General features: G+C 39.9%; 1 protein-coding gene across 1 annotated transcript; it reads right to left on the bottom strand.

Annotated features, from left to right (window-relative positions):
- Positions 1-24,460: 24,460 nt before the first annotated feature.
- TARS1 (threonyl-tRNA synthetase 1) lies at positions 24,461-48,018 on the bottom strand. The gene is made up of 19 exons (XM_061189163.1): positions 47,639-48,018; positions 43,581-43,661; positions 41,532-41,722; positions 37,906-38,029; positions 36,233-36,354; positions 35,618-35,735; positions 35,144-35,208; positions 34,981-35,059; positions 33,778-33,924; positions 32,534-32,632; positions 31,348-31,514; positions 30,204-30,366; positions 29,962-30,099; positions 29,524-29,601; positions 29,305-29,405; positions 29,104-29,208; positions 27,492-27,564; positions 25,808-25,922; positions 24,461-25,366 (listed from the first exon to the last, which is right to left on the bottom strand). The coding sequence occupies exons 1-19, from the start codon at positions 47,654-47,656 to the stop codon at positions 25,218-25,220; spliced, it is 2,133 nt and encodes a 710-aa protein (XP_061045146.1). The 5' UTR covers positions 47,657-48,018; the 3' UTR covers positions 24,461-25,217.
- Positions 48,019-61,953: the final 13,935 nt, after the last annotated feature.

Raw genomic sequence — 61,953 nt, 5'->3', positions numbered from 1 at the left:
CAGCTCCCATACCTTGCCCTGTACATCTCTTCCATTGGGCTGTTCCTGACTTGTCTCCTTTATAATAAACCTGTAATTGTAAGTAAAGTGCTTTCCTGAGCTTTGTGAGTCATTCTGGTGAATTATGGAACCTGAAGAGGGGGTTATGGGAAACCCTGAATTTGTAGTCAGCTGGGCAGAATTGCAGGTGCCTGCAGAGACCATTTGTGACTGGCATATGAAGTAGGGACAGTCTGGTAGGATTGAGCCCTTAACCTGTGGAGTCTGTGCTAATTCCAAGTAGTGTCAAAATTGAATTACACTGTAGGTCAGCCAGTTGCTGTTGGAATGACATATTTGGTATCAGAAAAAACCTCAGGATTCCTTTCTGATAACTCTTACTTAATTAGTTCCAAAACTTTTTTGAAACGTTCTTACTAGACCACAAAGGCAGAAGTGTTTGTGATTCAGTGTTTGTCACATGTCCATCTGAAGTCAAGTCTTAGGCCAGGGGGCCCTGCTGCCCAGGCCTAAGGACAGTGCTGCCCACAGCACTGCAGTTCACGGGAATTTCACAGCTGGGAGCAGAGACCCTTGAGGAAAGGGAACGGTAAGATCCAGGCTTCTCTTGGACAACGGGATAGCTGAGTGAGTGGGGAACATTGCCTCAACAAGGCCGGCGGGCGGCTGAGTCACTCCAGCCCGGAAGCCTGGGTTTCTGAAAGCCGCCCAGGAAGACAGGCTAAGCTGTGGCTGTGACTTGCCAGGCTGGGATCAGTAGGCTAGACCCAGGGTATCTTGAGTTCAAAGTCTGTTGTGTGTTCCCCCTCTGTCCTGCCTACTGGCTCTGCCCACTGTCAAGGATGTGACTCACAGAAGGCCCGGAAGCAAAAGAAGTGGGCAGAGGGGCTATGTGGACAAGGCCTATTTCAAATACACCAATTATCCTTCCTCTGCACTTGACAAAGAAGCCAATTTTCATCCTGATTAGAGGTCATCCTGAATTATTAATAAATTGCTGGGATTTCACAAATAGCTCCCACATTTCACTCTAGGAAGCTAAACTATCAGTAACTCCTTATCAAGTCACCATCAAGCATAGTATATGGATTTGGGGATTAAAATAAGAGCAGAACCATGTGGGAGTTTCCCATCTGCCGTGTCCATCTGGGTGTTACCAGAAGTGGGATGCCAAGGAGGGAGCTCGGGATAAGGACAGGAGAGGGCATGTTCATTACCCCTTTCCTCTTTGGTAAGGTGGTTCTGATATTATTGGATCTACCTCAGAACCTCCCAGCACAGCTGTGGAGCTCCAACAAGATGATGTCCAGGGAAGGGCCTGGAAAATCTGATGGGCCCAAGATACATCACTGTTACTTGGCCACTCATGGGAGAGACTTCCTCCTTGAGAGTCATGCCATCCACCTAACATCCCTCTTCCACTCCTCATCTCTGTCACCATTAGTCACTGCCCCAGATTCATCAGGGTCTTTGACTTCCTTCCATTCTCGGCCCTAGTCCTTTCCTAGGGAAATCCAATGTCTAATGATCCATCCAATTCCCTAGCTCTACGCTCTCAAACTGGAGTTTGTGTAAGTTACATGGGGGAACTTCTTCAAATGTAGGCTCCTTGGCCCCGGTCCCACTGATTCTGACTTAGTAGGCAGGAGAAGGCCCCAGAATTTGCAGGTGATAATGATCCAGATGGTCCCAGGGTCACAGAGAAGTCCTCTACTTTCTCATTTCCTTGACCCTGTCAGTGAAATTGACCTAGGGTTTCACAAAGGTCTTAAAGAAGGCTAAGTGACTTTTTAAGGATTCCAATATATTTTTCAAAAATGAAAGAATGTTGAAGCAAAGTTATGAAAATTGTAAATTTTGAATGTTTATAAAAATAGGTGTATACACACACACATTCAGCTGCGTTTGGGGTAAACAGCAAAAGTCTAAATGTGAAGCCCTCCCTGAAGAGGTCAGCCTCGTTCGGTACAATGTACGTGTATAATGGTCCTGAAGGGCCATCAGAGCAGACCTAAAGCCTTGAGGAAGTTCAACATCCACTGGCAGCTCTTCTCACCAGCTCCTGTGCACTGTCTTTTTGCTCCAGCCCCCCAGCTAGTTGGGACCATAGCGAGAAAAATTGAGACATGAGACAAAGCAGCTGGAAGGACGGTTGCCTGCCTGCGGTTGTGTTCAACCCTTACAGCCAGTTGTATTGAGATGTTGGTTGACCTGTTGGATAAGACCATGCCCGCCGTGGGTAGGTGTGTATATGAGTTCCCTATAGCCAACCACCCAGGGAGCATAAACTATAAAGCATAAACATGCTTGGAAAAGTTAGAGCGGCCATCACTAATGCCAGCTTGTAGAAAAGGCTCAACTATCAGCTCCCTACACATTTGTGCGGAAGAAGTTAAATCACCAGACTTTCTCAGAGAGGAAAGGGTAAGAGAAGAGAGTTAACATACATCAAATGCCTCCTCCAAGCCACTCCTGGGGTGCTTGTATTTTACACATACTTTTCATTACAGCTTGGGACCTTGCCAAATGTATTAGGTTGAACCATGTGAAGCTTCCATTTCTGTGGGTCAAAAATGGTTGCATATTGGCAATTTCATATGGTTCAATCTAATATTTCAGACATTGGGGAGCAGGTGAATGTAAGATTTTGGAGGCTAAGGAACAGAGACTGATCCAAGCCCAGAACGTTTGACCAGATAGTGGTTGGCCCTGTTGTACAGAGAGTAGGATAGGGAGTAATATTAACAATTCTCTGATTAACAGATAATGACTGATGGTGATGAACTTGCTGCCCCCCTGCCTTGAGAACTCTTCCCCCAGATATACACATAATTTCCTCCCTCACATCCTCTGATCTTTGTTCAAGTCTCAATTCTCACAGAGGCCTCCCTCACTATCCTTATCTCTAGGAATCCTCTAGCCCCTTCCCTGCCTTATTTTTCTACAGCACTTGTCCTATTTTTGTTTATTACTGATCCCTCACTAGAGTAGATGCTATGAGTGCAGAGATCTTTGTCTGTTCTCTCCCATGTCACCAGTGCATAAAATGCTGCCTGGCACGTAGTGCATGCTCGTAAATATTTGTTGAGTAAATGAGTAGATGAACAGCTGATGAAGCCCTGATCACTCCATCTAGGTTGCTATTGAAACAGTTTCTTTTCTTTTTTTTTTGATATTGAGCTGCATGAGCTGTTAATTGCAGCACTATTTATAATAGTCAAGACATGGAAGCAACCTAAATGTCCATCAACAGAAGAATGGATAAAGAAGTACATATACACAATGGAATATTACTCAGCCATAAAAAAGAACAAAATAATGCCATTTGCAGCAACATGGATGGAGCTAGAAATTGTCATGCTGAGTGAAGTAAGTCAAACAGAGAAAGACAGATATCATATGATATCTCTTATATGTGGACTCTAAAAAAATGGTACAAATAAACTTATCTACAAAACAGAGTCACAGTTATAGAAAACAAACTTATGGGGACTTCCCTGGCAGTCCAGTGATTAAGACTCTGTGCTCCCAATTCAGGGGGCACAGGTTCGATCCCTGGTCAGGGAACTAAGATCCTGCGAGAGAGAGGAAGGAAGGAAGGAAGGAAGGGAGGGAGGAAGGGAGGAAAGAAAGGAAGGAAGGAAGGAAGGAAGGAAGGAAGGAAGGAAAAAAGGAAGGAAGGAAGGAAGGGAAGAAGGAAGGAAGGAAGGGAGGAAGGAAGCTAAAAGAGTGGATATATGTGTATGTATAACTGATTCACTTTGCTGTACACCTGAAACTAACACAACAATGTAAATCAACTATACTCCAATAAAAATTATAAAAGAAAAAAAGAAATGGATCTCATATGAACAGGGAAGCACATGACAACTGTAACTAAGAACATGACTGAATCAATTATATAGAACCATTATCATCGTCACTTTAATCACATACAACCCAGCCCTCAGCGTTTGCTCCCTGGGTACTACAAACAGCTATCCTCTCAGGTCTCTGGGAGGGAGGTTCTAGCTTCCTTTTGAGAAAAGAGGAGACTCAGCCACAGAAAGGTTGAGGTCACACAGCCCTTTAATGGAACAAAGCCCTGAGGGGCCAGCTGGGGGCAGTATGGCAGGGAAGAAAGCTCAGCTCACTGCCGAGCTCAGAACTCCATTGTCTTGGGAAAGGCAATCCCTGCTGGGGAATCAGAAGTGAAAGCACTGCCACTGATACTCCCTGGTCCTACCACCATATTGAAAACCTTTCTGCAACTGTCAGCAAAGGGCTGTTACTAAGCCTGTTATAAGGACATATCCTCGTTCCTTTCAGCTTCATCATTTTCAGCTGGGCTGCTCCCTGCAGCCCTGCTGACCAAGGTCAGTCTATATGAGGCATTTCAAACCAGGACCCACATCCAGGGCTTATAATTCCAGAGAGCAATAGAGCATATACATTTAAATGGATAGAACTATGCTTTACCTATAGGATCTGCTGGGTATCACAGGCATTCTGGAATGAATCCTTTTACATTCATAACCTTGAATAATTTTCGTAATAACTCTCCCACCTAGTACTCGAAAGAACCTGCTAACCTGCTCTAGGATGTTTCTCTCATTTAACCGTGCATTGCGAGAGGCGAAACTGATGATAGGACTACAACAGAAGAGAAAAAAAAAAAAAGAGAAAGATACTGCTGGCTTTCGTCTTTGGAAGCTGAGCTTAAATCCTCCAACAAACACGGTGGCTTAAAACAAGAAAAACATATTATCTTACGGTTCTGTAGGTTAGAGGTCCAACTGAGGTCTCACTGGGTTAAAATCAAAGTGTTGGCAGAGCTGTTTCTTCTGGAGGCTGTAGCAGAGAATTGATTTCCTTGCTTCTCCCAGCACCTAGAGGCTGCCTGCGTGCGTTGACTCATTGTTCCCTTTCCCATCTCCAAAGCCAGCACCAGCTGGCCAAGTTCTTCTCACATCACATTCCTCTGACTCTCTTCTTTTGCTTCCTTCTTCAACTTGTAATGACCCTGTGATTACACTGGACCCACCTGGATAACCCAGGATGCTCTCCCTAGATTAGTGTCAGCTGATGAGCAACCTTAATTTTTCTCTGCAGTCTTAATATCCCTTTGCCATGTAACCTAACATATTCACGGGTTGCTCTCAGAATAGGACATGGACAGCTTTGGGAGGCCATTATTCTGCCTACCATAAAGGTTGAGATTACAATGGGCCTTGTCACCTTTTTTAAAGAAATTTTTACTCTAGCCTAAGGATAGGGTCATTAAAGGGTTTTAAGCAAGTGATCATACTGTGTTTTAGGCTAAACTGGTGTGTTCTTTTTCCTCTGTAGCTTGGCACTGGGATGGGGTGCTGTCAAATGGAACTCCAGACCTGGGCCTTATACTAGGTCTTGGAGAAAGGCCTGTCCAGGGAACAGAGGAGGAGAAATTGTAGGTGCAGTACTTCAGATGGACACCTGTACCCCAATTCTCAAACCTCGGCCTCACTCATGTCTACCCCTAGTAAGTTGAGAGTCTTCTGTAAACGAGATAGTCCCATTACTTACTGCCGACTCACAGTCACCTCTATTTCTATGGAGTCAGGCTGGATCAGAGTTTATTGGTGAGGAAGTCAGAGAGCTGCCCCCAGAGTGGAGAAACATACATACACACACACCGTACCCTCTCTTGGTTTCTTTCCACCTCCCTGCATTTGGCAAGAACAGCTTGAATAGCATCACCTGTTTCTAACCCAGACTCCTTTTGATAAGACAATTCAGGAAATATACCCTCTACCTCTTTATCTGCTTTCTCATGGAGAAGATGTTTCCCAAATCCTTAAGATTTTATTTAAATTGCAAGAGTAAAGTAAAGTATTGGAAACATTTTATTCTTTCCATTAAAACACTTTACTTTAAAAAGGGAAGTTTCTAGAACTTTCTAGAAATAAAGACTCATTAGGAGCCAAGCCTCCCTTCTAAATGAGGAATGCAGCAGGATGGAGAGCTGGGTCAAGCATCTCTTTCAGCTGCATTTGGTTAATTAGTCCGATTGTTCTGCTATCTACAATCAACAGTCCATATCAGCCATTTGGTTTGCAGAACAGATGGCAATCCTTTGCATGCTTTACTCCTTATCTTCTGGTTGAATGATATAATCAACACTGAACAACAGGGGCCTCTTTAGTCTTGGGCCTCCCCACACCCCCAGGACCAGGAGCTGGGACCCCACCACAGGTTCTTTGACTTTGCCCATTACTTTCATTGGTCCTGGAGGGCAGAGACCACCCCAGCCCACTCTAATTCCATCCCATGCCCTTAACTACCTCATCTCGTTTGCTGGTTTCCACAGACTACTGATCATTAGTTCACTCCACCAGCGGTCTCCAAGACCCAGGAAAGAAAAATCTACCTGGCACGTCCCTTCATCCCTTCACAACATGGTATGAACAGGGGCCTTGGAGTCTCAAAACCTGGGTCCCCAAACTCTGACACTTATTAGATGAATTCACTAGCTGTATAATAATAATATTGTCCTCATAGACTTATTGTGATGATTAAATTAGTTAATGTATGTAAAAACATATGAAAGAGTGCTTTTCAAAGTATACTTTATGGGAACCCTCCTACACTGTTGGTGGGAATGTAAATTGGTACAGCCACTATGGAGAACAGTATGGAGGTTCTTTAAAAAACTAAAAACAGAGTTACTATATGATCCTACAATCCCACTCCTGGGCAGATAGACAAAACTATAATTCGAAAAGATACATGCACCCCAATGTTCACTGCAGCACTATTTACAACAGCCAAGACATGGAAGCAATCTAAATGTCCATCAACAGATGAATGGATAAAGAAGACGTAGTATATATATACAATGGAATATTACTCGGCTGTAAAAAAGAATGAAATAATGCCATTTACAGCAACATGGGTGGACCTAGAGATTATCATACTAAGTGAACTAAGCCAGACAGAGAAAGACAAATATCATATGATATCACTTATATGTGCAATCTAAAAAAAAAAAAGATACAAATGAACTTATTTACAAAACAGAAATAGACCCACAGATATAGGAAAAAAAATTATAGCTACCAAAGGGGAAAGGGGGGAGGAATAAATTAGGAGTTCGGGATGAACATATACACACTATCATTATATAAAATAGATAACCAACAAGGACCTACTGTATATCACAGAGAACTATATTCAATATTTTGTAATAACCTATAAGAGAAAAGAATCTGAAAAAGAATATATATATATATATATGTATAACTGAATCACTGTGCTGTACACCTGAAACTAATACAATATTGTAAATCAACTATACTTCAATAAAAAAATAATAATTCTTAAAAAACAAAAACAAAAACAAAAAACAAAGAGTATTTTATGGACGAATGCCATCCACAAATTGCTTGCTACCAGTCTGCAACTAGATCAATATGAAAGTATAGTTAAGTAGAGAAACTTAGATCGATGAGTTTATAAACAAAAAGAAAGCTCATTTGTCACATTACAAACTCTAAATATTGACACATACAGCATTTATTCAAAGTGTGTATAAAGGTCCTTAATATGGGGAGTCACTATTCTACTCATAACTTTTTGTGAAGTTATGCTTGTGAAGTAACAAGGTATTAATAATAGAATAGTGATTGTATTAGTCACTTAAACTTTCAATGGACAATATGTACAAGTTTTATAGTTTTTTTCTATGTAACTTTTTATTAATTCATTTTTATTGTATTTTTCAAAAACATTGCTCTGTGTCAAACTGGAAATTAAAGAAGAAACTAGTCATTTCTTTCTTTGTTTCTCTGAAACTAGCCATTCTCAGAGAATTTGAGAGGCACTGACTTAGAAACTACCTGGTATATTATAAAGGGCACAGAAGGGTGCCAAATATAGTAAGTGCTCAATTAACATTAGCTACTGTTATTTTCATGTTATGGATGAAGAATCTTAGGGAGAGAGAGGTTCAGCCACTTCCCCAGCATCCCAGGTCCGTGGCCCTGTCCACTGGAGCTGCACAGGACCTGGACATACCTGCCTGTCTGTCTTGAGGAAATTGCCAGAAGGAGTTGTCTTAATTGGGGCAAGAGGGTCCTGCAGAAAATCCTGCAGGACACAACGCAGAAGCTGGAGACAATGAGTATCTCAGCCTGCTCTCTAGTTGTTCATGGTGCCAGCAGGAGCTGAGGTGAAATAGGACCACCCAGAAAGCACCTCTGAGTGCACTGCCTATGGAACAATAACAGCCCTGAGTCATACCCACCCAGATGTTACCCAGCAGGAAAGACGAATCATCCAGAAACCAGGAGATTTATTGGGCAGCACAGGTCTCTAGGGCTTCCTGGGGACCCCAACTTCCCTGCAGAGCCACAAGGTCAAGTAAGCTATATTCTTCAAAATCAGACACAATCTTAATAATAAAGACGGGAAGAGAAGCTATATGAGGGATTGAGCATTTTTAACTAATGGAAACTGAACCCCACTTAAAGGGAATACGCTTTAGACAGGATTGGAGATGTAATTAATTTTTGCCTAGTATCCCACAGGACAGGGCTCAGGAGAAAGTTCCAATTACAGAAAACATAATCTCCCTTTCCCTGAACCTCTGAGTTGTGACAAGTTGAATTTTTCTGTCTGGCTGCAAGAATGTCGACGGGGAAGCTAGAGAATGAATTAAGGAAAGAACCTATGAATCTCATGCTCAGTGATCCATTTCTTTCTTTTTTTTTTTATAACATCTTTATTGGAATATAATTGCTTTACAATGGTGTGTTAGTTTCTGCTTTATAACAAAGTGAATCAGCTATACATATACATATATCCCCATATCTCTTCCCTCTTGCGTCTCCTTCCCACCCTCCCTATCCCACCCCTCTAGGTGGTCACAGAGCACCGAGCTGATCTCCCTGTGCTATGGGACTGCTTCCCATTAGCTATCTATTTTACATTTGGTAGTGTATATATGTCTATGCCACTCTCTCACTTCATCCCAGCTTACCCTTCCCCCTCCCTGTGTCCTCAAGTCCATTCTCTACATCTGTGTCTTTATTCCTGTCCTGCCCCTAGGTTCTTCAGAACCTTTTCTTTTTTTTAGATTCCATATATTTGTTAGCCTACGGTATTTGTTTTTCTCTTTCTGACTTACTTCACTCTGTATGACAGACTCTAGGTCCATCCACCTCACTACAAATAACTCAATTTCATTTCTTTTTATGGCTGAGTAATATTCCATTGTATATATGTGCCACCTCTTCTTTATCCATTCATCTGTCGATGGACGCTTAGGTTGCGTCTGTGTCCTGGCTATTGTAAATAGAGCTGCAGTGAACATGATCCATTTCTGACTCCTTCCCTCCAAGCCACCGTGAGAGCTGAGCCCCAGCTCACAGCGCTGGTCTCTGCTGTGTCTGAGCAAGTGTCAGCCCGTACCTCACAGCCCATTAGCTGACTGGAGGACAAGGAAGTTAAGTGCCTGCAGACCACAGTGGAGCGTGTAGGTGTGTTTTTTAGCCGTGGGGAGAGTGGCATCTTGAGGAAGGTGCCTGGGGAGCCGAGGGGCAGGTGGGTAGGGCTTCTCCCTGCTGCCAATGAGGCTTTTCCTGGCAGAGGTACATCCCTCTCCCCACGCTGCACTAATTCTACATTGATGGGGAAAGGACAGGAGAGGCAAACATTCTCTGCAGTGAAGGGCAGATTTCATGCCATGCCCCTTTGCTTGTTTTATCATACGATTTCTAACCTGTTTAAAAAAGTCAAACGTATTTTAGCATTACATGTTCCATATCTGAATATTTGAAAGGGAATTGTAATGAAATGTTTAATATATATACCTGTAAAATAAATTAGAGCATTTCTAAAAGCCCAACTAATTCCTTAACAGTTTTAAAAGTCAGAGGCATACACAGTTAAGGTTTCTATATGTTCGTAGTGGTTACATGACTATATATGTTTGTCAAAAACTCATTGAATTATACAACCCGAAAGGCTGAATTTTTAGCATGTAAATTATACCTCAATGAGAAAAAAAAGTTAAGAGGAACTTCTTAAATCCCAAAAGCAATTTTAAAGAAATACATACATCTTTTAATCATTTTTTTGGAAATAACTTCAAACTTACAGAAAAGTTCCAATAATAGCGCAAAGAACTTTTCTTCCTGAACCCATTTGAGAATAAGTTGCTGACCTGATGCCCCATCACTCCTGAATACTTCAGTATATTTCCCATAAACAAGGACCTCCCCCTATATAACTGCAAAACAACCATCAAAGTCAGGAACTCAAGATAGATACCCATCCAGCATCCAATCCACAGACACCATTCAGGTTTCACCAATTGTTCCAGTAATGCCCTTTATAGAAAAGGATCAAATCTAGAATTACACATTGCATCTACTTATCATATTTTCCTTCTGTCTGGAATAATTCATCAGTCTTTCCTTGACTTTTATGGCCTTGACACGTCCAAAGATTAGGCCAGTTGCTTTGTAGAATGTCTCTGAATCTGGATTTGCCTGATACTTTTTCATAATTAGATTCAGGTTATGACTTTTGGCAGGAATATCACAGAAGTGATATAATCTTCTCATTGAATCCTATCGGGGGCACACCATTTGAAATTGCCCCATTGCTAGTAATGTTAATTTTGATCACTTGGGAATTCCCTGGCGGTCCAGTGGTTAGGACTCCACGTTTTCACTGGTCGGGGAACTAAGACCCCGCAAGACATGAGACGCAACCAAAACAAAATTTTTTTGGATCACTTGTTTGAGGTGGTGTCTGTGTAAGTGTGGGTATGTACACATGAACAGTCATAGCTATATTTATTTTTATACCTATCTATATACACTGAAAATCATGGGTCCACAATGATATCTTCAGTTCCAAAGCAGTATCGCAGATTGATTTGAGTTTCCCTTCATATTTGTAACTCCCTGACTCCCACTCTCCTCCATAAATGTACTTGTTGGCTCCTCCCCCATCTCCTACCGCCACCTCCCCCCACCTCCCACTGACCCCCCCTCCCCTGTGCTCTGACTTCCGGTTCTGGGCCACCACTGCTACCCAACATGGACGCCCTCTTCACCCTGCCAAGACTACCAGGGATGCAGGGCCTCTGCTCCTATCGTTCCTTCACCCACACAAGTGCCTCCCTCACCCCGTGTAGGCTCTGACACCCTGCTCTGGTCCTGTCCCTCCCCTTACAATAGGTGGCCCCAATTTTTCTCAGTCCTACCTAGTGATATTTGGACTAAATTATTCAGGAAAGAAGGAAGAAAGGAAGGGAGGGAGAGAGAGAAGCCTTACCCGAATGCTGGTGCATGAGTTTCCGTAGTCTTTCTAATTCAGCCTAGAGCATACCTAGAATGAGTTCTCCCCTGTCTTGAGGCTGGGCACTAGAAGGGTCCTGTCTTTCCTTATCCTTACTCATCAACACCCCTCTGTTTCATAGCCACCGCCTGCGCCTCTAACCTTAACTAGCCCCACACATTTAAGCCCACCACAGACAAGCTCAAGGCTGGGGAGTCTCAGTGTGTACCTACCTCTTATGGGCTGGGTGCCATCCTGGGTCCCCATTTCTGCAGAGGAAATGGTACTTGCAGGATCTTGAAATGGTATATCTTACAGATAACATTTAAAGACCAAATGGGCTCTATTTAAATCCAAAGGGAAAAAATACTCCTTGGAGAGATTTCAGACCCTATGACGTGCCTTTGGGGAAAGGAGGAGAGGAGGGTTATTCTCAAGGTCCCACACCTGCAAGTGCCTTGTTAGGAGGGGTGAGGTGTCAACCCAAGGCCGCATCTTCCTCCCAGGTAAGGGGAAGCTCTGATGGCTTGCTCAGGGCAGCTCAATTGCTCTCACCTGAGCTTTGCTGCCAGTGACCTGAGCTCAGAGCCATGTGCCAAGGCTCCCTAAGGAGTTCATCCATCCTCACTGGTAGCTGGTGACGGTTTTCAGGCCATGATCTTGGGCAAGACAACTTCTTTGACCTTCAGTTTTTTTAAATGAGGCTGATAATAATAATGCCTTCCTCACAGAGTTGTTGAAAGGAATAAGCAAAAGTATTAAATTCCTAAAGCCCTGTGTAAGAGGTGGTTACATATCACTGCCCTCAGGAAGCACAGCCCACAGGTGAGAAATGATGATGAACAATTGGGCTCCATGTCTCCCCCGCAGGTCACTGCAGCGTCTCTGCAGGTACAGCCAACACAGGGGCACAGCCCTGGAATTTCTGTACACATGATGCAACACTTTGATCACCCCAATTTGTCTGCATTCTTCCTGAGCCTGAGACTCACTCATTAGAAACTGTCTTACACAATTCAGCTATCCTCCTGTGATTATGACAGAAGGATAATCACAAGGGGATCTGGGGCAGTCCAAGCAGTTTGAAGGGTGGTTCGTGCACCAGCATGCACTGGGGTGAGTGCCCAGTGTGCAGACCCCACCCACATCCCAGGCCCACTGAGTCAGAGGCCTTGCAGGCTCCACACTCTCTAGATTTTTCTGATGCACATTAAGTTTGGGAAGTACTGGCTTCAAAAACTTAGCTAATGGGAAAATTTGATGGAATATTTTTCCTTGAAGGAGGATGACTTTTACATTTCAAACAATAAATGCCAATTCGAGGCTAAAAGCCCAGTAGGAGGGGAAACAAGCCCTATTTCCAGTTCTGCTATCAAAGACAATGATTTAGAAGCTTAGGTAAGAAGCTGTGCCATGATTGTGATGATTGGCTTAGAAAAATGTGGACTAAGGACTCCTAGGAAACGTTTAGACATTTGAAATTCAAATGTACTGATAAAAGTAAAACACTGTCACTTCGGATTTTGTAGACTACAACGTAAATAGCAGATATTACACCAAGTCAACAGAGACTAGAATAAATAATACAGTGTAAATGGTACACTGCTATATTAATTAATTAATAAGCTTTACATTTTTAAGCTTTGTTTCCTCAAGGTACCTATATTTCCCATATAAAGCAGTAGTTCTCAAGGTTTGGTATATGGAAGAAATCACTTAAGGAGCTTGTTAAACTATACAGGTCTTCCTCAACTTACGATGGGGTTACGTCCCCATACACCCATTGTAAGTTGAAAATATCATAAGTTGAAAATTCTTTTAATACACCTAACCCACCAAAAATTATAACTTAGCCTAGGCTACCTTAAAGGCGCTCAGAACATTTACTTTAGCCTACAGTTGGGCAAAACCATCTAACACAAAGCCTATTTTATAATACAGTGTTGAAAATCTCATGTAACTTATTGAATACTGTACTGAAGGTGAAAAACAGAATGGGTGTATCAGTTGTTTGTCCTCATGATCACATGGCTGACTGGGAGTTTTGGCTGTTGCTGTCCCCATCACAAGAGAGGATCGTACGAAATATCGCTGGCCCAGGAAAAGATCAAAATTCAAAAAAGTACTGTTTCTACTGAATGTGTATTGCTTTCACACCATTATAACCATCATATATTCCAGATGATATTCCCCAGATATCGATTCATTAAGTCAGGAATCAGCCTAAGATTTTAACAGGGACCCTAGGTGATTTTGAAATGTGTTAAAAGAGCTAACCACTGCAAAACAAACACTTAAGAACTGACTGACCCCTCTGCCCAACTACTCTTCCTCCCCTCAAAAATCCTCTTTAAGACAGCTTACTCAACCAACCTCTCCATTTAGCTGCACATTGAATTAGTATTCAATGAGTCATTTAACATAACACGTCCTTTTCCAGAGCCATGAGCACAGTAACAACTTTCACTTCCCAGAATTGATTTTTTAAATAACTATTTATCATGTGATGGCAAATTAACATAGGGTGGTTCTCTGGTCCCGTGATGTATGGGCATTCACAAGCAAGTCAAATGCATCAAGTGATGCATTAAATCTCAGTTTCCTGGATTTCTGCCTGTAGGATGATATAATAACAGCGGGCAGGGACATTTGCTATACTGTTTGGTAACGCAATATTTTTGAGTTCTCTTCCTACATCTGGGTAGTTACTCCCTTATGCATGTTACCTCCCTGAGGCAAAGCCCTCTACCAACCTCCCTTGAAACTAGAGCACAGGGAGGAAGATTTTCACTGGGAAGAAGGAGGCAGGCACCCTGAGAATCCAGCTGGCCAAGAGAGGGGAGTGGACGATGATGGCAGAGAGATGCCCAGCTTTACTAGGCAGCCCTGGTGGAGATGCGAGGCGGAGCCCCGCCCCAGCGCAGGTGCGGTGAGCTGGAGTCCTCTGGAGGCTGCAGCAAGGGCTCCACCAGGAATCCAGCACTGCCCTCTGGGCTGTTCCTTCTTGCACAGTTTCCACGTCCAACCCCAATCCTGACCTGGAGGTTCTGTGAAGTAAATACTTAGTATCTTTTAACGAGCTCTTCTCCACCGGATCTAGAGCCAGTTCTGCTGTTTTCTGCTAAGAAACTTTTTTTGTTTTTTAATTAATTTATTTATTTATTGTTATTTTTTGGCTGCGTTGGGTCTTCATTGCTGCGCGTGGGCTTTCTCTACTTGTGTCTTGCAGTGCACGGGCTTCTCATTGTGGTGGCTTCTTTTGCTGTGGAGCACGGGCTCTAGGCGCACGGGCTTCAGTAGTTGTGGCTCACGGGCTTAGTTGCTCTGTGGCATGTGGGATCTTCCTGGACCAGGGCTCGAAACCGTGTCCCCTGCATTGGCAGGCAGATTCTTAACCACTGCACCACCAGAGAAGTCCCTCTGCTAAGAATCTTGATAGAGAACAGTAATTGTCCATTCTGCCATCTACAAACCTTTATTTTTTGTCTGAAATGTCATCACATCCACTTTGCTGATTTTTTTTTTAACATAGGCATATCGTTAGTAAAAAACTATTCCTTTGGTACATTTAAAATAAAACTCGTGTTAAGGTGGAAGGATGCTGCCATATTCGAACCTCTCATTTTATGCAGGAAATGAAACTGAAGCCCACAGAGGGGAAGGGCTTCGACCACTTCTAGTTGGACTTTGGAGCCCAGGTCCCCCGCCTTCCCCTTCAGTTCCACTGCCCCCCACCGCCCCGCCCATGTCCAGCTTACACATTGCCCAGGATCAGCCACAGATGGAGGTTTTATCACATAAGTGCTGTTTCTTTTCTTAGTGCATGAGCTGGTGCTGAGACTTGTCGGTGTATTGAATTTATTCATTCCAGATTACATAAACCAAGACCTTGGGCCTCCGTGTATGCAGTCAATTGAGGATAATTGAGGTTCCAAGTGGTAGATGCTTTTTGAAAATAGTGGCTACAGAAAAAAAATTCAGAGTCTCACTTATATTTCAGAGAAAAGACCTGGGCTGAAGTTTTGAGCTTTGCAGCCAAAATATGCGTGTGTGAATTCTCTCTTATCTACCTGGGCATTCTCACTGGCTGGAGTATCTTTGAATAGGAATAAGAATCTAAACAATTTCTAAGAGGGGATGTTTATTCCCTACTCCTATTTAGACTCAGTGTCCTGGTCCCTCTCTTCAGCTCACTTCACTCCCCACTCCCCAACTAAGGGGACAGTTATAGAGGAGAAAGAGCCAGTTGTGTCCCATCAGCCCTATCCCCTTCCTCTTGAGAACAAACTAGTCCAGGAAGCAGGTATTCTCTGCCTCACATTTTATCAGGAGATGGTTTCGAAGCCCTGCCTGGACTGTATGAAAGAATTTAATTCTGTCTTTGTAGAGAAGGGGCAACTAGCTAAGGTTATTTTAGCTGATTTATCTCAACCTTGTCAAATGTAGGTCAATCTGCATAAGGAGGGCAAGATTGCCCTCTGCTGCTTAGAGGTAAAATAGATGTGCATATTCATAGATCAGGCTTTCCCTGCGTAAATGAAGTTCTGGCATCATTGGAGACTCATAATGAACTTTGAGATATCGAAAACTCCAAGAAGTCATACCTCGAAGAAACTGTTTTACCTAAATCTCTCCCAGATTGATTATCTTTAAGAGCCTCTAGAAAGCACATGACTTCGTATTTTCAAAGTCAACATATAAATGTCACTTCACACAGGCCACTGTGAATCTAAATACAATTATCTATGCAGTACCTCCTAGGATGGCACCATCCCTCGGTCATTCCGTCCTCAATTCCACAGTATTCCTGCCTCTTATTCCCCAAAACTACCCCCATCCCATCTCCCTTCCGTGTCCAGTCACTTCTTTCTTGTGTGAAATAAAATTCATATGTTATGGTGAGACAAGAAAAATTTAAATGTAGAAATTCTTCTCTGCCCTTTGGCCTCCTCTCTCCCCCAGCTGTGCATTGTGTGTCTGCATTATGCATTGACCAAACCTCCCCCATCAGTGGAAATACCTGCTCAACCATAAAAAGCAACATTCTCCTAGCATTAATAAGACAACTCCTTAAAAATAACATTCCTTCTTGATAGGGGTCGCATGGTGCTTAGATCTGGATTGTGTGAACTGTCAATAATACGTCATTTCGTGTACAGCTTCTGTCTCAAAAAACTTATATAACTGTGCCTTGACTTCTGATGGGTGGAACAGTTCTCAGACCTTTTTCTGAGATGCTCTTCCTAGGTTATAATCCTCAAATTTGGCTTGAATAAAGATTTCTCTTTCTTTCTTAGATCGACTGATTTATTTTTCATTGACATATGCTTGGTGTAGTCGGCAGGATATCAGAGACACCTGGCAGAGGACACTTGGAGTCCACCTGGAACCGGCCCTCAGTACTAGCATGGGCCCATCGAGCCCCACTGCTTCTCGGTACTCCTCAGGTGTTCCGGTGAGTTCTCCTGATATTTGGATCTTATTGTTTGGGGGATGATCCTCAACATTTTATTTGAGCTGGTTTTCACTTAAGACTTGGAATCTTAAGGGGCACTGGTGCGTTTCCTAGGCAAGGCCTAGGGTGTCTGGGCAAGAGGCCCAGGGAAACACAGGTGGCCGGGTTTTTGTTAAATTTGGCTTAAATTGGAAAAAAATGAATTGATATATGGCCTGAACAAAACTTTTGCTAGTGAAGTGAGAGACTGAATTATTCAGCTCCGACGAATAAAAGGGCATTTTCCTCCTTGCAGCCACACGGCATCCTCAGGTGACTGAGGACCTTGCAGAAGTGTCTGAGGGTCAATCCTCGCGACGTGCAGTGGTCCCATAGGGGAACCCTCACCATGACCACTAAGTAAATAGTGCTCGTCTAGGGGGCTTGATGGAAACTGATCACCGAGCGCCTCTCAGCACCCGTGATGGCTTTAGGCTGTCATTGGGAGAAACCAAGCCTCGTAAAAGAAGTCAAACCGACCCTCCTTGGGGAGCTAGACTCAGAAGCAGCACATGTGCGATCCACTACACTGTCCTCAGAAAGTTGTTCGGATATCTCATATCTGAATTGAACTATGAAATTAATACTGGGAAATTGTGCCTCAAAAGCCAAACAGCTCCGGTGCAAACAGCCACCTATGGGAATACCAGCCGGGTTTATGTATGCTTGCAAGTACTTAATTGGGAACTAAAGGAAATCAGGCCCTGAAATGGCCAAGCTGGGGTTCTTTTGACACTCCAAAACAATTTTGAGCACACAGTTAAAGCCATCAGTCTTCAGGATCTGTGCCTGCAGGGTCTACTGGAAACAGCAGTAGTAAATGTTTTTGAAACCGTGCAATTCAGATTGGGACTTGAACCCATGGTCTTTTAATTGAGATCGCACACCTGGTCTCAGGATTTAATGAAGCTCAGGTTCTTGATGTCTCATCTCAGAAAGAATTCAGTGAGAGACAAAGTGATAGGTAAGAAGTGGATTTATTTAGAGAGATACACACTCCACAGACAGAGTGTGGACCATCTCAGAAGGCGAGAAGCCCTGAAATATGGTGTGGTTAGTTTTTATGGGCTAGGTAATTTCATTGGCTAATGAGTGGGAGGATTATTCCAACTATTTTGGGGGGAAGGGGCAGAGATTTCCAGGAATTGGGCCATGGCCCACTTCTTGACCTTTTATGGTTGGCCTCAGAACGGTCATGGTGCTAGTGGATGTGTCATTTAGCATATGCTAATGTATTACAATGAGCATATAATGAGGCTCAAGTTCTACTGGAAGTTGAATCTTCTGCCATCTTGGACCTAGTTGGTTTTAACCAGTTTTTGTCATGTCCTATGACTATGTCATTCTTTTAAAGGTTGTCCCCTGACCTTCCCTCCTGTTTCATTTTCATCTTTTATTAGCAGGGAAAAATATTTATAGAGCTAACTCCACGGATCCTTTGAATTGGAGAAATATCTAAACTTAAAATTTTAGAGAGCCCTCATTTTAAACTATTGTACCTATTTTAATTGGTATGCAGAAGCCCCAAAGGGCTTCAAAATTCCAAAATAGCCTCATTGAAAGATTTGTTGTAGAAGGCTAATGAAAGATTAATGGTATAAAAGGTACCTAAAACTTTAACCACCGCTCCCCTCTATCCTTCTCTGAGTACTCATTCTAGTGATCTTCTGTCTGATTGCCTTTCTACTCTGAAGACACTACTAAACAGTTACCTTTGGAAATGGGACTACCTGAGGCTGTAGGCAAATCTCTTCAGACCAAAGGCCAAACTGAGGGCCATAGTTGAAGAATTTCTTAAACCCAGAAATTTTTCTGGGATCACACAGCACTTTTGAGGTGTGTGACCCCCAAAAGTGGTTGTAAATAGGTTACCAAAATGCAAGGCCACCAGTCTGACTAAACTGACCATAGCTGATATTTGGAGCCTGATAGGAATTTGGTGGGGAGACCTTCTCTGCTAAGCAAAAGGAGGGAGAGTAAAGCATTCCAACACAGGGAACGGGTGTGTCAGTCCTTCGATCTCATTGAGGTGACCACCCAGTTCTCTGAGGAAAAACGAACTGTCCTTGTTTTACAAATCTAGTCTTTATGGGACCAGAGGTGTGGCTCCAGAAATAATCTGAAAACCCATCAATCCTTTCACCACTCCCCAAACTGCCCCTACTTATCTTAAGAGGCTTGTAAGTACTGAGGAAAAAAGACTTTTTTCTGGCCTTCAGGAAACAAAGTTTTCCAAGGAGGAACTTGCCTTTCTCCTCCTATGCCTCTGAGATGCAAGTGTTCTACCTGCACTTCTCCAGGAACCCTTATTTCTGCCAGCTTTTTAAAATGCAAATATATTATGGGGGTCTTTTCCATAAATATTAGTAGAGAGGGTTTAGTCACCTAGACAGGTGACCTTAATTTGTTCCATCTACCAGAAACCCAACTTGAATCCAACCTCCTTTGTAACTGATGGGTTTTACATTGTTGTGCCTGATTCATGGCTGAAATTTTGGAATGAGAACTCATGGTCTCTGTGTTTGTACGTATCTATGTGTGTGTTGTAGATGTACGGAGTTGCCAAAATTAATTTGTGAAAGGTCTATTTAATTGGCTTAAAGGAAATTAAGCACTTAAGAAATATAAAAGAAGCTGGCCAGAATGAATTTCAGGTTCACGTGATCTGGGAAATATTCAGTATTGAATTAATACCTGGTACTAACATTAGCTTAAGCTTGTTGGTTTGATTAATTCAGAGTCCTCAACATTAAGTACAATGTTTTTGTTGTACCTAGGTTTACTGAAATCAAATAAGACCTTATTATTCCTGTTACAAATTTTGTCAGCAAGAAAAATAATAATATGACAAAAACTTTTTTTTTGGCCACACTGCGCAGCTTGTGGGATCTTAGTTCCCCGAACAGGGATTGAACCTGCACCCTCGGCAGTGAAATCATGGAATCCTAACCACTGGACAGCCAGGGAATTAGGGAATTCCTTTTTTTTTGGCTGTCAAAAACTTTTAAGTAAATAAAATAGAGGTAAATGAGATAAGAGCTTTTAAGTAAACTTTTTAGGAATAATTGCATTTGGGGAATGTCTGCTTTAAGGATAGTATCTACAGATTAATAAATCAGTTGTAAAGACTCCCAGTTCTGCTTCAATGGTAAGGATTAGCCTGAAGCACATTTTTGCAGAATTTAAACCCCCCTTGAGCACTCAACCACCAGATCAACTGGAGCCTAAGGGATGATGATGTTGACATTTTCCAACCCTCGTGACTTCATTCAACTAAAGCTTGGAATCTGTCAACCTGTGCCCCAATTCTATGCTGAATTCTCCTCTGCTCAAACCGCTTCATGAATATGCATGTACCCTTAGCTTAAAACTTCCCCAATTTTGCTGTTGGGGAGATACTGCTTTGGGAGAGATCCCCAGTGTTCTCCTTATTTCCTGCAAGTAATTAATCCTTCCTTCTCCAGGACTTTGGCTTGGTTGTGTCTTTTGGCTCAACACCCACCAAGAGGCGAACCCAGTTTTGTGGTAACAGAAGGTAAATGGGGCATTGGTATATGATGCAGCAGAGAAAAGGAAGGTCAAATTTAAATGCCTGTAAAGGGTAGAAAGAGCAAGATCATTTGCCCTGAAGAACCCAGGAAGTCTCAGGAATTAGAGGCACTGGGTACAATGGAAGAAAGGGGACTAAATATAAGGGTACTATTTCAAAGTCTGCATAAAGAGTAGTTAGACCTCTGTCTGCAACCCTACCTGCACAGTCAGGTGATTGTTCCATGCTGCACCTCCCAGAAGACTGTTTGGTTTATTCTCTGGAGAATCAGAGAGATTGCAGCCTTCTGGGACACCAGGGTCCGAGGCGAACAAGGATGAGGTTCTGCCTGGACATTGGGAGAGTTAAGTTAGTCTGCATACTGAATGATAAGACTTCCCCTCCCAAACCCTTCCTGCATGCAACGCCAAAAAGCCATAGGCTTACCTTGCAGGGAGATTGGAAGAAACTTTTCTAAAGAAACTTATAACCCCTACAGTATGTTATTATATAAGGAATAGGCTGAGAACAAAGAAGAATGCTGGAAACCTAAAAAAGTGACAGTTGAAACTTTTTTTATAAATCAATAGAATGAATGGGAAGACAAAGTTAAGGAGAACTCTTGAAAGTAAATCACCTAAATGATAGAAATTCCACTAAGAACGGAAGGAAAAATAAACTGCCCACCAGATCACAATTCAGTACAGTTTTCCAGTCTGTGCATGTATACACACACACACACACACACACACACACATGAAATAATGGAAAGAGAAAGTTAAGGAAATCTCTCCTAAAGTAGAACACCTAAATAATAGAAGGCACATTAGGAACAGAGGTAAGGGAGGAAACCATCAAAGACAACACAAAAAGCATTTCTCAGAACTGCAGGGTACCAATCTCCAGAATGAAAAGGCTGCTCGCCAGGATGGAAGGCAGAAGACCTACACCATCACCATGAAATTTCAGAACAATAAGGCTGAAGAAAAGAGATCTAAACTTTTCATAGAAAAAAGTGACAGGTGACACACAAAGGACTGGGAACTGGAACGGATTCCTCAGAGAAACACTAGAAGGCAGAAGGAAGTGACAGCAATGTCTTCCAAAGTCTGAGAAAAAAAATTATTTTCAACCAAGGATTCTATACCTAACCTCATGCATCCTTCTTTGAAAAGCAGCTGGAAAATCCTGTCCACCAACATGAAGTAGTAAACAAAGAGAAAGGAAGACATGGAATCCAGGGAAGAGGATCAAACATGGAGGGAAGGTGGGAGCTGACCCAGGTGAGGGCTGCCATGAGCAGGACACTGGAAGATTCTAGAAGTGACTTGTCTTGGAAGATAAATGGAACTAGTGAATTGTCTGTCAGATTTGACTTTTGGATGGTAATCAGAGGGGATGGAGATGTTAACTAACTTTACTGCAGTAAATCATTTTGCAATATTTATGTGTATCAGATGATCACACTGTACATCTTAAACTTATTACATGTATGTCAATACTTCAATAAAGCTGGGGAGAAAATTGACTTTTGGGAAAACTGTAATGAAAGGTATAAAAAAGAGCTGTTTAAGTCAGATACTCAAGGAAAACATTTTAAAAGAAAGAAAAAATTAAAAGTCCAAAAAAAAAGTTGTACTAGGAAAATGTAATCACAGAATATGATTTATTAGACCATAATATTTGTGGACATAGTAACAATAACACCTACTATGGATTTAACAAAAAGTTGAGATATATTAGGATGGAGAGAGGAAATAAACAGGTGTAAATTAAAATCCACATCTTCTAAAACAGTAAGTAGGAAGAAGGGTTCCAAAAGTGATGAATCAGAGAGTAATGTATTTAGAAACAGGAACAGAAGCCTACACCAGCATGGCTAAAGTGGTTGCCTGGGAGCATGGGAATCAGATGAGGGTCCAAAGTACAATAGGCTGGTTTCCTTATAGGCCTTTTACTACAATTTGATTTACCTTCTCCTCAGACTGTGCTCAGCATCAACTTGGAGCTCGTTAGATGCAGGATCCCAGGACCCAGACCTACAGAGTGAATGCGCATTTTCACACTATCTCCTGCTGATTCCCATGTCCAGTACAATTTGAGAAGCACAGTCTAGCAGTCACAGTGCAGATGTCTGGGGATGTATAAAGGTGAGGAAGTGAAGCAAGTGGATGCACTGGGCACACAAGGTCACCAGGGGCTCAGGTGTAACCTCAGCTCACCGTCCCAGGTCCTTCGCCCTTTCACTTGCCTAAACCATCTTTACCTGCCTGTTCAGTACTCCTGACTTCATGTTATGTCTCTACAGATTCTGGTTTAACCTGATTGTGGTTTTGGTGCCTGTTTTACACATCTTGGTAACCTACTTTATTTTTGGTACCTATTTTACTTGACAAAATCTGTCTTCACAGATGTCATTGTTCTCACATAGTTCCTGTGTATTTCATTACCAGATCATGTAACTCTCGATAGTCATAGCAATTGGGTTCTGTCACTTCTTTTTTTTTTTCTTTTTGGCCGAACCGCAGGGCATGTGGGATCTTAGTTCCCCGACCAGGGATCAAACCGGTGCCCCCTGCAGTGGAAGCATGGAATCTTAACCATTGGACCGCCAGGGAATTCCCAGCAATTGGGTTCAGTCAATTCTTCATTATATGTCAGAAAAGATCAGAAGGGTACAACGATAGAAGTCTCTGCTCTCCAGAAAAGAGAAGGAAAAGAAAACAAAGCAAACTACAGACATAAGAGCTTTGATGGGATAAGAGAGTGGTCCCCTATGCTTCCACTGGAAGTGGGGACGAAGCTAAGGTGTCAGTTACAAAGAGGAGTCTTTGATTCCCAGTTCTGCCTACCTATGTCTTTATTATACTTTTATATCTTAAGTTTTGTAAGATTTATGAAGCTCCTCCAAATATTTCAAGAAAATTATTAATATACAAGCCATTTGTTGCTTTAAGTGTAAAATAGGCACTAAAAAAATCTACATAAACCGTAGTTGGTCTTTGGACTACATTATTACAGAAGCCATTTAAAATAATGCTGTAATATGAGTTTTTTAAAACTGAGGAAAAATCCAAACTAAAATACTGTGAATTTAAAAAAAATAAAAGTCAAATACAGTTTTAAAATGAATCAGAAATTTTGGTGTCATGACTTGAGAATGCAAAGTTCTGGTTCAAATACAAAATTAGTTTCCCAAGGATAAGCATAGAAGTTAATTACAAACCTATCAAAGGCTAAGTTATAAGACAGTCATAAGCAAGGCTTAATTATGAAGTTTCAGGAAAAAAAAATCCCTATGATTAAAGATCTTATCTCCTTTATTAAAGTGAGGATTAATTTATGCAAATGGGCTCTGCTTTGAAGTGAACCTAGCAAACAAACTACTGGAGTTACTGGCGAACTGACAAGATTTTTTTTTTAAAAATAACTAAAGAGGAGCTTCCCTGGTGGCGCAGTGGTTGAGAATCTGCCTGCCAATGCAGGGGACACGGGTTCGAGCCCTGGTCTGGGAAGATCCCACATGCCGCGGAGCAACTGGGCCCGTGAGCCACAACTACTGAGCCTGCGTGTCTGGAGCCCGTACTCCGCAACGAGAGAGGCTGCGACAGTGAGAGGCCCACGCACCGCAATGAAGAGTGGCCCCCGCTTGCCGCAACTAGAGAAAGCCCTCGCACAGAAACGAAGACCCAACACAGCTAAAAAAATAAATAAATAAAATAAATAAATAAAAAAAAAATAACTAAAGAGGAATTGATATGTATCCACATAAGAAATTCCTTATTTTGTGGTGTTCTCCCAAACACCATTCAATGGTTTAAAAAAAAATCATAAATTATCCTTTATGAGACAACAGGGAATTTGTATAAAGGATTCTATGGCCCAGAACAGTCTGCCATAAACACACATTTCTTTTTTTTTTATTGACATGTAGCTGATGTACAATATTATATAAGTTACAGGTGTACAATATAGTGATTCACAATTTTTTAGGTCATACTCCATTTATATTCATTATGGAATGTTGGCTATATTCCCTGTGTTGCACAATATATCCTTGTAGCCAATTTTATACCTAATAGTTTGTACCTCTTAATCCCCTACCCCTATTATTGCCCCTCCCCTGTTCCCTCTCCCCGCTGGTAACCACTAGTTTGTTCTCTATATCTGTGAAGCATGCATTTCTTTGAAGACTCATCCTTCTTCTTAAAAATTTGTGCAAATCTACTCTAAATTAGCTTCATGGTTGGTTTTAATTTGTTTTAAAAGATTTGTATCCCAAAACAGTTAAGTGACATTCCTACACGATGTCACCCTATGACTGAGAAGCAGGCACCTGGTTCATACCCCAGTTTGAGAACAGCATTACACTACAGATTTTACCCCTCCACCCAACTTACATCATTTGTATTATAAAAGATGAAAGATAAATATTGAATCATGCAATTTGTTCCAGGTAGGTTTGTATGGACACGAGGGACAGAGCAGTTGAAACTTACATGAATAAAAGTTTTTATTTCTGTATCATAATCCAATTCTAATCTTTCTTTTCCATTAATCAAATTTGAAAAAAATTTTATTTTAGCTGTATTAAATTTACAAAAACATTCTTCCACATTACCTCAGAGCATTCCTCATGTTTTTATTCCAGTGCTCAGAAATTTAATGAATAAAATCACTTTACTGTGTCACTTTTAATTACCTCCTTCAAATACATATTTTCTAAAATCTGTCTAGGTCAAAAAAGGTTGATCCTGCAGTCATCTCTGCGGACTCTGCCAAACTATTCCAAGGTCAGTAGAAGCCGATGTTTTCAATTGTACAAAGTTACTGTTATGGAGACATGCTCATTCTTTTCCATTGAGCCAATCTGGGCAAAGTTCTTCCTTAAAATTCTTCTTCTGCGTGTTTGCTGCGGGACTGCTTGAGCTGCTGGAGCCACTCGATGGTTTCAGAAATAGTACGTTCTCCGTGCACCTTGTTATCTCTGGTACGGATATTGACAGTGCTGCTGGTTTTCTCTTTCTCACCAACAACTAAACCAAAACCCACAAAGTTTTGTTAGGTGAAAGGACTCCTACTGAATATTGGAACAGAAATCCACCCTGTAGCTTCAGATTCATTAAAATGTATAGGTGACCAAATCTAGTCATTAAAAAACAAAATAAAAAACCCCAAGTCACCATTTTGCAACGACTAGAACTGCTGTGTTTACCAAGTCACTTAATCCAGCCAACTTAATAAAAATTCACCATATGAAAAAATAGGAGGTGAAGGGGAGATTTTTAGACAAACCTTTCAGGATTACTCTTTTTCAAACCAAAGTGTTTCTTTGTTACATCAACAGAACAAACATACAGTTTGAGATCAGGACTGGAAAGAACTACTGATGACCGCAGTTCTCTTAAGCCTGAGTCTCAGCATTTCAAGTTTTCCTAAAGGTTGGCAGGTTTTCTTTGGTGAGTCTCCTTTCTTACCTAGGATGAAGTTATACTGTGCTAACTGTGCGTTTCTGATCTTCTTGTTTAATGTACAGCCCGGATCCAGATCAATGTCCACCATGAATTTAGCATCGTGGAATTGTTGCCGTACCTATTTAAATAGAGATACAGGATTCTTCAGATCTAAAATCAGAATTATATTTGATCTTAAATGATTTTATTTAACAAACAATTTGGATAATCATGCCAGCATTAAAAAGGAATGTTAATAGATATACTGAAGCATATATTATTGTGACTTAGAACTACAAAACTATATACTTTGCTCGAGAGATAAATTGTGAATTAAATTAAATAAACTAGTTTAAACTTTCCATCCATCTGACAACCAATTACCACTAATATGACAAAAAGATCCGAATGAACCATTTTTATTTCACTAATAGGTTGTTGTGCCTTAGTGATCATTAACCAATGAACCTCCTGGGATTTTATAAGTATGCAAATTTCAGAAGGGTTCTTACTTAGTTTATTAGAGTGCCAGGATAAGACTACACTCTCAACTGTAACCTATTTTAAAGAATAAAGCACCAGTGTCTATTTTTTTTTTTTTAACATGCGTCCTCTGCACATGTGAGTTGAGCTATTCTGTAATTGGGGAGGAAGCCTGGTAATTTTAGGCTGTTTAACAACTGTGGTCTCTAGTCATTAAGTATCAATAGCAGCGCTCACCCTCTCCTCCACTCAATATAACCAAAATCCACCCCACATAATTCTAAATGCTACTCCACCCCCAGATGGAAAGGAGAAAGTCAGTACTATCTCCAGTTGAAAAGTGAGTTAACTAATACAGACTATTTTCCTACTGTGTGAGCTTTCTTAATGCAAATACGATAAAGTAAAATCCATTAAACATGGAGCATAGCTGATTCTGATCATTTCTAACTAAAACTACCGTGTGCAGTAATAGGAACACAGTATATCTTGAATGGCTTGCTTATCAGCTGGTTTAATGATCATTTATTTCTTAAAGACAGTTGAGACCCGAGTGCAATTTATTCTGATGACCTGAAAACATGGTGGTTTTGATGTTACAATGTTATTCGTTGATACTTAGATTTTTGTCTGTTTTAACTAGCCAATTTATTACTTTGCCAGTTATGAAACAATGCTTTTTTTAATAACACAGCTTTTGATAATTTGAAATTCCTTAGTATGAAATTGTTGCTATAACAGAACAGATTGTTCTAGTCTTTAAAGTATGAAGTATGAATGGATATTTGTACATCTGTTAGTGAGGTAGCTTTTTGGTAGGTAAGGCAAACATTGCTCTGTCATGCCATTAACCTGAAAAAAAGGTTCAAATTAAAGAAATGTGCATTAGAAACAAAGCAAAATTACTGAGTCAAAGAGCAGTTTAAACTGCACTATGCATTTGAATTTACATGTCATTCTGAGGCATTTGCTATTTACTAATGCTAAAAACTAAAAAATACAAGTATGTACAAAACACTCTCTAAATTAAGTCTACTAACCATGGAACCACATAAAAAAGCATTAAAGAGGTAATATGATCTACTGAGGCTTACCACAGACTGAAAATAGAAACATTTCTCTATATCTCAAGCAGCTTGATTTACCAAGAATACACATAGTTTATGAGATTTGAAAAACTGAACGACGGCTCTTAAATTTAAAGTAAGTCATACTTAAGGATTACCTTTTGGGCATATTCATCACATGTTGGTCCCACTGGAACTACCATTACCTGGCGAGGAGACAGCCAGAAGGGCCTTTAGAAGAAATTAAAAACATTTAATATGGATTTGGGCACTTTCCTCAACAAGGATGGCACATTTCTTAGTTTACTCTTCAGTACCATTTCCTGAAACATGCAAGGGCCACTTTAAAAAACTTGGCTTTTTTTCAATATCCAAAAAGGACTAAAGGGAGATTCAGGAGCAGAAAACTAACCCTAAATCAGGAAAATCTGTAACTAAGATTTGTCTTGCTAAGCAGATATAGCAAAGCAAACAGAGGGCAGGGACTACACCCCACAACTCAACACATCAGGTAACAGAACACCATATGCCTGCTGCCAGAGGGCTTAACACAGATTAAGAAACACTTAGTGATTCAAGTTATTTTACCCAAAAAGTTATTTTGTTCAAGTGTTATTACTTTTTCTTCACTGGGGGACAAAGACTGTACCTTCAGTTTATTCAAGATCCATTTTGCAGGATTCAATAAATTGGAACCGATAATAACTGGTGATGGTACTTGGTAAAAATGAGTGTGTTTTCACTACTTATTAAAAGGTGACCCCATCCTCAATTCTACCTTTCAGGTATTTCAGGTGTCCAACCCCTCCCCATGCTGCAGACATCAGGCCAGTGTTTCTCTTGGTCACTCCTCTATGTTCAAGTTGTTTTGTTGCATTAGGGAAAAGGCTGGAGTAGGCACTAAATTCTACCCAAACTGTGGGCTTTTCCCCACCTACTACAGGTTTCGTAGAGCAGTTATCTGAGGATCCCCCTATTCTCTAGACTGTGCATAGAGGATGTTGCCCACATTTGATCTGATTTCGTGAAATATAACTAAAAGGAGATTAGCTTATTTCATTTACAAGTATGACACCGCCACCCCACCCCATGTCTGAACTAACCAAATTACAAATGAAACTGAGATGACTGCGGTGTAGTCTGTCAGGCTCTACAAAATGGGTGTTTTATAACCATGTGCTGTTTTCAACTGCCTTTACAAAATGTGGGCCCAGATACAGCTGCTTAGAAAATAAAATGCAAGTCATGTGCTTATATCTTGCCGGCAGAAACATAAGCTTCTAGAAATAGGACACAAAAATGTTGATCAGTTTGGAGTCTGTACTTTCAATCAAAAAAAAACCTTGGCTTCTAAAGAGTCTAAAATACTTGTTTATTATGATCAGCAACACTGAACAAAGTATTGCTAAAAGCCTACTCTGGTTTACTCAGACAAAAATATCAAAGTTTTATAAATTCCCAGAGTTACTTGAAAAGCAATCAAAACAATAAGCTTCTTACTGAATAATAATTCCTAGTTAGAAAGCATTCATATAACATTCAAACAAATCAAGTGCTAAAATAAAAATAATTACTCATAACAAACATTCGTAGAGCTAAAAAGTTTGGGTTTAGATTGTGATTCCTTACTTTTTAGTGAACACTTATTAGAAGTGACCAACTAGAATCATTCTTCCTTTCCATCATATAACTAAATTGGACAGCAGACATTTCTGACAGTCAGTTTACAAGGTCCAGACAAAAACAGAAGGAAACAATGACAAAAATTACCATTTGCCCCCATAGTTTTCAGTGAGGATAGCAATCATTCTTTCCACTGACCCCAAGATGGCTCTATGGACAATCACTGGCCTTTTCTTATCATCACCATCATGGCTAGAAAGAAAAGATTTGTTTTGCTTTATTATATATATATATATTCCTTTATATGTCCTTGAAGAAGAATATTCAGAGCAGACACTAGAAACTCACCTTACAAAAGTAAGATTAAATCTAATGGGCAACTGAAAATCCAACTGGATTGTTGCACACTGGTGGTACCGACCAATGGCATCTTTAATCTGTATGTCAATCTAAGAAGCAAAGATTGGGTTGTATTACGGTTGAATTTTTTTAAACTTATTTTAAAGTAATCTCTTCTTCACCCAAAAATGAAAGACATATTACTCTCAAATAGACTTTGGTACTGACCTTTGGACCATAGAAAGCTCCATCTCCAGGATTTAATTCCCACTTTTCACCAAACTCATTCAGACTGTTTTCAAGTTGCTAAGGATAAAGCAAAATGATTTTAACTTTTGTTCAAATGCAACTTCTTCCAGCCTAATTTGAGACTAAAAATACTACAACTACTTTCATGCATCACTATTCTTTGTTTTACCATTTTGTCCACCTAGACATACTCATACACAAACCCCTTTAAAGGTTACAGCTTGATGACTGAAAGAACATTCAACCATTTCTGAAATACAAAATCATAGAGAAAAAAAAACTAGCTTATACAAACCTAGAAACCATTTCCAATTTTCTTTTGCTTTTATCCATTTAAAGAGGCTTTGCTTTCTCACATTATGGCGCAAGCCAATTTCAGTCAAGTAATATTGAAGCACGCTGAAAATCAACACTTACTTTCTCGGCTTGATTCCATACTTCAATATCTCCAAGGAATTTTTCCGGGCGAGTAGACAGGTTCAGTTTAAAAGAAAACCCAAATATGCTATATACTGTACGCAGAAAATCCAAACAACCTTTTATTTCATCCTCAATCTTTAAATTAAAAAAAAAAAAAAAAAAAGGGACACAGTGGTAATTAATTCTCCTCAAGTTTTGTGACACTTCTTTTCAAAGTGTTTCACCCCAGAGTCTCATACCTGCTCTATGGCACAGAATATGTGAGCGTCATCCTGCTGGAATCTTCGTACCCGAGTGAGTCCTGTGAGCGCTCCCGACAGCTCATTCCTATGAAGCACCCCAAAATCAGCTACTCGCAGAGGCAACTCTCGCCAGGATCTTGGCCGATGATCAAACATAAGGCTAAAGAAAACAGAAAAGTAAAATCCACTGATATTTAATTTCACAAGAATAAAACTGCTTCTGTAATACTAGAAGGAAGGCTGTCAAAAAGCTACTGGTTCTAGTTGTTCACACAAACAACACTTTTCAAAGTCTGGGTTTCATACAACAATGTAAGCACTTGCATGAATAAAGTAGCAAATAAATTATAATACAACCATCCATAACTAAGAGAAAATAAAAAATGTATTCCCATATGTCTGGAGTCATAGCCTTGTGCGCAATCTCTATTAATTTGAGGACTGCCTTTAAGGCTCATAGTTTAAAGAAAATCTTAGCTATATACAAATCATTTCTATCAGCAGAAACTAAAGTCTGTACTTTCTTGTTGTTCCCAAAAGTGCTTCAGTTCCCTCTTAGCCTGAAAGTGCTTCAGAAACTTTGAAGAATCTGGGAAAACTCAGAATGAACTTGACCTTGGTTCCCTGACCTACAAGCTAGTCCCCTCGTGGAGACTCCTCTGTCTCACCCCTCTGCCCTCGAGGTCTTGCTACTGGGAGCAGTGCTAGGAGAGATGACTCAGCTACCTACAGCCACAGCTCTCCCTAGTCTGCTGCCACGCTGCTCTTCACCCAACTTTCAAGGATAGAAAGTGAGCGGCCTCAAGGCAAGGAAGATTTTCCAAGGAGGTCAATTCATCAGCAGTAGATTTTGATACATGTTTCTTTAAAAAAAAAAAAAAAATCTGCTGTGCCCCATATTCAGTCTCCCCTGTTCTGTATCCTGCCTGTTCACTGCTGCTACCCCAGTTCCATTCTTGAATATCTGTAGATCTGAGGATCTAGCTGGGCACAGAAGATGTTACAACACCACAACGATGATGCATTTAAATACTCTCCTGATTACATAATTTGTTTTTCACAAAATACTTTCAAAGGAGGGAAAACAATCTAGGACTGATTGCCAAGAAATCTTTGATAGAAACTCAAAATTGCGGAATACCAGTGTCCCGGGCAGTTCATGGGTTTCAGAGCAAACAGCTCCTTCTCCACCTCAAAGGAGAACATGTTGTCGCTGTAGTGCTGCCAGTGGCCCGAGGTCATCCAGAGTCGGCTGTTGTAGATGTTTGGGGTGACCACCTCCTGGAATCCTCGTTTCCTATATTCACTCTGTTAGAAAACAAATACAATGCCTATGTAAGGAATAGATGCTTATACTTCTGGTGGAAGTAAAAATTTCAAGAGCAATTTTATACTATCTAGTAAAGTTCAAGATGTACATCTTATAGTCTAGACGCTCCACCTGGAGGCGCACACCAGAGAGGACGCTCCTGCACATGCACATAAGGAGGCCACTGCAGCACAGCTGGTAACATGGGAGAACGGGAAAGTACGTCAGTTCCCCCAGGAAAGAAGTGAACACTGTGGTAGTTATATGACAGACTCATACTCAACAACTGGAAACAAACTGGATCGGTACCTATCTAAAATGAAAATCACAGTGCAGACTGATATACAATGAGACTTCATGTATGTAAGTTTGAAGCACACAAACAAACACATAATTTAGGGTACATATTAATGGGGTAGATGTAAAAATAACAGGGACAAAAAGGATCCATCCATGCTAACTTCTAAATAGTAGTTTCTTCTAGGAAAGGAGGGAAATGGATCAGAAAGGGGTCTCAAAGGGGAGGTTTTTTTCCCCTTACTATATACATATTACTTTACCTCAATTAAAAAATCTGAAGCAAATATAACCCAATGCAGTTACGTGTTAAATTAGGTGGTGAGTACAGAGATGTTGGCGGTATTATTCTCTATAAATGTATGCTTGAAACACTTCATAGTTTACAAAGAAAAAAAGCAATGTAAAGATTAACTTGCTTTTTCTAGGAAAATACAAATGAACGGTCAGAAAGCCACAGAGCTCCTGTGTAAAGGGTTACAGGCCCCACTTCAAGCTCACCAGCTTGTCTCGTGCGTACACACCCATGTATGTGGACAAGATCATGTATTAGGAGGAAAGAATTTTTTAAACATTTTATGAGACCTAATACGTCCATTTTCATTTATTATTTGAAATGTTTCTTCTCAAACATAAGATTATCTTTCCCTTTGGCAGATCTTATTTAATAAAATCAACTTATGTCTTAAATCTACAGAAGAAAGTAATGAATATGGTTTACCCTGATGAATTCAATAAGTGTATTATAAATGTATGCTCCCTTCGGCAGGAAAAAGCAACTTCCAGGGCTGAGTTCATGGAAGAAATATAGTTCTTGGTCCTGGGTAAAACAAAAGCAAAAGAAAGTTTATATATGTATATAATATCAACATAAATTTCAGGGTTCTTGAGTTCAGAATATGGTCATGATGCTTCATATTTTAATTGGTGCCATTCCCAAATCAAGGAAAACATGTCGACATTTCTGGTGTTGCAGGTGCTTTACCACTTAGCACAAGTACATTCTCTGACATTCTCTGACTGTTACATTCCTGAATCCAGTCAAGTTTACCCAAGAGTCACATGGAGCAAGGGTCTTAGTTCTCTTCTACTATGCACAGCAGGGGCTCTCAGAATCTTAATTCCTCAAAGCTCAAAGATTCTCCCTCCCTTTTTTTCTTTCTTTTTTTTTTTTTTAAAGAAAGAACAGCAGGAAGGAGACTGAGAAAAAGACACTGATAATGAAATAGAAGATGGAGAAGAAGTAGGCTAACTTTGGGTCATGGTGAAAGAGGCACACCCTCCTACCTTCTTGCCCACCAAATGCCCAAGTCCTCAGGGAGGGACCCCACCAATTGTTGCCGGCCTCCTTCCTGCTGGATCTTATTTCAGGCAGTCAGCAGCACAGGACAGTGGATGCTGCCTCCTGCTCAAGCTTCACAACCTAACAGCCGTGACCTGATGCCCAGCACAGAGTAAACACTCTTCTAGAAGGGAGTATTTTTACCAAACCTAACTGCCAGCTTAGAAAACAGTCAGGGGTAGAAGAATAAAGAAAAGGACACCACAGAATCCATCAGTGACTTGCTGTGTCATCTTGGGCAACAAGCAGATGAATCTTCCTGGGACTTGAGTTTCCACATCTTTAAAATAAGTCAGTGAGACCAGGGGATTTCTAAAGCATCTCCCGGCTCTATGAAATGCTGCTATGCTGCTATACTTTTTTTAAAGAAAAATGTAGGTCATCAGCATTTGTTCTCAATAAAAGGAGTAGTCAAAATGAACTTCTGTGTGGTACTGAACACACTCTAGAAAGATAAAGTGGACAATGAATAAGTAATTTACAGCTTTCACAGGACAGTACAATAATTACTGAACGCTACAGCATCTCTGCAGAAGTAAATTCCTGGTACGTAATATAATTTCAATTCAAATGAAAATAAAGAAAACTCAGTCTACACACATCATTATTCTTTTTGAACATACCCTTCCAATTTTCCTATGATCTCGGTTTTTAGCCTCCTCTTGGAACTTCTCCCATTCTTTCAACATTTTAGGATCTGGGAATGAAATGCCATAAATTCTCTGCAGAGTCTCCATATCTGCCTTGCCTTCCCAGTAGGTGGAGGAATTCTGAAAAGAAGGAATAACCATGAGATAATATTCAAATTTTTTTGAAAAATAAATTTATTTATTTATTCATTTTGGCTGCGTTGGGTCTTCGTTGCTGCACGCAGGCTTTCTCTAGTTGTGGCGAGCGGGGGCTACTCTTCCTTGCAGTGCACGGGCTTCTCATTGCAGTGGCTTCTCTTGTTGTGGAGCATGGGGGCTGTAGAGTACAGGCTCAGTAGTTGTGGCGCACAGGCTTAGTTGCTCAGCGGCATGTGGGATCTTCCTGGACCAGGGCTCAAACCCGTGTCCCCTGCATTGGCGGGTGGATTCTTAACCACTGCGCCACCAGGGAAGTCCCCAAAATTTTTAATATCTCATTTATTTTAAGAGTTAGACGTTTTTTCTCACAGTCACATCATGAGTCAAATTCATATTTAGTCCTTATGACAAGAAAAATGGCACAAAAAGTGCACATGTAGTAAGCATCTCAGTTGCTGAGGCCTCGCTAGGGTGGTTGTACTCATTCCACAGCACAAAGCTGGCTGCTTAATGCCCTTGAAATTGCCCAGCCCTCAAGACCCACTCACACCACAACTCCACAAACACGACTGACTGCAGGGGCATCTCCCACAAGATGATTCAGCAAAAATGGAAAACCAACCAACCAGCCAAAAAAAAAAAAAAATCTGACTGGCAGGATTAGTTTGGTTAAAAAAGAACAACTTGGGTAATTACTACCTTAGACATACAAAAGGCAAGAGCACACACTCCTACAGTGAGTCTCAAAGCTTTTACAGCCACAATGGCCCATGACTGTGATTTTGTAAATCCTCCAAATCTCCATCCCCGTGTGCTCTGGTGACGAGTGGAGTCACTCAGTCACTGCTTGAGAGAATTTCAGTTAAAAAAAAGGCTAGTGACACGTAGTGCCCACAGTCAGTAGACAGCACGAGAAAAAAATCCACCCTTAAATATGCAAGAGAAAAATGGCTGAAAAGAGAAACGAATGCAAGTTTAAACATACATCTTTAGTAGACAAATATGTTTATATAGCGCCTTCAAAGTTACATTGCTTACTTTGTGTATTTTCAAAGTCTTGATTTTGCCAGTGTGTCTGACATGAGGACCCCGGCAGAGATCTATCAAGGGGCCACACCTAGAGATAAATTAAAAGGAATTTTAACATAGACTTAAAATGACATATACACCAATGGTATTTAATGACACTTGATATTCTCACCTATAGACTGTGGTAGTTGGAGTATTCACTTTTTCGTTCAATATCCTGCATTTGAACTTGTTGTACTGAAAATAGGAAAAATTATTTTTTAAATAACCATCCTTTAATTTTTACTTCTAAATACCACAGCTAAAATACAATTCAAAGTACATCTAAGCACCGTATGAATATAAATGTCAGTATTTCATGTTTTAAAAACATTTAAAAACTGTTAAATTTTTCTAAAGAACTTAGCTCACTAAGCCCCAATGTACTTTATTTTTTTTAATTAATTTTTATTGGAGTAGTTGCTTTACAATGTTGTGTTAGTTTCTGCTATACAGCAAAGTGAATCAGCTATACATATACGTATATCCTCTTTTTTGGATTTCCTTCCCATTTAGGTCACCACAGAACATTGAGTAGAGCCCAATGTACTTTACGTAACATTAGTGAGTGAAATAAAAGTGGAGGCCATGTTACAGTTCAATTTACCTTAAACATTTCCAGTAAAGTTTCCTTCTTAACTTCTAATCTTTCAAAAGCTTGTTTTTCTTTAATGATTTTCTTACATAAAGCCTCCAAAGAAGAGAAATCATTGCTGGACACACCCCTGAAGAAGAAAATATAATTAATCTCTTTCCATTCCATTCCACTCACACCGCAGCTTGGGGGAACATTTCTTTAGAATACTTCAAGGGTTTTAATATAAAAAATTAGATCCCTGCATCATTTATTAAGAATTTTAAACTAGACATTTTTTATAAACTATTTTCATATTTTCAGTGGCTTTGCCCTTGGTCATCATGAAGACCATTCCGACTAGTGAACACTCCTCTAACTTTATAACTGGGTTTAAAGAACAGGAGAGGTCCAAGCTTCATTTTATTTCCCGACATAGCTTAGGGCTCCACCTCCATTGATCTAGAAGAGAGCTCTCTACTACTTCATGAGTTACTACAACACTTCAAGTTTTGTTAGTGGGAGTACTTGGTGACTGTGAAGCAATAAGTTTTATATCATTCCTCCTTAATTGAGACCTCTTTAAAAATAATGTATGGACCCATAGTAATTCAGATTTTATTTTCTTTATCCAGTTACATAACTTACCCTTCTTCAAGGTACATGTCGTAATAGAATCCATTTTCTATTGGTGGACCATAACACAAACACCCACCATAGACTCTTTCCATGGCTTCACCCATTATGTGAGCACTCGAGTGCCAATATACCTGAAAATCAAAGAAAAATGGGATGGTTTGAGTCTGGGCATACAAGCTGTAAATTAATTTGTTTGTTTTGAAAGACATATAAAGTTTATTATAAATAAACCTAAGATGGAAAATCTAAATTTACAAATCTATAGATTGCAGTGTGATTCTATTCAGAGCCAAAATAATTTAAAATAATTCTAATTACTAAATTGTATTTGTGCCTTAGAAATTATCTGGTTTAGTTGTTTTCAAACTAATTAAAATACAAATTTAGCATCATTAATTAAACGGGATGGATTTTGTTTCCTGAAAACAATAGGCACTCACAATGTGACTGTCTTATTAACTGCCATGGCCCCGGGGTCTTTTGAGTCAATCCCTGCAACTGACTCAAAATATCTGAGTTGGTGGTCTGGAACTGAGCCTGCAATATCTCTGAGGTATGCCTGTATATTATATATAGATGTATATTTATCTTTCTGAAATAAAATGAAAAAGTGACAAAATTCAAAAAAGTCCCTAAGAATACAACTAGAAGATGCTGAAAATTCAGAACACTATTATTTGACTTCATTTAATGCTTCTTGTTTAAGCAGACATGGCAACTGTGATAAACAATAACAATTTCCAGTAGTTTATCTTTAAATTTTTCCAAAATTGGTAAAGGCTATGCTCTGGCCTTTACTTGGCTGTGGAACATCACTTAAGAATTATATCTGCTTTTCTCTTATTGGCCCCAAACAAAACTAAGATGGTACAACTTGACCCTACAATACAATTATAAAACCAAGGACAAACATACGGGCCTTGAAATCAAAAGGTAGTACTTGGTTTTAAGGTGGTAATTCAGATGAGACAGAATATACCCAAAGCAATGTTTTTAAGATTAATTAGTAAGGTACCAAAATAAAGATTTTAAAAATTCTCATAAAAACTGTACACCTGAAATTAATATTGTGAATCAACTATACTTCAATAAATAAATAAATAAATAAATAATAAGTAAAATTAAATTCTCATAAAAAACTTAAGGACTCCAGAATACATTTGAAAACCACTGATTCACATACGTAAGTAAACCATTGTCACTAAAACAACGTATTTTACTTCTTCTTATATGGTATTCCATCATGGGGAAATAAGGAGAAAACTTTGCCATCAAATGCAGATTGATTTTTACAGTGCTTTCAGCAGATCTGCATTTTAAGGTAAGAAAAATACAGAAATCAATTGCCCAATAGGAAGAGAACTTTAAATGTTTGAATTTGTTAAATATATGCATCTTGATTAAGTGTTGACTAATAATGTAGAAAACAATTTTTACTTGCTTAATCAATTTTTAATAAAATTCCCAGCACTTTTTCCCCACTGAAGTATCTAGAGTAAAAATAAACTTGAATAAGTGCACTTCTTAATTTTATAAGACAAGCACTTTTACTATGTTTCCTACATGAAAGACAAAATGAAGATTTCAAATATGACAATGAGACATCAATCAACTTTAGCCACCCATTGGCTTTAGAAATAAGCTGGAAAAGACTGCAAATGTGAATCTGAATAAAAACTTACTGCTTGAGCTTCCTCATCCTCAAACTTGAGAAGCTCCAAGGTACAATCTTCCTCCAGAGGACGGTCTAGGTCCCAGACGACTTTATTCACTTTAGCAATAACAGTGTTGTCAGCCAGGCCTTGACTTTTTAAAAAACATACACACATGTATAAAAACACAAGACTCTAAGAAAGAATTTTCTGCAGCACAACAGTTAATTTGAGAATAAGAACAGGAAAATAAACATTATATACAGGTATAGCTCTCCTTTTATTGCACTCTGAAGATACTGCATTTTTTTTTTTTTTTTTTGTGGCAACCCTGCATCAAGCAAGCCTATTGGCATCATTTTTCCAACAGCATTTGCTCACTTTGTGTCTCTGTGTCACATTTTGTTAATCCTCACAATATTTCCAACTTTTTCATTATTATTATATGTATTTGTTATGGCAATCTGTGATCAGTCATCTTTGATGTTAGTACTATGACTCACCGAAGGCTCAGATGATAGTTAGCATTTTTTAGTAATAAAGTATTTTTAAATTAAGACATGTACTTTTTTTTAGACAAACAACTGCACACTTAATAGACTGCAATATAGTGTAAACAACTTTTATATACACTGTGAAACCAAAAAATTCGTGTGACTTGCTTTACTGTGATACTCGCTTTATCGTGGTGGTCTGGAACTGAGCCTGTGATATCTCTGAGGTATGCCTGTATATTATATATAGATGTACATTTATCTTTCTGAAATAAAATGAAAAAGTGACAAAATTCAAAGAAGTCCCTAAGAATATAACTAGAAGATGCTGAAAATTCAGAACACTATTATTTGACCTCATTTAATGTTTCTTGTTTAAGCAGACATGGCAACTGTGATAAACAGTAACAATTTCCAGTAGTTTATCTTTAAATTTCTCCAAAATTAGTTTTCCATAAAGCCAAGCTATTTAGACTCCAAAGGAAAAAAAAGGGGGTGGAGGTACTTCTAAATAACTTCTCTGCTTTTATCCTGCTTGAAATCTATAACAGATCTTTCCTTTGAGAAGCAATGCTAATCTCAGAATTCTGCAAATGCCTAAGATGATATTAGTTATAACAAATACACAGGTGAAGTGAAATACTATTTAATGAAACATTTTATAATACGGATAAAATGTCATCTAAATATACAGGACACAGTATGAAAGACAACTCTCTCCTCAAGTGATGAGATGTCAGACCCACCAAGTGTAGAAGTCGCAGGAGTTCTGAGGAGGGGAAAGCAGCACAGGTCAGAGTAGTCTGGACAGGCTTTAAAAAATAAAGTAATGAGGGGATGAAGCATCAAAAGATTTGGACAGGAAGAAAAGGAGAGGAGATGGCACTTCAAATGCTGAGAATGGGCATGGATGCAAGCAGAGATATAAGTTAGGAGAGGTTCAGGAAGCTGCGTGGCTCAAGCAGAATTGAGTAAAGTTAGTCAGATTATAGATGTGAATGTGCAGCTAGAGAAATGACAGTCTATAATAGTCTAGCAGTTTCCCGCCTCAAATATTTTCAAACTAATATGTTATGACACTTACACCGCAATAAAAGTTTTAATTCAAAAAAAGAGAAAATTAGTTTTCCAATTGGCCACTATGATAAATTACAACATAATCTGAAGAACAATATTGTAGCATGTAGAGAAAAAGTTCTTGCACTAACAGGAGCCTGGATTTTAGTACTGACACAGCTACAATCTCATTGTGCAACAACGGAGGAATCTTTTAACCTCACCTGCGAAATTCTCTCTCAAGTGAAAGGCTGAACTGATATTTAAAGGTCTATCTAGTTACTTATGATCTCACATGGAAACTTGCTTAACATTACAACTTTCTTACTTCCTTTGGAGTAAGGTAGAAGTACTTTAGGTAGAAGTACTTTAGGTAGAAGTACTTGTCAAATTAACAGCAACATTCCATTCCTTTTGTAAGAAGGCCAGGGCATACACCAGTACATAGCTCGTGGGCCTAACTGCTCCGACGCCCACCAGTTGCATAGTAGGCTTACCAAGAATCAGCTGTGATGGTTCCCAAATTTGTTTATGTACTTGTTATTTTATGTCTTAGGTTCAACAATATGAAATTGATGATAATCAACCTTTTTTTTTTTTTTAAAGCATCCCCAGTGACCAATGGCTGAGAATCCTATTAATTTAATTTAATTTAATTTTTATTTTTGGCTGTGTTGGGTCTTCGTTTCTGTGCGAGGGCTTTCTCCAGTTGCGGCGAGCGGGGGCCACTCCGCATCGCGGTGCGTGGGCCTCTCACTGTTGCGGCCTCTCCCGTTGCGGAGCACAGGCTCCAGACGCGCAGGCTCAGTAATTGTGGCTCACGGACCTAGTTGCTCCGCGGCATGTGGGATCCTCCCAGACCAGGGCACGAACCCGTGTCCCCTGCTGCATTGGCAGGCAGACTCTTAACCACTGCGCCACCAGGGAAGCCCATCAACCATTTTTGACAATTCATATATGATTTCATTTGTTTCAGCTCAATATGTAATTATTATAAATAAATAGAAATACATAAGTAATACAACGAGGGAATTACAGTTTCTTGGTTTGAATTACATTCAAACCAAGTTGAATGTTTGGAAAGGCTTGATAAAGGGAAGTCACTAAAAAAATATTGTCAAGTCAGGTGTGGATGAAACAACTACATAAAAATCTGGAAGGATTCTGCACTCAGATGGCTTCTCAAGTGTGTTAAGATAACGTAAAAGTTCAATTAGCATTCCACCCCCCAAACTTTGGCCTTATATACATATTAGTGAATAAATGAATATATACATGTTTTAAGTTAAAATGTTTAAATGGCGGTTGGCAAACTTTTTCTGTAAAGAGCCATATAAATATTTTAGACTGCAGGCCATACATGGTTTCCGTTGCATATTCTTAGTTGTCTTATTTTTTTCAAACCATTTAAAAACATAAGAACGATTCTTAGCTCTTGAGCTGCACAAAAACAGGCTATGACCAGTTTGCCAACACTTGGTAGAAGATACATGTATCAATTTATGCCTTTCCAACTTTATCATTTTTTTGATAAACTTACCAACTATTCATCCCAATCATACTAGATTAGGAAAGCATTTACTCTATTACAAAGTATGCATCTAATTCTCAGTTACCTGAAATAACTTCTCCCCAGCCCAACAAAAGTTTTAACATTAGCTTTATAAAAATAGTACATTTTTTCATGTGTTAGTTTCATATATTTCATATATAGTTTCATAATATATTTCATATATTAGTTTCTTAACTTTCCCATTTTGAGATGAGCTACCTTCATTTTTAACTTTAAAACTGAGACTTTTTAGTCAAAATAGGTGAAGTACTCTCTACTTGGTTATGTGACATTTTATGATCAAAGTAGAAGAACTAATTATATAAAATCTTTTGTAAAATAAGACCAAAGTTGACTCTTTCAGATATTAACTTTGAATCTTGACTATAAAGCTCTACATTATTTTGATTTTTTAAAAATCCCAAATAAGGTAAATTAAACAATAAAAACATTGAACAGGAACATAAAAATATTATGAGGATAAAATTTGGCAAGATAAAAAAAAAAAAGTTTAGTTACAAACAACAGAAGGTCAAGACAGGTATAGCTTATACCTAATTCCACAAGCAATTTGATATGGTGTAGTTTTCCAGGATTCTGCATCCAACTGTTTACCATCAGGCAAGGTGACTTTAATTGGCTTGCTATCTTTTTCTTCTTTTTCTGCCAGAATGGAATCGTGTTCTGCTTTTAGTTTATTATACATCTCAAGACGTATGTTAATATATTCAGGCCAAGGATTCAACTGCAAGACAACAAATGAAGAAATAAATAATCAGTACACACTTGCTTTCCTTTTTAGAAAAGTGGAAGAAATAATAAAAACAAAGTTTATCTTATATGAAGTAGTGCTTTTATTGTTTTTCCCTTATACAAAATTTCCTTCTCATTTCAATCATATTTTTTCTTGGCCTTCAATTTTTTAAATGGAAGCGCCTTAGTATCTTTACAATTCCGTCCGACCACAGTCCTTCCCTTTCTTTAGTCATTTAGGTGCTCTTTGGGGGCTTTTCATTAAATTGTCACAGAGGTCCATAATCCTCAATGAAGAAGCATCAATAAATTAACTAAAGGCTCAGAGCCTATCATTCTACAACCCTGCTCTGAATCCCTCAGGCCAAAGCACATTACCTGGTCCCACATACTCAGACATCACTACAGTCCTACCCACCCACATGACCATCTGTATCTTACTGCAGTTTATCTCCACATCCATTTGGCACTTCCTGATCAGAAGAACTTAGTGTCAAACTTAATTTATTCAACATTCATGGAGCAGATACTCTCTGTGCCTGGCTCTGCGGATGCAAGAGAAGAATAAGACCTGCCCACTGCCCTTAGAAGGGGAACAAGACAAGTACACAAATGATGGGAGCATGGAGGAGGAGGAAAGGTCTTGGACATCTCACTGTACACTTTTTTCCCAGACAGATCATTTAAAACATATATAATCAACCACATGTCACATGCACAATTCTCTATTCAAAAAAGTCCTCTAATTATACCCTTTGTTTCCTATTTCCAGGCTAAATCTCAAGCTGTAACAGAACAGCATGTACTACTTGTATTAAAAGTACAAAAAAGAAATTAGGGAACATACTCATTTTCTTACTTACTTGCAAATTCTGAAATTCACAGTCAACAATTTCCCACAATTACAGTGGGATATAATGGACAAAACATAACAGAAGTGGTTATGCAGGGCTCTCGGCAACACTTAGTAATTCTTGATCACCTACAAACTTACCCTAAATTAAGTGGAAGCACTATAAATTTAGCAATGCAACATTTATAAAAACAGCTCTTTAAAGTCAGTTTACTGTGCTATAGCATACTTCTTAAAAGCCTATTCCTTTGTCTTGCATTCTGGTCGTTTTCTAAAGAGTCTCTAATAAAACGGTTGCAATGACAAAAGCAAAAAGTCAAGCACGGTTCACAGCAGTTCAACTTCAAAAACTAAGTAGGAAGACAAGCTTAACTGCCTCCTAAAGCAACACCCAGGAACCAGGTTAATTCTGGGATGACTCTTGAAATGCCAGTTCCTTTTAGTGTGAGCCTGGTGAACTGAAAGCCTTTTCTCTACACTTGAGAGGCATCAAGGAGATTTGTCCTGGCTTCAAACCAAACTCCAGTGGCAGGTCCAGGTGGAAACAGTGCTAATGGGGTGAAGGAACAAGGCTTTCTTTGGTTTCTGTTGTAGTCAGTAACAGCCCAAACACCAAGTCTCTTAACATCTCATTGAATGAAATGGTCAGACAGCTAGCATTCGACCTGGCAACTAATTACCACAGTCCTCTTTCCACCAACTTTTGTTCTCTCTAATATCTAATCCCACAGATTATCTTACAATCATACTTCAGTTGTTTTCATATCTAATCCCACAGATTATTTTACAACCATACTTCAGTTGTTTTCCTTTTTCAATAACAAGTAACTGCAAGTCTTTCTTCCCCTCTCAAAATTTCCTAATTCTTCTCCCTGATTTTTCCATCTAGTGCCATCTTATAAACCCCACGAAAACCATTAGAATCTCGCATAGGATGAGTCTGAGACGGCTCCCTGCCTCTGTCAATCTTTGATGACAGAGCCCTGAAAACATTTACCTCTGCTCGACCTCCATCCCCAGAGCCTTCTTTGTTCTTCTTCTTGCCTCCTTCCTTTCGTTTCTCCTCACTGGCACCTACCTAAATAAGCAAAAAAGACATGAAGGTTTTACATTTTAATCTCATTTGACACCCATCCATGCTGCCTCCAGAAAAGTTTTGAGGATGTTATTTTAGCATCTATTTTTTTTAAAGTGGAAATCTGATTTTGAAAGACTAGAAAATTTCACCACTGTCAAAGACAAGTTAACAACTTACAATAAAGACAAGCCCTAAAAAAGAAGAGTTACTTGATAATATTCAAGTCCTCAAATTTCATTCATTTTACATGTTCACATGACTCTTGCTTCAGGTTTAAATGGACATATACTAAATATATAGCTACAAGAAGCATGCAATTTATTCAGTAGTATTTTCAGGAAAAAAAAATCTAATGCAATATATATCCTTCCATTCCACAAGTACTACCCAGAGCCTCTGTGCTCACAGTATTTTTTTAAAACCCTGTAGAAGAAGCAAACATAAGACCCAGTCCCTACCATGAGCAAACTTAATCTCTTTGGGGAAACTAAGGCATACATATGTAAGAAACTCCTGAAGGAGAAAAGAACACAGCTGTATACTCTGATCAGATGTCAGATAAGCTAAGACAACAGTAACTGTTAGGGCTTTAAAGGACTTTAAAGGATGGAGATTTCAACAGGCTGGATTTTGAGAATGGAGGAAATTTCGTTCTAGGTGTACACAGAAACTTATTGTTGGAAATGTTAGAGAGAGAGAGAGAGAGAGAAAATTACTAAACCTTTTAGGAAACACTGTCAGTTAAGACAGACGAGGGCTTAGACAGAAGCAAGCACTAAAAGTTACCATAAAGATGTGGACTTGAATTAGAATTCAATTCAATTCAATTCCAGGAAGTCATAGAAAGTTTTACAGTTAAGTCCTGTGCAAAAAGGCAACCAATGGCAAGAACTGGTCTTACCAATGGTTCTCAACCAGAAGCAATTTTGCCCCCAGCAGACACCTGGCAATGTCTGGAAACCTTTTCAGTTGTCACAACCAGGGGTGGGGAGCAGGGGGAAGGTGGGGAGGGCGGTGTGGTGTGGTATGTACAACTGGCAGAGAGTGGGTAGAGGCCAGGGAGGTGGCTAACCATCCAACAACGCACAGGACAGATTCCCACAACAAAGAATTATCCAGTCCATGATGTCAAGAGTGTTGAGGTCGAGAAACACAGAACCACATTATGGGATACTCCAAAGAGTATCTTCTCAGAAACAAATTACTTACTTCTTTGTAACTGCTCAGATAGAAACATCCTAATGCAAATTTCACTACATAAAGTTTTACAGTTTACAAAGTTCCTCCACAATCACATCTGATTCTCACAGAAACACTGTGAGATGACTATCATTATTATTCCCATTTTATAGATAAGATTAAATTTTTAAAAAGTTAGATGATTTTTCTAGGTTCAGAAAACCTACAAGTGGCAGGAAAAAAAGATACCCACCCAGATGTTGACAGTGGTCAGCTCTAAGGGGGGATGTTATCATCAGCAGTGAAGGAGTTTTGAGGGTAGAACTGGGGATGTGACGGGGGGACTTTTGTTTCATTTTTTTTTTTTTAATTTTTTTTTTTAATTTTATTTAATTAATTTATTTATTTATGGCTGTGTTGGGTCTTCGTTTCTGTGCGAGGGCTTTCTCTAGTTGCGGCAAGTGGGGGCCACTCTTCATCGCGGTGCGCGGGCCTCACTATCGCGGCCTCTCTTGTTGCGGAGCACAGGCTCCAGACGCGCAGGCTCAGTAGTTGTGGCTCACGGGCCTAGTCGCTCCGCGGCATGTGGGATCCTCCCAGACCAGGGCTCGAACCCGTGTCCCCTGCATTGGCAGGCAGATTCTCAACCACTGCGCCACCAGGGAAGCCCCCCATATATTTTTTTGATCTTTGAATTTTTTAAAAAGTTTTATTAAGATATATTTCTGCACCATAAAATTCACCCACATAAAGCATATAATTCAATGGTTTTTAGTGCATTGACAGTTGCCCAACTATCACCAGGATCAATTTCATCACCCCAAAAGGAAACCATGTATCCATTAACAGTTACTCCCTGTTCTCCCCTCACTCCAGCACTTGGCAACCACTAATCTTTCTGTCTCTACAGCTTTGCCTACTCTGGGCATTTCATATAAGCGGAATCATTCAATATTGGTTTTTTGTGACTGGCTTCTTTCAGTTAGTATAATGATTTCAAGATCATCCATGTTACAAGTATCAGTATTTCACTCCTTTTTATTGCCAAATAACATTCCATTATTTATCCATTTATCCCTTGTGGACATACTGATTGTTCTTTTCAATTTCATAAAACTTATGACTTGTATAATTTAAAAAACAAAACAAATTTTAAAAATATGACTCCAAATTTCATGTTGAGCTAACACTTCCCCCACTCCAGAATTCACGATTTAATGAACTTTTAAGGTTCATTTATAGTCAATAGATGAACAATGAACACACCTTAAGTCCATTCTAATCAAGTAAAGTACTAACCAACATGATTATAAGATTACCTGCATGCCTTCACCATACTATATGATTAATGTAACTAGTCAAATATATCAGGTGAAAAGAAGGGTAAAAAGGGACTTGCCTGGTGGCGCGGTGGTTAAGAATCCACCTGCCAATGCAGGGGACACGGGTTTGAGCCCTGGTCCGGGAAGAGCCCACATGCTGTGGAGCAGCTAAGCCCGTGCACCACAACTGCTGAGCCTGTGCTCTAGAGCCCGTGAGCCACAACTACTGAGCCCACGTGCCACAACTACTGAAGCCCGCGCGCCTAGAGCCAGTGCTCCACAACAAGAGAAGCCACCGCAACAAGAAGCCCACGCACCACAACGAAGAGTAGCCCCTGCTCGCCACAACTGGAGAAAGCCTGCGCACAGCAACGAAGACCCAGTGCAGCCAAAAATAAATAAATAAAATAAATAATTTTAAAAAGAGGGGAAAAATTAATTGCAAGTCTGTCTGTATAGTTTTAAAACAGAAAGAGAGGGAAACAATTCTATTTCTCTGATTAAATGTTTTTGGTTTTGGTCATATGGCTATTTGCTAAATGAACAGGAATAATGGTAAAGAAGAAGAGAATTAACATCAAGGTTTTTTGTCTTCTAAATACCTCTCCATTTTACAAATGAGAACAACGGCTCAAAGAGAGTAAGCAATTTCCCATTTGTACATCGCTAGTAAACAGTAGAGCCAGGGCGTTAAAATGGATCTCTCTGGAACCCTGAGGCCCATTTCACCTTTCCTATAACAAGTGAAATCATCATGGGCAACTGTCCTTTACTTCCAATGAAAACAAAACAAAAATGGGCGAGTTTACATATTATATGTCTACGTAAAAGCAATCTAAAATTTCAACCCAAAAGTTGGTACACAGAAGAGGATTGTGAAGATGTTCCTAAGCAAATTATGACCCTAAAGGGAAAGTCCAGAGGTGAAATGAGCATTTATGAATGGGATGAGGCATGCCTCCACCACCACGTAGGGAAGTGCGTAACTTTTCTAGAGTTTGTCAGCTGGGGTCATCCGGTCTCCACCATTTATTATAAACCACCCAAAACTTGGGCAGATCTCGATGACTTGGTTTTCCCTTCCTTAAACTGGGGCTTTTTACCCGTACGTCGTTTTAAAAGTAAATGAGGCTCTGCAACATTCTTCCCGACTAAGGTGAGCCACAGACCCTAGTCTAGGAGTCCGAAGCCCTAGATTCTAATTCTCTCTCGGCTTCTAATTAGTTGTGTGGCTCTGAGCAAGACACTCATTCAAGGTCTCAGTGTCCTCATCTACAAAAAGAGGATGGACCCAAAGACGATCTTAAGCCCCGCCCTGCTTTATCAATTTGAGATTCCTCTCCAAAGGGGGCCCTGACTTGTCCGGGAGCTCCATCGCCCCCCTCGGGTTCCTCCACCCCCTCCCTCCCCCGGTTGGGCAACACGGGTACCAGGAGAGCCCCAGCCCGGCCTCCAGGCTCCACTCAACCCACTCACCGACTTCTCGTCTCCCATTTTCCCTGAAGGGCTACTGGCCTTCTCCTCGGACACTGGCAAACCACTAAGAGAAAACTAAACCCCAAAACTTCGGTCAGGAGGAAAGGACAGTGGTCGCCAGGCAGAGGTGGGTTGGAACGCCCAGGAACACTGCGCTTGCGCCACGTGGCCGGGAGGGACCGGCTGATGCAACAGGAAAGCGCCCAAACTCCGCCTCCTAACCTGAGGGATGACGGGCAGCTAATCGACAACGGGGAATGGCGAGTCTTCCTTCCTCTAAACCAAGCTTGTTGGGCGACAACCCTTCTAGGAAATCAGGGTGCGGCGGGGCGGGAGAGGAAACTACAGACGCTAAACCTGCACTCTCTGCCCGCCAGGTATTGGGCCTTCCCCAGATCCCAGAAGTCCGCAATGCGCGTGCGCCCTGTTTGGTCTGACTCGGCTTATTATTCCAGGGCCTTTTCGGCCACCGTAGCGAACAAGCGGGGTTACGTCTTGGGCTTCCGGCAAGTCTCCGGCAAACTGAATACCATCCCTGGCAGTGGGATGAACACCGGAATAGAGGCCGTAGTTCCCTGCTGCTTCGGCGCCACCTGACCTGGTGTGACTGCTGAGTTCTGGGGACTACTCAGGGCCCCGAAGTCTGTGGCGGTGAATCGAACGAGCCCTTCTTATTGCAGTCCAGGGTTCCCAAGACCCAAGCCTCGGTGATCCAGGGGCGAGCGCCCTTCCTCGGACATTCCTTTGTACACGCCACCGCCAATCTATATTGCATCGGGGAGCATTTCCACAGAGCCCATGAGAATGCAGCGAAACTTTTGCTTAAGAAAATAACCACGCCGACCCCAGGGATTCTCTCACGCAGAGGTCTCAGTGTTTGTAATCGAATGGCTCTATTTTCATTTGCTTTACCAGCCAATTTAAAACAGTTGCTGATTTGAAATCAGAAGCGCAATGAGCTGGTTTATCACCAAGTTTTGTGGATTTTACTTTCTCAACATCAGCCCTCGACAACTTGCCACCTTCAGGGTCATCCTTCCACGAAGCTCAATAATCAGTAGCCTCCTAACCTGACTTTGGGTTCATTTTTCACATGGCACCAGAATAGTCTTTTTAAATACAAATATGATCATGGCAACCTCCAGCTTAAAATTCTTCTTTAAGTGGTTTTCAGTATAAAAATAGTCATGGCTTTGAGGGCCTCTGCCCTGCTTTCTCACTTCCCCACCGTACACTGAACTGAACCTTAGTGACCTTATTTCTCAGGTCTTCTCCCACAGATTTTTTTGTACCTGCTGAGATTATTCTCCCCATCCTCATCTCTGCCTGCCCCACGTCCTTTTTTGCATATTTAGCACATACTAAGTTGTTAGATCTCAAGAATCGTTTCCTTAGGGGAACCATTTCTTGACCACCCTTACCAGATGGGTCAAGTCTCCCTGTTATATATTCTGGTAGCTTCCTGGAGCTCTCTTTATAGCACCTATCAGTTCAGTTTTACAATTAAAAAATTATTTTATTGCCTCAGATTGAAAACTTCACGAAAGCACAACTTGTGTATTTTTGCCAGCATCTAGCAGATGTAAGCCTGGCACACAGTTGATGTTCAATACATGTTGAGGGAATTAATGTTGAGACAATCCTTGCTTGAAAAACTACCTCTTAATCTGGATTGTGAAAGAAAGAAGCCCAAACCCCTGTACTAATGAGATTTAGAAGAAGCTTTATAATAAGAGTAGATTATTGGTAGTACTTGGTGGGTATTCTCTTTAAGAAGTTCCAGTAGTTAGACACAATTTTATAGGCTTAAGTAAACCAATCTGACTTCCCATATTTAAATTGCAATGAGAATCAACAGGATCTAGTCTTACCTTCTAATGCAGAACTGTTTAATTATGCTCATTAGACATGTTTTCTCGAATTGTATCTTAATTATTTTAAAAAAATTTTAAAACATTTATTTTTGGCTGCATTGGGTCTTTGCTGCTGCGCGCGGGCTTTCTCTAGTTACGGTGAGCGGGGGGGCTACTCTTCGTTGTAGTGCGCGGGCTTCTCATTGCGGTGGCTTCTCGTTGTGGAGCACTGGCTCTAGGCGCGTGGGCTTCAGTAGTTGTGGCACGTGGGCTCAGTAGTTGTGGCACATGGGCTTAGTTGCTCCGCGGCATGTGGGATGTTCAGGGACCAGGGCTTGAACCCATGTCCCCTGCATTGGCAGGCGGATTCTTAACCACTACGCCACCAGGGAAGCCGAAATTGTATCTTAATTTTAAATGAGAATAATGAGGACCAGAAAGATCAAGATACTGAATTTGCTAGAGGCAGAATAATAATGGCTTAAAAATTACAGATTGTTCTTATCCCTGTGAAACTTGGTCTTTAGCAGCCTCTCTTAACCCCTTGTTCTCATGTAACCTCAGAACCAGTCCTGGCCTAAGAATGGCAAAAAGAAAAAGCAGAAGGCTTTTCTGAAAGGTTGAATGTGGTGCAGGAATGTATTGATAGAAGCAGCTGCAAGAATCAGTTGCTGTCAGTATCCTGATGGCACAGTGCCCTCTCGTGTTAGGAAGGGGTACTTTCATCATATGCACATTAAGGGCTAAGCAAAGACGATGGGAGCTTCCAACAGATCTCAGATCCAGAGCACAACATGCTCTTATGCAACTTTATTTGCATTTACCAACAAAAAAAATATTGACTGACATCCAGTGTTATAATTTATGCCTACTACTCTACATACTTTCTAGGACAGTGATTCTCAACATCTCTGCTTTGAGAAGTGGAACAAAATTATTTAAGAGCTACGCTACAAAAAATGTTAAAAATAGTAGAAGATTGCACATAATCAACTTTTTAGAAATATGAATTAGAGAAGATTCAAGATGATCTATAATCTCTTATTCACTCATGTAAGAACATTAAAAAAAAAAAGGAAGTACAGAGGGTGTGTAACAATGGAAGATTGCATGGAAAGTTCTCCTTTGCTGTTAGTACATCTTAGGAAAACATTCAGCTGGAACATAACCAGGTAAGAATGAATCTGATTACAGTGAGAATGAGGAGGCGTGGTCTTTTGGTTGCAAGAAGGAAACTCATTTGGTGATTGTGACAAATAGGGAATTTATTCTTAAACTACATGAAGTAGAAAGGGAAAGGAGAATCTCATCTGTGTAGCCAGGCCAGGTGGATTGCAGGAAAAATTGACAATTGGGCCTCATGCAAGGCTGCAAAGACTGCAACTTGATGGTTGATCAGAATCCGAGGTGCTCTGTAGTATAAGGAAGTTGTGCCTTTGAACTCTAGTACTCTGCTAGTAACAAGATTCAGTCAGTCTTGTCTTTTGCTCCTCCTCCTATTACAAGCTGGCCAATTTATTCCACATGTCCTGGTTCAAGTTACCAGGGAGAATCAGAGTAGTTGTCTAATTACCAAGCCACATCATCATAAGTCACAGGCCAACTTATGGATGGATTGGTCGGGTGCCTCCCCTGGTCTTATCTGTAACGGCTGAGGGGCTGGTCATGTGGTTTAGCCATCGTGCTGCAGGGATCAGCTGTTTTCCTCATGGTCTGTGGGCACCTTTAGAAGGAGATGCTGAGCATGACAGGTGCTACGAGTGTTATCTCTAAGGCAAAACGTGTTTGTGATTCATTCGGCAGTATTTACAGTTACTATAAAGGAATTTGGGTGCTATTTCACTTAAAAAGAACTAAAAGGGTGTTTTTATGGAGGTTTTTGTTGGGGAGGGGATGCAAGGGTGCTTAACTTCTAACAACATCTGACAAAACTAGTTGTTCCATGCAATGCACTTTGGAAAATGTGACACCACTTATAAGGTGTTCATTATTATGACACAATTACTTACCAGTCACATTTGGAGTGACATAATGCTTTCCAAATAAATCTTGGCTTATGCTTTAGTCAGAAATCCTTAGAGCTATCAGACATATGGTCCTTACTGATATGAATTTTTTCCCTTCTGATTTCTTTGCAATTAATCCTGCAAATCATTTTGTATCTGAAAAATATGGTTAAAATTGTGAATGCTGTGGAAGATGATGCCAATCATCATGCAGATTCATAGCATATAGCATCACTATAGACCACAGCACAGAAGATAATGCTGATGCAGATTTATTATATATATACATATATATGCATATATATATAAAACCATATGTTTACTCAGGGCACAAGGATAATTACTTGGTCAAATTGAAACTCACTGTCTAACTCTTTGAGTATTTTACACCAATGTTTCTGGTTTACTTTTCAAAACTGTCCAAATGTTCTATGGGCATTTTGAATGACAGTGTCAACCTTTAGTAGGTGCTTCCAAAATAGAAAGCCTATCTACACCTTGAAGAGGGCACTCTGTGGTGTTTGAATCCTGGTTTCTTCTGAGTTTTCCAGTTTGTTTAGTGGCTTTGCTTCCCATCCTGTTAGATTTTATTTCAGTGGATCTCATTGTTTTGACCTAATAACATCTAACACATTCCCCATTTTCTACTGCTTTTTTGAAGAATACCTTAGTTCTCTTCTACCTTTTGAGGTTACTCCATTTTCTATCTATCTATTCTTTCCTTAAAGATACACTTTTTCCCTTCTTGCCTCTACCATAGTAATTTTTTTCTTAAGGGAATCTCTTTCTGCAGCTTAATCAGCTTGTCTTCTCTTGTTTTACTTTCAATGTAACACTGCTGATTTCTAACACTAAAACTGAAGTGTATTTTTCAAGCAACTCTCCTTCCTCTTGGGTCTCCTAAGAATACCTGCTCCCCTGAGACTGAGACTTCGGACACAGGTCTTTTTAATATTTTAATTACCTTCTTCACCTTTGGGCTTGCAATAATTTAATTGAATTGTTTCTCTACTGCAATCCCCCAAAAGAACATATTGTCTTTGTAATAAAGGCCTATATCCTTGACTTTTTGTCAATAACACATACTAATTAAAAAAATTTTTAATTCTCAAGAGTCTACTTAAGATCACATAGCTGGTGAAATCGCTGGATAAGCCACAAAAGTCAAAAAAGTCACTCTCTCCAGGCTTTTATCCTTAAATACAGTTCAAAAGTCATGCAAAGAGGAGTGGAATTTGGGACAGCTGATCTAGCTCTGGATGCCTAGACCTAGTTCTAAAACTACAGCTAGTCCTAGTACTGCCATAGAGCAGTGCTCTATAGTCCGTGTGTATCTTAGCTGCCTTTGTGCTTTAATATCCTGCACATAGGCAGAAAAAGACTATAAAAAGCAAATATTATTCCTTTTGACAATACTTGACAGAATGCCCCAGCCTAATGTTTAGTGCATGGAAAACCTGAAGCAGCCACTCTCTCAGGCAGATCCTACAGACCCTGTCTGATATCTTCATGTTCTTCAGCTATAAAATGAAGATAAGAATAACACGTGATTCTGGAACTTGTTGGGAGAATAAAATGAAACTAGATGTATGAAAAGTCCTTTGCAAACTCTAAAGGGCTATAAAAGTTAATTATGTTTGGGGAAATGAATGTTCTGGCTAATTACCCTCTCAGGTTTACTCTAGGTTCATTAGGAACTATCCTAAAAAATCCCCCTGAATTAATCTTCAGTTTTGTCATATCTCTTCTTTGCTGAGAACCTTACAATGATTTTTCATTGCCTAGAGCAAAGGTTGTCCTTATCCTAGCAATAAAGAACTTGCACGGCTTAGACCCTAGTAACTTTCCAGTTTATGTTTCTTCTCTGCCCTCATAAATTCCAGTGAAATAGATGTACCCCAGGAGAGGTGACAGTGTTTTTCTGTGTCCTGGCCTTTGCTCGCTTGCTCATGATCTTAGCCCTTCAGATCCATCTAAATCTTGCCATTTGTCCATGCCCAGCATAAGGCCTTAGCAAACCTCATAGTTACCATTTGTATCTAGAGCATATGTTGGGTATATATTTCTCTTGGAAGTTAATCAGATGTTGGGAACCTGAATGTGCCTCATGGCAATTAAGGGCCACATTTTCAGCGTTTCTCACCTCTCCCTTTTTCTGTGCAGGCTCATAGGACTCAGCTTACTTCCCTTTTCTCTGAAGATGCCAGAAGCTACTTTCTTTCCAGAGACTTTTCTTCCTCCGAGACAGATTGTGAGATGGGATTCTTCTCACCTACTCTCTCGAGTATGTCGCTGAAATGAAGTCCATAGTGTTTCTTATTTTAAGCATTTGCATTTGCCTTTGTAGGGAGTAGATGGGGGAATGACAGAGGACAGAGGTAGCAAATAGGGAGACACGTGATCAATTTTGCAGTGTTCTAATATTCTCCTTCCTTCACCTGTGTTTTCTGGGTCCTTTCCTGCTCTGTGATCTGCTTCTTTTATCTCAGCACAGAGCTCAAGGAGCACCACTTCTCCAGTTCCTCACCATTCAGGGGCCCTCTGGCTGTAGGACGGTCATTTACATCCCAGAGGCTCCAGCCTAGGTGCTTCACATTTAAACATCTGTGTTGCAGGTGGAAATCTCTACTACTTTTGAGCAACTTACTTAATCCCCATAATTATTCTGCATGGTACCTCATCATTTTGGAAACAGATTTAGGGAGGTTATATGGTTTGGTCACAGTTATAGAGTTAGTAAAGGCAGGGCTAGGAGTGGACCACACATCTATTTGTCTCCGAAATGTATGTTTCTTCCACTCTTCCAAACTGCATTACCTCAACACTGGGTGATTTCCTGGCAATCGCGGACTATCACATGAAAGCATATGAAGGCATTCCTGTTGTTATGTTGATCTTAGTGTTTGTTCTTTTATCATTTTTAATTTTTATTTTAATATTTAGGAATATTGTCTCCATATTCTTTATAAAGCTAACTGAAGACAGAAACATTGTTTTATGTGTCACTGTATTAGCCAATGCACCTTTACTAAGGGTTTAATGCATAGCATGTGTTTACCATATATTTATTGGTTAGTTGTTCCAGAAAGGTTTTCAAGAATAAATAGCTTCTTTTACCTGTTTTCTTTTTTATGTATAGTGTAACTAGGATCATAATTCTAATTTTTCTTCACTGAGTGACAATCTTGCAAGTGAAGAGTGATCTCAGCACATGACAAACAACAAAACCAAACCAAAAGATGTTTAAAATTGTGTGTCTATAACGGGCCACGTAGAAATGGGGTAGTGGTTAAAAAAAAAGGTCCTGGACAGAGAAGCAGAATTTAGAGATGATGGCCAATGTATAGAGAGTTTACACTTTTTTTCAGGACCAATGAAAGACATAAGAAGGATTAGATCTATCAGATTTGTCTTAGAAATGTTACTCTGGCTGTACCAGAGAGAGTGGATTGTAGTGGAGTGAAGCTGGAAGCAGAGTGATCTGGTCCGCCTTATTTGGGATCTAGCTTTACTTCCCCAGCCCCACCCAACTTCCCACATTACTATACTAGCCAGGATGCCTAATCCTGTTAATCAGTGGGAAATTGAGTTTCCAGTAGACAATGTCCCACCTCAAATAATCAGGCAGGAGGAGTTTCCTCTTACTTAGCTTTTTTATTCTATTCAGATCTTCAGTGGATTAGATGAGGCCCACTTCCATTAGGGAGGCGCAATCTGCTTTAGTCTACTCATTCAAATGTTACTCTTATCCAGAAATACCCTCACAGACACACCCAGAAAAATGGGGAAGACAAACTGGCCAAGCCTGGGTCATGAACTTCTGGGGCTGAATCTCCTCTGGGGTCAAGGGAGACCCACCCAAGTGATGCAGAATGAAGATAAGTGGTTTTCCAGTGGAAGGTGGGGAAAACAGTCCAATAAACTTATCTTCTTTTTGGCCACACAAGTAATACACAATTACATTTTTATTTTATAAAACTGTACACTCTTCACTACATTTAAAAAGGATATATTGACAATATGTTACCAATCCTTGATTGATAAGTAGGTAGATAAATAGATGATAGATAGATAGTAAATATATAGATTTTAGCATCAGTGATAGGCTCAATATAACTGTAGGTACCGGGGCCACAAAAATGAGTGAGACCTGGGGTTCTTAGTCTCATGAAACTCATGACTGAGGAAATTTAACCAAGTAAACAACCATTATAAAACAGTGTGATAATCACTAACAGGTATGATGACAGATAATGATTGGTGAAATAAAAACTGATATTCTAAGGCAAGTTAAGGAACATTTAAACATAAAATTTTTTCTCTGCCCTTTGGCCTCCTCTTTCCCCTCTACTGAGCATTGTGTAGCTGCATTATGCATCAACCAAACCTCCCTTTTGGCAGAAATACTGGCTCAACCGTAAAGAGCAACTTTCTCCTAGCACCAACAACTCCTTAAAAGATAATATTCCTTCTTGACCTTGTTACCTGAAAACTGGGTTCTCCTCTTGGTGGGTGTTGAGCCAGTAGACACAACAAAGCTAAAGATCAGGAGAAGGAAGGATTTATTACTTGTGGGAAGTAAGGAGAACACTGGGGATCGCTCCCAAAGCAGTGTCTCCCAAACAGCAAAATTGGGGAAGTTTTAAGCTAAGGGTACATGTATATTCACGAAGGGGCTTGAGCAGAGGAGAATTCAGCATAGAATTGGGGCACAGGTTGATTGAAGTCATCGTTCTATCCTCCACCTGGGTGGGGGACCTTAGTTCCTGCAGAACTCAAAGATATGTATATACTTTGAGGAACCAGGACCCTGCCCCAAGGCTGCACTATTGTTTCTTGACTGCTCCTCCCTAGTTTCTGCATTCCCCTCCTTAAAATCATTAATTACTTTGACCTGTTTAAGGGCAAGCATTGTGACCAGGCTTAGGTCACAAAATGGCTTAGGCCAAAATGGATTCTCTTATGTCAAGAAAGCCATTTCTGGTTCTCTTTCTCAGGGGACCCCCTAACCTGTCTCCTTACAATCTTGTAAAGGGTCACAATGATCCATCATTCTGTATTTTCAGATTTGGATTGTGCAAACTATCTACATCATTTAATGTATAGCCCCATCTCAAAAACGTATATAACTGTGCTTTTTTTTTTTTTGGTAATTCTTTTATTTTTTAATTTTAAAATTTTATTTATTTATTTTTGGCTGCATTGGGTCTTCGTTTCCGCACGCAGACTTTCTCTAGTTGCGGTGAGCGGGAGCTACTCTTTGTTGCGGTGCGTGGGCTTCTCATTGCAGTGGCTCCTCTTGTTGCGGGGCACGGGCTATAGGTGCGCGGGCTTCAGTAGTTGTAGCACACGGCCTCAGTAGTTGTGGCTCATGGGCTCTAGAGCGCAGGCTCAGTAGTTGTGGCACGTGGGCTCAGTAGTTGTGGCTCACGGGCTCTAGAGCGCAGGCTCAGTAGTTGTGGCGCACGGGCTTCGTTGCTCCACGGCATGTGGGATCTTCCCAGACCAGGGCTTGAACCCGTGTCCCCTGCATTGGCAGGCAGATTCTTAACCACTGCACCACCAGGGAAGCCCTATAACTGTGCTTTGACTTCTAATACCCGAAATAGTTTTTGGAGCTTTCTGAGAGGCTGTTCCAGGTTAAAATCCTCAATTTGGCTTGAATAAAATTTTCCATTTCTTTCTTAGATCAACTGATTAATTTTTCATTGACATGATCTTGCATAAAGGAATAAAATCCTTCTTAGTCTTTTATGGTACTATTTCTTGCCTTTTTTGGCATTTGTGGGGAACATAAAAATAAAGAAGACAAACACACTGGATTTAGAGTCAACAGACTGTGGGTAACCTCTAGCTCTGGGTCCTTAATTAAGCAAGGATATGACTACTATTTGTTCTGTTGTCATGAGTGTAAAATGAGGAGGTTGAACTAGATTATCCTCTAGATCGCTCTTTTAAAATTCTAAATATTTGCATGTATGAGATTGTACTAATCCATGGTGACTTCATTGGAATTGTTGGATAGTCAGGATGTACATGAACTGAGAAGCCACTAGATGTCATACACTTCATAGATTTTGCTTATCAAACCCTATTTCAAATGCCAGGATATATGGGAAGCTGAATGGGACCTTAAAATTCATGTTGTTCAATCATGTCAGTTAATTAAAAACAAAAATAGACTATTTGAACTAGATAAATCAAGTGATTTAGCTAAGATCACATAGCTAGTTAGCATTAAAACTAGATTTCTTGACTTCTATTCCAGTGGACTTTCCTCTCATTAAAGTAAGTAAATCTTGGAAAAGATGTTTTTGCATCAGTTATCAACTTCGATTTTTTTTCTTTTTCTTCTTGAAATTATTCGAAGTAATTTTGGGGGTCTGGAATAGATTGTTCAAATTGTTGTGATTTAATGTAGTACCAGTAACACTGGGCAAAAAAGTAATATTGTTCATATATTCCTACTCTGCTTTGAGACCTGTTGGCAGATAACTCACAGGAGGATATAAGAAACTGGGTAGATGTGAATGAAAATGGAAATCAAAGTTCACAACCACCTAGCTTATCTGAAGGTTAGACTTTGGCAACCTCAGGTTTTCCTTTCTTAACATGGTCCTGGATGGAAAAGTTGAAAAGGGCTTTCTTTGAAAAGTGAAATAGCTTTCTTAAGATCTCTGCACCAAACTTATTAACAATTAATAAACTTATTAATAATTTCTATGTCATTCCTTGAACCTTATCTGACATGCAGTTTTTAATAAACATGGTTGTCCAATTCTTGGTTTAGATGACTTCAGGATATTTGAAACAGAAATGGGACTGTAAGGGGCAGGCCCACTAAAATAGGAAGTTACAGCAGATAGCCTGAAAGGAATAAGGGGGAGAATTGCTAGACTCAAAGAAACAAAACTATATTACATAATTATAAAATAATGATATTTACATTTATATTCGGCTCTTCAAGAAAAGGTTAAATTGCATTGACTATCCTTTATGACATGTAAGTTTTTTGAGAAGGATTTCTTACAAAATGGTTAAAATGGAACTTTGGTGTCCAAAAGGAATGTTTTGTTTATATGAGAAAGTCATTTATGTAATGCTTATAAATGAGAAGTTATAATAAATCCTTTTTTTCGGGATGGGGCTGGGAATGGATCATGTAATATAAACAATGAGTCTGTTAATACTGGTTTCATTTTCTGAGTAAATTGAGAATAATAATACTACTGCATAGGGGCGCTATGGGATGTTTGAAAGAGTGTGGAAAGTGGAAAGTGCTACATAACTGTAAGCTATTAAGACGATGACAGTAAGGAAAAGTGAATGCACATGCCCTCCCAAGAAAAGTTCTCTGTGGGGAGATGAGCTGAGAAAACAGAAGAGCTCAGAATTTAAAAAGACAGAAGAACAGAAAGGAGGGTGGGCCATGGGTTAACTTCTCTGTGGTGGTAAATAACAGGACTGATCTTCTACTTTCTGAAAGATAAGAAATGATCAGAGAGATTCTGCCAAGGATTGGAAAATGGGGACACTCTGAACCAGTACTGAGGTGTGACCCATCTGTGTTCATGAATGCATGTAACACTATGGCTCTCCAGCTGGGATGGAGCTTTGTGAAGCTAAGGGACCAGATCTTGTATTCTCCCCGTTTTTGTTTTTTTTTTCCCCTGCTCAAATGCAACATGAAGGAACACCGGGACCTGTATAGCATCCTCCTTAAGCTATTTTCAGTTTTATTTTATATCTGCCCTGGGTTGGACAACTGGGGTATTCTGCTGTTTTTCCTATTTTATGTAGTCTGGCTTCAGTCTTTTTCTCCCTCTTTTTAAATCGCTTTTTGAATTTATACTCACAAAATAAAAGTTGCTTGTTGTAGGCAAATTCCATTTGGTTTCAATGAGGAAGCAAGACAAGTTGGCCATTACTTGTGTTCACATTTTTCAGGCACGTGCTGATTGAATTTCTGTATTCCCTCAATATAGAAATACTGGTTATTCCTAGTAAATAACCAGCAAATATGCTTTATTTCAATGTGGGAATTTCATATTCTCCTGTATATTACTGGAAAAAAAATTATTTTCCACATATTTTGATTCCATCGTAGTAGTGCTGGTCATGTTGTTGTGTGTTCCCATTATAAACTTTGTTTGTCAGGCTTTTGTAACTTGGCTGTAAAATTCTGCCTCAAGTCTGAGACTTGCTCTTAATCCCAGAGCCATTTAGGAAAGAAGAAAATAAATTTACCTTAAATTGAATAAAACGTTAAAGAGTCAAAATAATTAACAGCTACTCAATACTCTGCAATGGCCTATATGGAAAAAGAATCTAAAAAGAGTGGATATATGTATATGTATAACTGGTTCACCTTGCTGTATACCTGAAACTAATACAACATTGTAAATTGACTATACTCCAATAAAAATTAAAAAAAAAAATTAACATCAAAACCTCCAATGGTTCAAATCTAGTTGCTATTTTTTTTTTTTTATCAACTCCAAACCCTAAAGCATAATTTTTGAATTCACTAAGCTCTTTCATTCTATATGACTTTTAGTGTAGTTTGGAAGTTCATCTTTGGATCAGAGAAAGAGGTTGTATCTCTGCAAATAAACCGACATAACATCTGGGTGAGAAAATAATTCTATTTGTAAAAGTTTCTTGTTTTTAACAAAGTAGCTTTGTAAGGGTTACATAGTAGAAGGGCAGACAACACAATGGGCCAGGAGAAACCATTTATGTGTGTTCCAATGCTGTCTTTTTTCAACCTCAGTTATAAACCCATGGAGGGGGTTTAATAAGCAGGATTATTAAACCTGTTTATTAACCTTTTCTCTCTTGAGTTACTTGCATATGTTTTCCCTTTTTAAGGATTTAGTTCAAATTCTACTTTTTATTTTAATAGCAAGGGTGTTCTGGGGATAGAAGTGAAGAGAAGGAAGCTACACATCAAATTCACTTTGTAAAAGTGTCTCTTTAGAGCTTATCAGTAAGTGAGCCCCGGGGGGTTGTAGAAATAAAATGCTTTTTTCAGTTGAACTGTCTTTCTGGACACCTAATTTGTAACTGCCAATTTGTCTGCACTCCTCAGTTTTTAACCTACAGGCTCAATGATAATTGGAGTGACCCTGAGGCTTTTGTTGAACTTACTTTCAGAGATCAAGCCTCCAGTTGGGAACACTCCCCCTGGGGACGTTTTCTGCATTCACTCACTTCAAAGCAAACTGAGCGCAGGGGGAGATAAGCACAGTGGGGGGATGTCTGAGCCAAATTTTTATCAAGAATTTTTTGGGGTAGCGTTCTTGGGATGAACAAAGCTATGTACAACATTTAATCATCTTCAAAGCCCTAAATGATAATGTTTGGTTTTAGTAAGTTCAATTTGAATTGAAAGCGAATCAGTTGAAAAAAATAGCAAATGTGTTATGGGACCCCAAGCTAAACATGCTTCCTGAAAGAAATGACCTCATTTAAGGTTCTGTAAGTGCAGGAAGGAATATGGGGTGGGAATGGGGATAAGAGAATCCCCGTCACCACCTTGCTGGGTGATTTTCAGTAAGTTGCTATACTTCTTGAAAGTCAGTTCCTTTCTATACACACACACACAGACACACACACACACAGAGAGAGAGAAAGAAAAGAAAAGAAAATTGAGCTATCACTATCATAATAGTTGTTTTTTATTGTTCATCCAGGAATTGGAAACTCTTTCTGGAAAGGGCCAAGTAGCAAATATTTTCAGCTTTACAGACCACATGGTCTCTGCTGCAACTACTCAGTGCTGTTGTAAACAGAAAGCAGTCATAGACAATATGTAAATGATGAGTGTGAATGTGTTCCAGTAAAACTGTACAAAAACTGGTGGTCTGCAAGCCGTAATTCGCTGACTCTGGGTTTAATGCATGCTTGCATACTTATTATGTGCCAGCCACCGTGTTGACTGCTTTACATACATTAGTACATCTAATGAGGAGGATACTATTTTTTCTAATTAATTAATTAATTAATTAATTTTTGGCTGCGTTGGGTCTTCATTGCTGCGAGCAGGCTTTCTCTAGTTGCCGCGAGCTGGAGTTACTCTTCGTTGCAGTGCGCGGGCTTCTCATTGCGGTGGCTTCTCTTGTTGTGGAGCACGGGCTGTAGGCGCGCAGGCTTCAGTAGTTGTGGCATGTGGGCTCAGTAGTTGTGGCTCGGGGGCTTAGTTGCTCCGCGGCATGTGGGCTCTTCCAGGACCAGGGCTCGAACCCGTGTCCTCTGCATTGGCAGGCGGATTCTTAACCACTGCGCCACCAGGGAAGTCCGAGGAAGGTATTATTATTGTCATCAGCCTATGAATGAGGAAGCCAAAGCTCAGAGAGGTTAATCCACTTGCACAAGAACACATGTAGCTGGTAAATGGCAGAGCTGAGTGCTGGCATCACATCCACCTGCCTCAGCCTCAAGACAGACTTACCTA

The sequence above is a fragment of the Eubalaena glacialis genome, chromosome 4, assembly GCF_028564815.1.
Source record: "Eubalaena glacialis isolate mEubGla1 chromosome 4, mEubGla1.1.hap2.+ XY, whole genome shotgun sequence".
In the NCBI taxonomy this organism is placed as follows: Eukaryota; Metazoa; Chordata; class Mammalia; order Artiodactyla; family Balaenidae; genus Eubalaena; species Eubalaena glacialis.
Note: the sequence above shows the minus strand (reverse complement) of the source record. Positions and strands in the feature narration are given on the sequence as shown.

Bases quoted from the DNA above. Each gene is read 5' to 3' on its own strand.
- TARS1 (XM_061189163.1), bottom strand. The intron at 35,060-35,143 runs GTGAGAATATCA...ATTTATCTCTAG, and splicing joins CCAACTACCACAGTCTATAG to GTGTGGCCCCTTGATAGATC. The intron at 33,925-34,980 runs GTAAGCAATGTA...CCTTCTTTTCAG, and splicing joins AGACTTTGAAAATACACAAA to AATTCCTCCACCTACTGGGA.